General features: G+C 37.1%; 2 protein-coding genes and 2 long non-coding RNA genes across 4 annotated transcripts; all 4 read left to right on the forward strand.

The window, feature by feature from the left end:
- Window positions 1-13,060: 13,060 nt before the first annotated feature.
- Window positions 13,061-14,547, forward strand: LOC138881128 (uncharacterized). Its single transcript, XM_070161329.1, has 2 exons — window positions 13,061-13,114; window positions 13,948-14,547. Exons 1-2 carry the CDS (start codon window positions 13,061-13,063, stop codon window positions 14,545-14,547), a joined length of 654 nt encoding a protein of 217 aa, XP_070017430.1.
- Window positions 14,548-21,655: 7,108 nt separating this feature from the next.
- On the forward strand, window positions 21,656-25,121 carry LOC104245749 (uncharacterized). Its single transcript, XR_011403672.1, has 3 exons — window positions 21,656-21,792; window positions 23,477-23,729; window positions 24,448-25,121. It is a non-coding gene; the product is annotated as an uncharacterized lncRNA (long non-coding RNA).
- Window positions 25,122-26,405: 1,284 nt separating this feature from the next.
- On the forward strand, window positions 26,406-44,111 carry LOC138882337 (uncharacterized). Its single transcript, XR_011403909.1, has 3 exons — window positions 26,406-26,586; window positions 27,235-27,402; window positions 43,081-44,111. It is a non-coding gene; the product is annotated as an uncharacterized lncRNA (long non-coding RNA).
- A 3,862-nt stretch (window positions 44,112-47,973) lies between these two features.
- Window positions 47,974-52,172, forward strand: LOC104219144 (serpin-Z10-like). The gene is made up of 4 exons (XM_009769807.2): window positions 47,974-48,195; window positions 48,652-49,007; window positions 49,684-49,880; window positions 51,372-52,172. The coding sequence occupies exons 2-4, from the start codon at window positions 48,866-48,868 to the stop codon at window positions 52,170-52,172; spliced, it is 1,140 nt and encodes a 379-aa protein (XP_009768109.2). The 5' UTR covers window positions 47,974-48,195; window positions 48,652-48,865.
- Window positions 52,173-72,089: the final 19,917 nt, after the last annotated feature.

The following is a 72,089-nucleotide window of genomic DNA, read 5'->3' on the forward strand; positions in this document are numbered from 1 at the left end:
ATGAGTTCGAAATAACACCCTTTAAGGCCAAGGGCCTTCGCCATCAAAGAAAAAGGAGGGGTTCGACCTCGCTCGAACGTCGATGGGCTGTTATTTTGATGAGTTCAAAATAACACCCTTCAAGGCCAAGGGCCTTCGCCATCAAAGAAAAAGGGAAGGTTTGACCTCGCTCGAACGTCGATGGGTTGTTATTTCGATAAGTTCGAAATAACACCCTTTAAGGCCAAGGGCCTTCACCATCAAAGAAAAAGGAAAGGTTCGACCTCACTCGAACACCGACGGCTGTTATTTCGATAAGTTCAAAATAACACCCTTTAAGGCCAAAGGCCTTCGCCATCAAATAAAAGAAAGGGTTCGACCTCGCTCGAACGTCGATGGGCTGTTATTTCGATATGTTTGAAATAACACCCTTTAAGGCCAAAGGCCTTCACCATCAAACGAAAGAAGGGGTTCGACCTCGCTCGAACGTCGATGTTCTGTTATTTCGATGAGTTTGAAATAACATCCTTTAAGGCCAAGGGCCTTCGCCATCAAAGAAAAAATGAAAATTCGACCTCGCTCTAACATCGATGGGTTGTTATTTCGATAAGTTCGAAATAACACCCTTTAAGGCCAAGGGCCTTCGCCATCAAAGAAAAAACGAAAGGTTCGACCTCTCTCGAACATCGACGGGCTGTTATTTTGATAAGTTCGAAATAACACCCTTTAAGGCCAAGAGCCTTCGTCGTCAAAGAAAAAGGAAGGGGTTCGACCTTGCTCGAATGTCAACGAGTTGTTATTTCGATAAGTTCGAAATAACACCCCTCAAGGCCAAGGGCCTTCACCATCAAAGAAAAAAGGAAAGGTTCGACCTCGCTCGAATGTCGACGGGCTGTTATTTCGATAGGTTCGAAATAACACCCTTTAAGGCCAAGGACCTTCGCCATCAAAGAAAAAGGAAGGGGTTCAACCTCGCTTGAACATCGACGGGCTGTTATTTTGATAAGTTCGAAATAACACCCTTCAAGGCTAAGGGCCTTCACCATCAAAGAAAAAGGAAAGGTTCGACCTCGCTCGAACATCGACGGGCTGTTATTTCGATAAGTTCGAAATAACACCCCTCAAGGCCAAGGGCCTTCGCCATCAAAGAAAAAGGAGGGGTTCGACCTCGCTCGAACGTCGACAGGCTGTTATTTCGATAAGTTCGAAATAACACCCTTTAAGGCTAAGGGCCTTCGCCATCGAAGAAAAAGGAAGGGGTTCGACCTCGCTCGAACGTCGACAGGCTGCTATTTTGATAAGTTCGAAATAATACCCTTCTAGGCCAAGGGCCTTCGCCATCAAAGAAAAAGAAGGGGTTCGACCTTGCTCGAACGTCGACGGGTTGTTATTTCGATGAGTTCGAAAGGCTGTTATTTCGATGAGTTCGAAATAACACCCTTCAAGGCCAATGGCCTTCGCCATCAAAGAAAAAAGGAAAGGTTCAACCTCGCTCGAACGTCGACGAGCTATTATTTCGATAAGTTCGAAATAATACCCTTTAAGGCCAAGGGCCTTCGCCATCAAACGAAAGAAGGGGTTCGACCTCGCTCGAACATCGACGGGCTGTTACTTCGATGAGTTAGAAATAACACCCTTTAAGGCCAATGACCTTCGCCAAAAAGGAAAAGAGTGACCACCACCGAAGGAAAAGAAAAATCGGGACTCGTCGGGCGAGCCTCTGTCTCGCTCTGAGGCTATGGACAGTTATAATAAAAAGTGAAGTACAAGGAAAATTTGTATCAAATTGACACTATAATCCTCAGCCCCACGGTGGACGCCAAACTGTTTACCCTTAGAAACGGATAACAATTAAACTTATATATGATTTTAAGGATATGCAGATTAATTCAATACAAATGATAAATTGCGTTAGATTAAACAGATAAAAGGACGTAATTAATAAATTGTCAAACCAACTATGGGGAGTGATCTCGGACTTAGTAACAGCTTTAATGAAATGCCTGCCTTCGATCCCGGGCTCACAATAATGAAGAATGATGAATAAAAGTAAAAACTTTGAATAACAGAGAAAATAAGAGTATATTGCCTTGATATCCGTATTACCATAATTTTAACGAATAGTCAGGCTCCCCTTTATATAGTAGGGGAGTTTTACCCTACGTACAATTCCGTAAAAGGTAAAAAATTTCCGTTTTACTAATCAATGATCTTCTGCCGATACGTGTCGAGATTTACCCTGTGACATCCGGCTGGGCACGGATATCACGACCTTTTGTTAGTCGTGCTCGTTTATCTGGTAATGCTCTTCGAAGTTTTGGGATTCGAATCGGATGATTCTTCCGAGGGCAGGTGTTTCGCCCGGACTCCGACTCGAGGGGCTCCTTGCCCCGATTCTGGTTCCTTACAGTCACATCTCTGCTTCGTTTACTTCATCGAAAACCGAGGCATCTCACAGGCACAGTTTCACCCGTATACTCTACTTTTTAAAGTTGGATTATGTTTAAGGTTCATTTTCAACACAGTATCAAAGTCAAAATGGACTTGTTTGGTATCCATGTCATGTTACTCCAAGCTCAGGTGAGGATCTTGATTTTTTGGCATGTGAGGGATGAAAGGATCTCAAGTAGTTGTGTGTATGATAACTTGGATATCAATTCTTATATCATGAACTAGTTTTTTTCGATTGAATTAGGCACAAGATTAATTTTTCAACGATAAGAATAATGTTTGATTATAAATTTTTTAGCTTAATTAATGTTTTTCTTAATCTTTTAATTTTACAAATAATGCGGCTTTTTTAGAAATACCCAAACAGGCATAAACTCTGAATCGAATGCAAAGAGTACTTTATGCATTAATTTATTAAAAAATTGTTAAGGTAAATTTTATGAAGTCCGGGCACGAAAAAGATTCTAGAACTGAAGTGATGGCGTTACATGGAAAAGATGTTAAAACACCCCATACCGGCACTTTATTATAATGATTTAAGTTTTTTTTTAACGCTATAGAAAATTTCAATTAATAATAGTAGGTTAATTATTACAGCTTTGTGATATAGTGAATCTTTTTCTCAAACATGGACTACAAACTACATCCACAGCCACTGGGATGGAAACAACTCACCCTGCAAAAAGAAATAATGATATTATCCTGGCCGACACTTTTAAAAACTAAATAATTCTCAAAAGTTTGAAATTAGCCAGCAAAAGGAAATAAGGATAACTGCTTCGAAAAAGGTTAGGAAGTTCAACCGTAATAGAACTTTAAGAGGTATTGTATTCGGAAAAATCTATATCTATATTATATTAAAAGGAGAGTAGTGAAGCATATGATTAAGCCAAGTGACAAGCTAAAATGAAGCCACTTGGCAATTTTAAGACAACATTAATTATTAAAAATTATAAATAGAAATATAATTAATGGAAGTAGTTTAATAAATCTTATACATAATCTAAAAAGATCTTAGACAAATCTAATCTATATATGTATATTTGTATCTATATGTATATCTATATTTATATCTATATATTGATCCACTCATAGCTTTTTTTCTATATTAGCTAGAAATATGGAAGTGAAAAATTAATTAATCATTAAAAAACTATAATAGAAAAAATAAAAATACAAAAATACGTAAATTGAGATAATCTATGACTATTTATATTTTGGAGTATGTTAAAATATAAAATAAAATTAAAATTTATTTATGATATTAAAAATTTATTGAGTATAAAAATTAAATAAAGTCAAGCAGCAAAATAAGATCTTACTCAATCTATCTATATTATATTAAAAGGAGAGTAATGAAGCATGAAGTTAAGCCAAATGGCGTATTGAGAAAAAACCACTTGGCACTTTTATGAAATCTATTTGTTGGATTCTATTTGTATAACATTGAAAAAATTATTATTCGATATTCTTTTGTATCTAATTATTAATTGGATAAAAGATCTGTTGGGAAAGAAAGATGAAATCGAGCTATCCGTGAACATATATTACCATATCTAGATTATATTATATATAAATTCATGGTTTCCGTCAAAAAATTATTATTTGATGTTCTTTTGTATCTAATTAATAATTATTTTTTTTGGGTGGGAATGAAATATGAAATAGAGTTGTCCGTGAATATATATAACCATATTTGGAGTAATATTACATATGAAAAATATTCTGTTGAAATATGAAATTAATACTTTGAGTTAATATGAGTAAGAGAAAAAAGTATGAAATATTCTGCTGACATAAAAATGGAAAGAAAAAATTCTTTCCAAAAACGTGTTATGGACCAAAGTCCAAAAATAAGTAAAAGAAAAAGATCATTGTGACATGACATTATATGATTACTCACACTTGCCATACAAAATTACAGGATCATCAATTTCTAATACTATTAAGGATTTCTTTTATGGTAGGCATCCTTTTTCGAGAAAGAATCAATTATAATTTTATTTTGGATCTTACACATTAATTTTAAGTTGAAATAATAAATCTATATTTAGTACAAGCTTTGTATCTGACCTTATTTGCGAACAATATATATTAATATAGGTATCATATACATTACTATAAGTATCTTTAATTAAATTTTGTTTATAATTCAATTATGGTACGTATTCTTTTTCAAGAAAGAATTAATTAAATAAATATTTTGTCTTACGTCTATATTATGCTAAAAATAAACTAAAAAATTTAAGAAAGAATTAATTAAACTAAAATGTTCTCTTTTTAATGACCAAAGTAGAATCTTTTGGTCGTACACACAAAAAAAAGACACAATTTTTATTAAGCAGACCAATATACTATAATTATAGGTATCTTTAATTAAATTTTGTGTATAATTCAGTCATGGTCGGTATCCTTTTTTTTTTAGAAAGAATCAATTAAAATTGCGTTTTGTATCTTACACATTAATTTTAAGTTGAAATAATAATTCTATATTTAGTACAAGCTTTGTATCTGACCTTATTTACGAACAATATACATTATTATAGATATTTTTAATTAAATTTTGTGTATAATTCAGTTATTGTAGGTATTCTTTTTTAAGAGAGAAATAATTAAATAAACATTTTGTATCTTACATCTATATTATATTAAAGGAAATAATATTGAAAAATGAACAAGAGGACAAAGGAAAAAGACAAGAAAAATTAAGGCTTGGTGGTTAACAAATTTTAATTAACCACAAAAAAAAATGTTGAAAATTAAAATAAGCCAAAAGCTAAAAAATGAAGATCCATAACATTTTTTGCGCACTCACTCATACAAATTGATTTACACATACCTTTTTAAAAATTAGGATTTCATATACTTAAAAATTGATTTACTAGGATTGTCTTCCTTAAGAATCTTTATTTAAACAACTTTTGCTTATGTTTGGCTTCTCTACATTACTTAGGGTTTAGCTTCCACACAAACTTCTGCAAAGTATAGCTCCAAACTATAACTATATCAGCAAAATATTAATGTCCAAAATGAGTTGGAATTTAAAGGGTCGTGTTGTTAGATTATGACACATTCCAAATCGCGAGAAACCAGAAAATTCTAATTTAATTGAATTAATTATTCAAGATGAAAAGGTACATATTCTTTTACATGTTATTTTTTTCGAGTTGTGATGTATTTTCTTCAACTTATGCGCCTTACTAACTTAAATTTCTTTTCAAATTTTTTATTTTAGGGAGATCGAATTCATGCAACTATTGGGATTTTCGTACTTTCAATACAAGCATTAGGAAGTGTAAGGTGTCTTACGCATAATTAGGTTTTCAATTTTCCAAAATGTTAGTGACAGGGGTTCACCAGAAATTCTTGAGTTTTTACCCATATATTTTTTGTAGTGATAAACCTCAATACAGAGGACAACTTCTGGAAAATGCACTGCAATATGTAATGAGCATTTGCTACAAAAATGTTCCCTTAGGCACGTGTTACATATCAAGCAAATTGTATAGCATCATTATTTTTTGTGGAACATTCATATCAAACAAATTGTATAATATCATTATTTTTTATGGAACATTTATTAGGAGATGAAATGAAAGTTTTACTGGAGTCTTAAAATGTTTTTAATGTTTGGTTGTAAAGATGGTATTAACACTAACATATTAAACTTTATGGTGCAGATCGTTCTTTTTAATTATCCGCGCATCGTGCGGGTACTAATACTAGTTATATTAAAAGGAGAGTAGTGAAGTATGACATTAAGCCAAGTGGCAAGCTAAAAAAAAGTCACTTGGCAATTTTAAGACAACATTAAAAATTTAAATTATAAATGGAAACATAATTAATGGAAGTAGTAGTTCAATAAGAATTATTTTTTAGTTATGATACAAATTTCTATTAGTAGTATAATTTAGTTAATTTTTTTTGTATAATTATGGTAGGGGCGAATTTTAATTAATTGATCAAGCTTTGTAACTGACCTTATTTTGGTACAATATACATTACTGTAGGTATCTTTAATTAAAATTTTATACAATAAATATTTTATACATAAATAAATATTTTTTAAAATAATAGCGAAAATATTGTTGCAACAATTAGAGTTTTTACGATTAATATTTGAATTGAATATTGCTAGGTTAAGTTTGAAAGTATAAGATGATTTTTGGAAATGTGGTCCAATGGAGAAAATAGAAGAATAAGATATATTTGAATTTGAGATGAGACTTTTTTTTAATATGATAAGAAAAATCATATTTAAGAATATGAACAATAGAGTCAAAGTTACTATTGAAATAATTTTTATTTATTATTTGTATTATATTAAAATGAATGTGATAAAAGTGGATATTAAATTCAAGTAAACTAATAAAAAGCATATGACAACGTTAATAATATTAAGTATTGAATATACAATAGCAAAATAGAAACAAACAGAGAAAAAATCAAAATTTCTATCATAAAGAACAAAAAAGGATAAAACTTATTTAAATTTGATATAAAAAAGTTTTTTTAAGTATGATAAAAAATGGTCATGATGTGGATAAGGCCACATAACTGAAGTTTAATAGATTAAAAATTTCAAAAAATCAAAATATCAATACTAAGAAATAGAAGGGAAATAAAATAGTTTTAAAAAAATAGAGTAAATATATAATGCTTAAAAATATTATTAATAAATTTAAACAATTTGATAATTTTGGGTATTAATTTTAAATAAAATAAATATTTATTTCAAGATTAAAAAGTCATACATCGATTTATATAATAACATTAAAGGATATAAACAGATTATGATATTAAATAAAGAGGCATGTTAATGAAAGCCACATAAGAAAATAAAATACTATATATTAGGTAACTTAATAACAATAATAAAAAATTTAAAAATATTTAATATTAGAAATAGAAGGGAAAGACGATTGAACTTGAGATTTAGATTAAAATTATGATGAAATGCTCAAACTATGGATAGGACTACAAAATTAAAGTTTTACTAGATAAAAACTAAAAATTGGATAACAAATTAAAACTAAGGAAATACAAAATAAATATCTCGTGTGGGTAATTTTATGAACGAAAATTAAAGTCTATTTATATCCTAACGTTAAAAGAGAAAGAAAATTTAATTACACATGATACAAAAAACAATTAAGAAAATTCAATAGATTTAAAATATAATAATAAAAAAATTATCTATTAATATTTTAAACTAATTCAAAGTTATAACTTAAAATAAAATGTGATATTATATATTTTTGTTTATTGGTAAAATATTAATGTAAAAAACTAATTAAAAATTCATAGTAGGGAAGAGGATGTATAAAGAGGAAAATAGAGATAGTGTGAGAATATTTATACTTTGAACTAATTAAGTATAAGTATATTAAATAATTAAATAATACTCAAAAATATTATTGAAAGATTTAAATTAAAATAGAGTTCCAAGTAAGAGGATAAAAGTACAAAAATAAATTAAATTTTAGGAATAAAAAAATTTATATTTATATATGTTTATCAAAAGGGTAATAAGCAAGATATCAAGTCAATTGGTAAGCTAATAAAAGATCACATGAATATAACATTATTAAGTAATAGATAATGCAATAACTATAAGCAAAGATTAGAGAGAGTTGTTTTGGTTAAAATGTAGAAGGATAAGACTTATTCGAATTTGCAGTGAAACATAAAGTGGTAGTAAGAATTTTATTAAACAATATGCTCAAACAAAACATATCACAAACGTGATATGTTTAGTATTATTTAATATTGACCACAAAATAAAATACAAGCACTAAATCAAGGAGTTAGATTGTTACAGATATAAAATAAAAATATAAATAAAAAGAAACATGTTATCTTGAAGTTTTAAATTTTAAGGTAATTCCAATAACTCAAATTATAATTTGATATTTGTGTCCGCACATCGCGCGGGTACTAATACTAGTTAAGTTTATATATGGAATTCATTATAAGATAACATGTCATGACACGTGGACCAGTCAAAGAAGGATATGTGATGAAGAATAATTAAAGAGGCACGAGTTTCAACAGGCATGGGCAGATGTTTAAGGAAAAAGCAAGGAGGATAGGCACTCGAACCACTTTATGATGGAAGGGAAGGAATCTGATAGTAAATAAGGTATAGATACGTACTATTGGGCATTAAATACGGAAAACGTTAAGAAATCTGTATTGAATCAAATATGATTACTGATTGTAACGTTACATTAAATGCCATCAATTGACAATAATGACTCAATTATGGTAGAAACGAAACGTATTACCTAGAAACAGCTATAAAAGGAGAAGACTGATCATTTGTAAGGACACGAAATACTATTGGAATACATTGATTTACTTTGCATTCGGTTATTATTTCTCAATTATTCCTATTTCTATTTGATTATCAGTAACCCGAGTTCTTCTAATATAAGCTTTGACCGAAGTCCTTATTTTTGGTTAAACAAATTAGTTCTCTTGCCGGGACTCTAATAATCGTTTACTTTCTTAATCAATTCTTTCATAAAAAAACTTACCATGTCGAATACCAATGACAGCAACCAACAAGATGCTCAACATCAGGAGAATGATGCGGGTGACAGGACCCCACTTCCCTCACCGCGTGATTCATAACGTCAGTCACGAGAAGGAACTCCAGATGGCTCTGAAACAAATAATGGGGTTGCAAATCAAAACGGATTCGAGGCAAATCAAAATGCTGGAGTTGTGAACGAACAAGCACTCGATGATGCCTTAAAAAATCTCATTGTTGAACAAGTCAGCAATGCTCTCCGAGCTTTTACCAGCCAATTGCCAGTTGCACCACCAACACCAACTCCGAATCAGAATACTTTGGAAAACCCACGTTCTGGGCTCGTTAACTCAGGCACTGGTGGAACTCCAAGCGAGTCTCGTGATGGAGAACTAGGTAACATAGTTAATTCTGATTTACAAATTTTAGTTCTAACCTTGCAGAAGCAGCTCAAGGAGCAAAGCGATCGCATAGAGCAAATACCTGGAGTACCATCTGTAATCAAAGGAATAGACATGGATAAGTGCTCACAACTACCATGGAAGCCTAGTGCTGCTCCAATGCCGATCCCGAAGAAGTTTAAAATTCCTGACATTCCAAAGTATGGTGGCACAACGGATCCACGTGACCGCATTCACAACTAGTGTGAAAGGCAACGATTTAACCAAGCAAGAAATCGAATCAGTATTGGTCAAGAAATTTGGTGAAACACTCACCAAGGGAGAATTGACATGGTATTCTCTTTTACCCGAAAATTCTATAAATTCTTTTGCTGAGCTTGCAGATTCATTTATCAAAGTGCACTCGGAAGCTCAAAAAGTTTAAAAAAGAATAGAAGATATTTTCAAAATCAAGCAAGGAGATTCAGAGTTGCTTAGAGAGTTCGTGGATAGATTCCAATGTGAAAGAATGACGTTACCACGCATACCTGATAACTGGGCAGCTATGGCTTTCGCCAGTAATTTGAATGAGAAAAGCTCAGAAGCCACGAGACGACTCAAGGAAAGTCTGTGTGAATTTCCAGCAACAACTTGGAATGACGTTTACAACAGATATAGCACGAAGCTAATGATAGAAGAAGATACTATCTCCTGATCCCAAAAAGAGGAGAAAGTGAGTTCAAGATGTGCAGAAACCGAAAAAAGGTCTGGTAAAAATAGATACGAACCATACATGGGCCCAATAGGAAAAGACTCACGATCAAAGCAGGATAATTCAAGGTATGATCATAGATCGAGGAATAGAGAGTCGGGTTCGTCATCAAGGTTTGGGAACGATCGAAACACACGAGAGACACAAGATGATGATAGGAACTTGAAGGCAAGATTTGGCGGTTACAATTTTAATGTCAGCACTTCAAAGTTAGTAGCGGTATTAAGAGGCACGTGTGATAAGGTGCGGTGTCCAAAAGAAATGAGATCAAATCCAAACAGGCGCAATCATAATCACTGGTGCGAATTTCACAACGATCATGGTCATAAAACGGCAGATTGTAGATTCCTACAAGGTAAAGTCAACCATCTATTAAAATAAGGGTATCTCACCGAATTATTTAGTAAAAAAGGTAAGCAAGCATACATGAAAAACAGACAGGAGCCCCTGAAACCTCCTTCTCCCAAAAGGACCGTTAATGTTATAAGCGGGGGCGAAGAATCAACGACGTGGCATACACATCGGCCAATAAAGTTTCTAAAGTTACAATTACTCATGGGAAGCGGGTCCAACATGTTCTGGAGGAAGAAAGTATGACATTTGATGATACAGATGCGGATGGCGTTAACTCCACATAACGATGCACTGGTAATATCTCTATGTGTACATGATACTAATGTAAAACGAGTTTTGATTAATCCAGGTAGTTCCGTGAGCATTATTTTGCTAAGAGTACTAAACGAGATGTAAGCTGAAGATAAGCTAGTACCAAAGGCACATACTTTCTCTGGATTTGACAATTCAAGCGTTGTGACAAAAGAGGAGGTAACATTTTCCACATTCGCAGAAGGGATTGTGAAAGATACGAAATTTCAGATGGTAGAGATGGAAATGACTTACAATATGATTCTCGGGAGACCATGGATTCACGAGATAGATGATGTTCCATCTACCTTACATCAAGTTATTAAATTTCCATCACCATGGAGAATACGTCAAATCCGTGGGGATCAAACGACATTCAGGAGCATCAACCTGTAGCAGACTCAAATACGAGAAACGAAGAAAAATAGCAATTACAGAATCCAGTTGAGGATACCACAACACAAGCCTCAACTGAACAAGGGCGAGCAGATGTGGACTCAAGGCACGATTCCATTCAAGAACTAGAGGAAAACGAAAATATCAAAACAACGATTGAAGAACTGGAGGCTGTAGAGTTATTTACATAATGACCTGAAAGGAAAGTCTACGTTGGGGCCACCCTAAGCCACAACATGAAAGGTAAGTTGATTGAATTTTTAAAAACTAACGTGGATTGTTTTGCCCGGTCCCATTCTGATATGACAGGAATACCCCCGGGAGTAATGACTCACAAGTTAAATGAAGACCCATCGTATCCACCCGTCAAACAAAAGAAGAGAAATCAGGGGACTTCAAAAAATCAGGTGATTCAAGATGAGGTTCAAAAACTATTAAAAATGGGTCTATCCGCAAGGTAAAGTATCCTAATTGGTTAGCCAATACTGTTGTAGTATCGAAAAAGAATGGCAAATGACGAGTTTGTGTAGATTACATAGATCATAACAAAGCTTGTCCTAAAGATTCTTTTCCATTACCACATATAGATCAACTGATTGATGCTACTGCAGGACATGAATTGTTAAGCTTTTTAGATGCATATTCAGGGAATAATCAGATCAAAATGGATCACCTAGATGAAGAAAAAACTTCATTTATAACAGATAGGGGGACTTACTGTTATAAAGTAATGCCCTTTGGTCTCAAAAACGCTGGTGCAACGTATCAAAGATTGGTAACCAAAATATTCCAAGAACATTTAGGAAAAACTATGGAGGTCTACATAGATGATATTCTCGTTAAATATCAACAATCAGGGGATTATATATTGCACTTGTCTGATACATTTCAGATCTTACGAAAATTCAATTTGAAGCTAAATCCCGAGAAATGTGCATTCAACGTTTATCAGGTAAGTTTTTGGGTTTTCTTGTTTCTAACCGTGGAATTGAAGTAAATCCCACGCAGATTAAAGCCATTGAGGAAATTACTGACATGCCTACAAGTAAAAAAGAAGTGCAGAGATTGACAGGAAGAATTGCAGCATTGGGGAGATTTATTTCCAAGTCATCAGAAAAATATTTTAAATTCTTTTCAGCTCTTAAAAAAGCAAGATCAGTTCGAATGGACTGAGGAGTGTCAACAAGCACTCAAAAACTTGAAGACATACCTGTCAAATCCGCCATTGCTCGCAAAACCAAAGGTTGGGGAAAAATTTCTCATCTATCTGGCTGTTTCAGAAGTAGCGGTGAGTGCTGTTTTAGTTCGTGAAGACCAAGGTAAACAGTCTCCAATTTATTATGTTAGCAAATCATTATTAGATGCAGAGATGCGGTATCCTCAATTAGAAAAGCTTGCACTTGCACTAATCATGGCATCTAGAAAACTAAGGCCTTATTTTCAATGCCACCCTATTTCCGTAGTAACTGCTTATCCATTGCGCAATATATTACATAAGCATGAGTTATCAGGTAGGTTAGCCAAATGAGCCATAGAATTAAGTGAATATGACATCACATATCAGCCCAGAACCGCAATAAAATCTCAGGTGTTAGCATATTTTGGGCTGATTTTAGCCAAAGGATGCAATTAGAAGCAGAAAAAGAATTACAGGTGTTCAACGAGTCTAATCCAAGAATTTGGACCTTATTTACTAATGGCTCATCTAATGTGAAGGAGGCAGGTTTAGGAATTGTTTTGGTACCACCTACGGGTGAAACCATTCAACAAGCCATAAAATACCATTCTATAACTAACAATGAGGCAGCGTATGAAGCTGTGATTACAGGTTGAGAACTGATACGAGAACTCGGCATTAATCACATTGTAATCAAAAGCAATTCGCAGCTTGTAGTTAACCAAATGCTGGGGACTTATACAGCCAGGGAAGCACGAATGCAGCAGTACTTAGAAAAGGTACGTGATCTAATTAGGCAATTCCAAACCTGGAAAGTTACGCAGATACCAAGAGATGAAAATGTCGAGGCAGACGCCCTAGCCAATCTCGCATCTGCGGCAGACGTGACGAGCAATGAAAATGCCTCCATAATTCATTTGTTTCATTCAGTACTCGATCCAGACAAAAATGAGGTAAATTTCAATAACTTAACCTAGGATTGGAGGAACAAAATTGTTGTTTTTTTGTAGTATGGTACCGTCCCTAAAGATAAGAAAAAAGCTCACGCGCTTCAAAAAAAGGTTGCTCGATTTTGTTTAAAGCAAGACAATCTTTATCGAAAAATGTTCAGTGGACCCTTAGCAAGATGCCTCGGGCCTTCTCAAACGGAATATGTAATGAAAGAGATACACGAGGGGCATTGTGGAAATCACGCAAGAGGGCGATCACTGGTAAAAACCATGATTAGAGCAGACTATTATTGGCCTAAAATGGAAGAAGAAGTGGAAAATTTCGTGGCTAAATGTGATAAATTCCAACGATACGGTAATAACATGCATAGACTTGCGGAGTTGCATCCGGTCATTGCACTGTGGCCTTTTATGAACTGAGGGATGAATATCATGGGTCCACTTCCACAAGCAAAAGGCAAGGTAAAATTCTTGCTTGTACTCACTGACTACTTTACTAAATGGGTAGAAGTAGGAGCATTTAAATTGGTACGAGAAAAAGAAGTCAGAGATTTCATTTGGCGAAATATCATATGTCGATTCGGTGTACCAAAGGAAATGTGTGTGATAATGGCCCGCAATTTATTGGCGCACAAATCACAGAATTTTTTCAAAGTTGGCAGATCAAAAGGATTACCTCCACACCTTACCATCCGGTGGGTAATGGTCAAGCTGAATCAACAAATAAAGTCATTGTCAACAATTTGAAGAAACGATTGGAAGAATCCAAAGGCAATTGGCCAGAATTGCTACCCGGTGTTTTATGGGCATACCGCACGACAACAAAAATAAGTACGGGAGAAACACCATTCTCATTAGTGTACGGAGCTGAAGCCTTAATTTCAGTTGAGATAGGGGAGCCAAGCATGAGGTATATGCAAGCGTCAGAAGAATCCAATGAAGAAGAAATGCGTATAAACCTTGATTTACTTGAAGGAAAAAGGGAAGTTGCATTAATAAGAATGGCAGCACAAAAACAAGTCATGGAACGATACTACAATCGGAAGACACGTCTAAGATACTTCAAGATTGGGGACTTCGTACTTAAGAAAGTTTTTCAATCCACAAAGGCAGCTAATACGGGCAAATTAAGTCCATTCTGGGAAGGACCTTACAAGATTTATGGTATCGCGGGAAAAGGAGCATACGAGCTGGAAACAATGGATGGCAAGATATTACCTTCACATTGGAATGTTGTTCACCTGAAGAGATACTATTTCTAAGAAGTACCCACGATCAGGTATCCTCATTTTAAAATTTTATTTTTGAATTGTTAAAATTTTACTAACGATTTTAGATGATAGGCAAAAAGCTAACCCGTACTAAATAATGAATCACGACAGGCACGTGAAAAAATATAAATTCCTGGTCTAGGGTTACAACTATTCTGATAGAAATTCAGGCGGGTTAAGCAGTCTTCATCTATAACCGCACCTCTGAGTCCCGTATGTTTTTTCTTTTCAGGAAAAGGACCAAATGAGAGGAATAATCAAGTGATCGAGACTTCATACTTTAAAGCTCAAACACTTAGGAGACTATATAATATAAAGAAGGCAAAGAAGATTGAGAAATAATCAAAGTTCAAGCCTGAAAAGTTTATTCATTGAATAAGTCAAGTGCAGAGCAAAGTTACGAGCTAAATCCAAAGAAAAACCTTATTATAGTTAGGTTAAAGGCAATGTACTGAAATTGGTTATAAATAAAAACCTTATGTTTTATTTACTTTTTTGAAATCTGTTGTAAGGAAAATAGTTACGAAAAAGTTATAGAAGTTACTTAAATACATGTAAGGTGTTATTTAAAACTTGACCAAGTTCAAATAAAAATTTGTCAAAGTTATTCCAAGAAACATGTGTATTCCTATTTCTTTTGTCGTACATTAACACCATTATGAAGTTGAGACATCTTCTTCATTAAGTGTCACATATAAAAGGTCCCTCTTTTATAAAATTCATGATTGATTTAAACATTCATGGAGTTAAAAAAGCATTTTGCAAAATAAAAATGAAAACTACTGAATAAGTCTTTAAAATATAAAGGCAAGAATGAGCAAAACAAAAGTTGAAAAATAACTACGAAAACTTCTTAGTATTAAAAATTTTAGACTAAATATGAACTTAGTCATAAACTAAGAGTTATTTATACAAAACGCCCCGAAAAAAGGTCTGGGGACTTGATGTTTTTAACAAACCCTCAAATAAGACCAAGGGTTGTAACCACATTCCACCAAAAAAGAAAAAAAAAATCACATATCATAGACTTGTCACTGAAGGGTTAAAGTAGAAACCGAAGCAGGATCACCAGCAGCAGTAGACTCAAGTTGATTTGAAAGAGTTGGAACACTCACCGTACCCAAATCATCTTCAATGTGTTCAGAAGTTTCAGCCACGGGAGAGAGAAAGTCTTGGCCTTGCTGAGTCTTTTTAATGGTCTCTTTAATTTTAGCTAACTCAGCTTCCAAGTTAAAGTTCTCTTGGCTAACTTCCACAAGGGTATCATGGCGGGTATTCAAAAACGCCCAACTCACTTCAATTGCAGACTTGTCCTTAAGAATCTCATAATCTTTCTCCCATTCAGCAATTTCATTTTTGAGCTTCTCATTCTTAGCCAAGGCAGAATCATAAGAAGTTTGAAGAGAAGCATGCGAACTTTCTAAGAAATGGACTTTATCAGAAGATTCCCGGAGGTCTTTTTGAGTCAGGGTCAGAGTTTGCACGAGTTCATCGGTATACGCTTCTTTCTCACTTAAGAGAGCTTTCAATTCTCTGATTTCTTCACTAGCCTTGGAGAGTTGCTCAGAAAAAGAAGTTTCGAGAAGATTCTTGTCCTTACCAGCTTGATTTGAGGAAGCTTTTTCAACCGCCAATTCCGAAGTTAAAACCTTCAACTACTGCTCTAAGGTGCACTTGTTCTCTTCTAACACTTCCATGTCAATTTGAAGGCTTTCATATTGTTCTCTCCAGTTGTTTGCTTCAACTTGATACTAATGCATTAATTGCTCCGTGTGAGAAACCTTCTTCATCATTTCTGTACCAACAAGGTTAATCTAAAAAGAGAAAAGAGGAAAAAGTAAGAACCTTAACAAAAGGAAATAGCAAATCATTAAAAAGGAATACCTTTAATGATGATTGTATTATATCGTTCATCCAAGTTAAAGAGTTATGGCTCTCAAGCTTGGCTCTCTTGATTAGACCAATTAGGGGTTTCAACCACACGTCAGCCCTACCAGATTTTTTTAAAAGATTACCATCGGTAGGGACCTCGATGATAACCTGTTTCATGGCTCCACTTCCACTTGAAGAACCAACCTCAATTTGTTGAACAATTGTAGGAGGAACTGTGGAAGGAGTCAAAACAGCCTGGGGAGGAGCAGCAATAGCAACAATCACGACTGGCAAAGAAGGTACCACAAGAGAAGATATAGAAAAAGAAGCAAGGGGTGCTTCATCAAAAACTGGGCCTAAACTTTCACTACCAAACCCACGGGCAAAGAGCTGTTCAGCAGAATCATGAGCAGCAGCGGGAGTATCATCATCAGAAATCACCAACGAGGTTTCAACAAGCTTGGTGGGAGGAATATAACGAGGGGGAGATGCTTCATCATCTGAAATAATTCGTCTTCTAGCCCGTGGCCTTTTTAGTAAAGCACCCCCATCTTGTTCTTTCTCCTCTTCAGAGTCTTGGTCAACAATAGTTTTCCTTTTTGATGAAGAACCCAAAATTATCTCTTGGGCCCTTTTCAAAGAAATTCTGGAAGCTACGATGGCCTCAACACTTATGCCTCGAATGGGAAATCCTGACAAAAAGAAGGATCAAAATAATATCTGGAGGAAGCAATAAGTGAATTTATTAAAAAAAAAAACTCTTATCGTGAGTTTTCACATTCCAACCAAATCGATGAGAGAGGTTTTTCCAAGACCTACTGTCCATTGGAGCAACATTCAATAGCTTTCTTACCCAACCACGAAAGTTGGGAATTTCATCAACAACTCCCATGGTTGCTGAAAAAGAAAAGGAAAATTAAAATGATGATCATCAAAATTGAGAAAAAAGATACGAGAAAGTTATTGAAAAGAAAACTCACGTGAAAAATTCCACTTCTCAGGAAAGGGAACATTTTCATCATCCACTAAACCAACAGTGGGGGCAGCAACAAACCTGGCGTACCAGCCATGGTCTTTATCATCTTTTGGACTGACCAAAACTCTTTTACTTCTTGCCAGTAGAGTAAAGACTTCTTGGCGAAAGAGTTTGGGAGAATAGAGATGGATTAAATGAAAAAATATAAAAGGTATACCAGCCATGTTAGCCAAATGCCTCAAACAAGCAACAGCCACACAATAGGGCCAATTTGTCCTAAACAGACGTCGAAAAAATGACAGAATTCGAGGATAACTGGGTCAATAACAGGTTTGAAACCCAACGTGAAAGGATATGTATAAACAAAAAAAAACTCAGTTAAATAAGAGGTGATTCTTTGGTTTGTATTGGGGATTATAATGGGGAAGTCATGACTCCAATGGCAATCTCTACGAACTACAGAAATCAGAACTTCAGTAATCTGAGTTGGGTAGATGTTAGCACGATCTAATGAAGACAGTTGGTTTCTGATGGATTCTCTATCATTGTAGAAAGATAGTTCCGCGGGAATACTTTCATCCACTAAAGGTTCACGAAGAGGATCAATGGGTTCTTTAGTCCCTAGATGAAGATCTTTGAGAAAGTGAACCCCTAGTTCTAGAAGGTGGAGTAGAACTCAATGAAGGAATAGAGGGGCCTCGTGATGAAGAAGACCCTAAACTACGAAGCCTTCATCCTCTTCTACTTCTAATAGGAGCAAGAGAAAGGTTATCAATAATGGTGACTCTTCGAGGGTTAGGGTTTGAAAAAGACATAGTAGTACGAGGAAGAAGAAAATTAAAATTGAATACTCTAAACTTTTTGTGAAAAGACAAAGGTAAAAAGTTATATTTATAGTCAGAAGCAACCGTCAAAGGAAAAAGCGCAATGATGGAAACATCATAATGAGAACTGTTGCTTCGTAATTGGCAAAGCCGTAAAAAAGCCTTAAAATGCCCTGAAGGGTTGCAGAGCCAACCAGGAGACACCATGTGTCATGGACATTAAATGGAAGAGACAGATGAAGTATCAGTTCCAGGGAAGAATTAATGACGGGAAATATTCCCGCTTTAATGAGGTCCACTTCCCAAATATTCTATTGATGAATAAATGGCAAGTGGAGGGACTATCTGTATTGGAAAAAATTAAGTTTATATATGGAATTCATTATAAGATGACACGTGGACCAGTCAAAGAAAGATAGGTGATGACGAATAATCAAAGAGGCATGAGCTTCAACAGGCACAAGCAGATATTTAGGGAAAAAGCAAGGAGGATAGGCGCTCGAACCACTTTATGATGGAAGAGAATGAATCTGATAGTAAATAAGGTATAGATACGTACTATTGGGCATTAAATACGGAAAACGTTAAGGAATCTGTATTGAATCAAATATGATTACTGATTGTAGTGTTACATTAAATGTCATTAAATGCCATTAATTGACAATAATGGCTCAATTATGGTAGAAACGAAACGTATTACCTAGAAATAGTTATAAAAGGAGAAGACTGATTATTTGTAAAGACACGAAATACTATTGAAATACATTGATTTACTTTGCATTCGATTATTATTTCTCAATTATTCCTATTTCTATTTGATTATCAGTAACTCGAGTTCTTCTAATATAAGCTTTGACCGAAGTCCTTATTTTTGGTTAAACAGGTATGCAACAAAAGTACACCACCTATCTCTTAATCTATTTTTGTTTTGGGAGCCTTGTTGTTTGAGGATATCGTGGGCATAGAGATGTTCATCAGGTCAATGAAAAAGATTAGTCCACCAAACAATGCCCTATTCTGAGAAAACTTGATAAAAAGTTGAGAATATTCTCTTCTTCGAACATCATAGTTGTAGAAGTCATACAAGAAGAGTATATGGTAAACAGGGTAGATGCAAAAATTTGATTATGGTAAACCTAATATTACTTTGGATGGATCTTATACTATTTTAGATGTCTAACAGATTTTGAAAGAGAAAAATTTGTTTTATCCCAAACAGAACTCTAACTTGAGAGAGAGAGACGATAGTTAGAGCAATATCAGGGACGTTGAATGATAAAAGGGAATAATATCTTCAAATAATTCATAATAGAGAAATATCAGGGAGGTTAAAAAATATCATGTATTTTGGGTAACCAAAAGTTACCATATATACTAGGGAATTCTTGTAACCAAAGAATACAAGTTGTAAACAGTAAATTTTCATAGTCCAACCCTATAGGGTTTTAGGATCCAATCTATATAAATATATAAAGCAGGTCTTAACAGAGCTTATGTGGCACTTCTCTTAAGCTTGTAAAGGGATTTATCTTTTTTGTCATTTTTTTGCTTTTTAGTCTATTTTCCTATCAGTAAATCTTTATCTTCCAAAAGAAAGAATGAAACGTTGCCACAATTGAAATAATGGAAAAACAAATTCTTTCTTCCAACAGAAATTAAAGAACGAAGCGTCGCAACAATTGAAATAATTGAACGGTTACAATTTGCAATAATACTGATAATTAAAGTTGAAAAGGAGCAATACCAACAGTTTGCAACTTATGCAAGTATTTCTATAAGGATTTTAGTTAAAGACATTCTTGTCCGTAAACTATGATGTGAGAAGCACCAGTCACCATTTCCAAATGCCTCACACAATGGCATTTCAATGCAACATATTATCGATGTTACTGCTCCGGTAGTTTGCAAGCCAATATTATGGAACTATGGATCAGAAAGTTAATTAACAAGGTTTCCGATTAAGCTTGAAAAAGAGGTAAGCAAACTTAACCTCGCCTATTTTCTATATATTCAAAAGGTTGTGCATTGTTTTACTCTATCTATATTGAGATCTCCACAAAGTAAAGAACTTTTAATTATTTGCTACTATAAAATCTGCACGAACTGTGAGTTTGTTAGTGGATTTTTGGTTCTTCATATGTGTCGGAGGAGGAAGTAATCACACATTCCGTGAGATTGAAGAAAAATATTTGTTCAGGCTGTGTCCAAAAGTTATGGAGTTGAATGTAAATAATTTTTTTAAGTAACTATTTAGTTCAAACTAGAGTGAAATATTGTACATCTTAAATAAACACTTGGAAGCGCTCACTGGAAAGATATACAGCTTTTCTTATCCATCTTTTGAAAGCCGTTTCTAAAATTACAATAAGGTGCAAATCAATTTAAATATTGGCATAATTGTAGTAAGGCCACGAACATCCACAAACATTATCTTTTTAAGGAAAAAAAACTTATGGGAAAGCAAAGAGCTCCACATAGCACTTCCAAATGGAGAAATTTGATATAAATATGTGCACACGTGCTGCATAAATATCAACATTAAAAAACATATAAGTGAATAAGTACACTTAGACCGGAAAAAATACAATCTTAATAAGCTACAATTAACAGGTTCTACATCGATCAAAGTTGGATCTAGAATTTAAGATATATGGATTCTATCTATAGGTTCTTGGTATTGAACTCATTGTATTTTTAAAGTTATGAGTTCATCCTACAATTTTACTGGAAATTTTATGCATCAATATATGTATTTTCAACTCTTTTTTCTCTCTCACATGCTTAAGGAGAGTAAATATATTTTCTATACCATGAGATCACGGGATGATAGAAAATACACTTTTACAAGTTGGTGTGTAGTTTGAACTATGAGACCAGTTGAGAGGGGACTTATGTAATAACCATTTTTTCAGATTTAAAATAAGGAAAAATTATACAAGTATTAAAATTTATCTCTAATGAATGGAAATAAAATTAAGTACTTATATACATATATCAAATAATGTATACAAAGAAAATACTACATGTCTTAACGTTTGTTACTCATTGCACATGAGATCAATCTTTCTTCAAACGTTATAACACCTCTAAAGTGATGGAAAATAGAGGAAAACAAGTGTTAACAATAAATTAGATAAAAACTTGAAATTTGATTTATTTAAATTAAATGGCTAAAATATTTTACCATTCACATGTTAATAGAACGATTATTTAAAATCTTTAGTTTTCGAGTGCGGATATATTTACTAGTACTATATAAATCAAGGACGGATTAAAACATCCAAAACTTTGACTTAAAAAAAAAAAAGAATATGGACTAATGTGTCAATTTTACTGTTGCAGACATAGCAAGACTTTTTCTTTTTCCTTTCTGATAAGTCCACTGGAAAAGATTAATTAAAAATTTCTACTGCTATTAGCAATTTATTTCAATTGTTAAGGAAAATATGGGACAAGTGCAGAGCGAAGCCATTGACAACCGATCTCAAATTGATTCATTAAAGGCATCGAAAGCCACCTCTGCTGATGAATCTCCGCCGCAATCTCTTGATTCTTTGATTGCTGGTAACATCTCTATTCTCTGCTTTTACTCTGTTTATTTCTTCTGTTTTTTTTTGCTTTTGGATAAATTTTTTATTCCTTTTTTCAAGAATCCAAAATCAAAGTTTAGTCTTTATTAATAGCTGCACTACAAGGGGCTTGCAAATTTATTAACTTTTTTTTTTCTTCTAACGGGGTTGGAGAAGAGCTGAGATGTGTAGTGAAGGTAGTAATCAAAGAATTAAGAGATTGCACCTAGAGGCGGATCTAGGATTTTAATTCTATGGTTTCAATATTTAAAGTTTTTAGCATTAAACTCATTATATTTTAAAGTTATAGGTCTATATCTACTACTATTTATTTTAATTTTAGTGATATTCACGTATAAATTTATGTTCTGTGGCGAAAGTACTGGGTTAAGTGTATGCTCCATTCGCCCCTGATTGCACCTATTGCTTTTGGCTCAACCTTTATATGCGTATGTTATTAATAAGCGCAATAACTTCACCTCAATATCAAACTAGTGGAGGTCGACTACATCAATCCTCTAGTTCTATTGGGTTCATTTCTCCACTACTTAATAATTTGTAATTAGGGATCTAAAATTAGAGATTCTCTAAACCTCTGGCGTTTCACTACACTATCTCTAATCAAATTGGCCTTTTGTGACCAACTAGTTGGTATTGATACTTTGTCTCCATTGACCAATAAAAAATAAGAAAAAGAGAGAAAAGGAAAGAAACCTTTGTTTCAATGTCTATTCTTTGAATTATATAGTATTTGCAAAGACTTGAGCGCAAGGAGAGCCTTGGCACAACCGTAAATATTACGGCCGTGTGACCAGCTAGTCACTGTGTTCAAGATGTGGAAATAGCCTTTTGCAGAAATGCAAGGTAAGGTTGTGTGCATAAGACCCAATGTGGTCCGGCCCTTCCCCAGATCCCACGCATAGCGGGAGTTTAGTATATCGGGCTGCCTGACAAAGTTTAGAGTAGTACTCTGCACCTTTGGACTTGAAATGTGGATTCATCTACGGTGGTCGGGGAAAGGGAGTAAAGGGGCTGGTTTGTTGAATATGTGGTTTCTTATGTGTCGATACTACGATGAAAGTTATATGCATGACGGTGTCAATATTTTGTTTGTGCGAAATGATGGAGTTGCTATTTAAGGAAGATAATATTGAAAAATGCAGTTTTCCTGCTATCATTAAAGAATTGACTTTCATTTTTGGCTATCTAATGCATGTTTTCTGTGTACTGAGACTTAACATTATGGCCAAGTTCAACTAGTTTGGGATTGAGTCAGAATTGATTGACTATTTGTTGATTGGAACATTGATAAAGCTCTGATTTCACTTCCCATATGAGTAGCTATCAATGCTATTTTCATGTATTGTTTTCTTACTGCAATCTGATTTTTGCAACTATCTCTACTTCTTGCTCTATGTCTCTATAAGTGTTTGTCGTTATCCCAAATTCCTGAGAGACAAATTGTCTTTGGATCCAGTAACTACAGTTGATCTATTTGTATAACATCAAGGTGTATACCAGATCTATAGTGAAAGTATGCTAATTAGTTATTTCCAAAGTCTTGAGCGCCGTGTAATAACAATATGGATTGAATACTTCCTAATGATGTTTGAACCATATTTGTAAAATTTAAAGACTCCTAAGAAATTTTCACAAATAGTCTTCCTTTCGTCTTGTAGAAGCTGCAGCATATGGTGAAGATGGTGAGAATGAGGTTGCTTCAGGCTTTTCGGATCATAAACTTGCTCAATAAAAGTTGAAATTTGTTACTTCTCTTTGCTCAAGAAACTGAAACTCTGTTTTTAGTCCATTGACGATAAAGCTCAGAAAGCCCTAGAATGCCCTTGCATTGCTCATTTACTGAGTGGACCCTGTGGCAACCAGTTTTCAGATGCTTTCCTCTGTTTTCTCAAGAGCACGGCTGAAGAAAAGGTAACTGAATTTGTCTGCTTCTTGCTATTTGTAGAGTTACAATCGGTGCATCTATCTCATCTCTCGTGAAGATATTCGTCACATCTTTTTAATTCAATTTAATTTCAGGGAGCTGATATTCCTCTATGAACCAAGGTTGTTAAGTGCCACATAAGTTATAACATGGTAAACATAGATCAGCTTATTAAGCTATAGTTGTACATATTTCTGTGTCTATATTATGAAAGATTAAAATTATGTGTGTGTTCTTACTTTTTCTTATTTTGAAAAGGGAGGTCAAAAATTAAAATTATGTGTGGCTTTTCTTTTCTGCTTGAGAGAATTAAGGTTTCCTTTCTCCATAGTCTAGAAGACGGCCTCTCTACCTCCATAAGGTAGGAGTAAGGTCTGCGTACACTTTACCCTCCCAGACCCCACTTGTGGGATTTCACTGGGTTTGTTGTCGTTGTTGTTTGTTTCTCCATAGTCTAGACCACAGTTGATGCCCTAAAATTTGGTTGCTTGTGGTAAACTGACTTCGGTGTTATGTAAGAATTACGATCAGAAAGCTTTGTCATCGTCATTCATACGCAACACTGAAAGAGAAGTGCTCAAAATTTTTCTTTGAACTGATAATGGAAATGAACATGAGTTTTCATTCAGTCTTTTACTTACTCGTTTTATTCGTTTTCCCTTTTCATGCTTCTAACATGTGAAAAACCTTCATTTCCGACTGTAGGGCTCTGACTGCGTTAGTCCCTTTGTCGCTCTTCAGAGTTGTATCAAGGCAAATCCTAATGCATTTTCAAAGGACATCCTGGAGGACGATGATAATACCAGGAAACAAGATGAAGTCAAGAAGGAGGAAACACCTAAACAAGAATACAGAATCATCCCCCCCATTTGGTCTGTAGAATCAAAGGGCTCTAAGCGTAAGGCGTAGAAAGTCTCACCTTTTTCTTTGTTCGTTTTTGGTCCTTTCTAGGAAGCTGGAGTGGTATAACACTACTGCACTAAGTAGCAGTGTATTGAAAAACTTTTCTCGTTGTGATTTACATGATCAGACTTTTGAAGTTTATTAAGCTGGAATTGTAGAGACTACTAGGCCATAGCTTTACTGGTTATTGTTATTGCTTTTCCGTCTATTTTCTGGCTCTTAGAATGCTGTTATTAAGCTGGAATTGTAGAGACTACTAGGCCATAGCTTTAGGATGCTCTTAGGATAAAATTTCAGTCTTCTTGAGCCGAGGGTCTATCGGAAACAGCCTCCCTACTCCCTCGGGGTAGGGATAAGGTCTGCGTACACACTACCCTCCCCAAACCCCACTTGTGAAATTTTACTGGGTTGTTGTTGTTGTTATACACAAAGATAATTTGCTTATTTGGCTAGCAAAAGTTTGGTTGGATTCAGTTTCTCCGGTGATCCCAACTTTACCGTTGTCAATTGCTATTTCATGGAAAGCTTTAGTCAGTGTATCTCTATTACATGCGCGCCATGTAGTATTAAATGATTTAGCTTCACATTTGATACTTATGAGGTACGCGAAAGGTCCTTAAATTTCAAAAGGGTGTACAAATAGTTTGGATGATAAAGGGGAATGTCCTATACATTATTCTTTTGTTAGCTGTCTAATATTGATACTGTGGCAGGGTTAACCATGGTTAACCGATAAAGTTTATGTATAAGACTCATGTCATGTATTTATTGGTTTGGTGCACCGGATCTGAGATAACATTTTTCGGGTATTTTGTGATCAACCCTGGGAAGTCGATTTTTTTTCCCGTGGAGTGACAAATATTTGTGCAAAAGAAAACATGTAAAATATTAATCCGTTTGACAGATATTTGAATTCACAAACCCCATAAAAAATCTTCTAACAGTACTCCTCCTTTGACAGATCTCTGGATTTTATCCTTTTATCAACATATTCTTTTAGTAATCATTAGAAATTATTAACTTGTCAAATATTAATATTGGAGAAGATCACAATAAATAAAGAACGAAATTATTTTGTTCAGAGGTAGATCCAAGATTTTAATTCTATGGGTTCAAAATTTTGATTTCAGCCACTGAAACTATCACCTTGTTGAGTTATGGGTTCATAGCTCAATTTATTCAGCAATTTTAATAAATTTTATACTGAAAATCCAGGTCTAGCATAAAAGTTATGCCATAACTAATATGCTGGATTCGCCCATGATTCTTTTAAGATTAACAAATCTGTTCCATCTTCTCGTTTTTCAACAACAACGCTGGAAATTCTTCCTTGTTCAACGGCCTCAAAGTGAAAGAAACTTCCCAATTGGTGTTATGTACAATTGCCTAGACAAACTCAGGATATAGAGTCAGCGAGTTTAGAATAAGTAGAATATTTTTTTTAAACAATTGTATATATACATATTGAACCAATAAAACCCGCCCTAAAAGAATAAGTAGAATATTTTTTTTAAACAATTGTATATATACATATTGAACCAATAAAACCCGCCCTAAATCTGACTCTCTTGACTTGTCCTTCGTATTCTCCTTCGCCTAACGTGTAGAGTCACACAAAGATAATTTGCTTATTAGTTGAAGAAAAGTTTCACGCAGCTTGTGAGTATACAATGTAAGAGTCACATAAATGAAATGATTCACCTTCTTTATACCTTCCTCAATGACCTACATTTCCCTATATATATACATCAATATATGAACATCTTGCAGCCAAGAAATTGTAAAACATGGAAATATTGGAAAATAAAAATGTAGAAGTAAACAGCAGTAAGTACAGGGGAAAAGTATGTGTGACAGGTGCATCTGGTTTTCTAGCTTCATGGCTGATCAAACGCCTTCTATTGTCTGGTTATCATGTCATTGGCACAGTTAGAGATCCAGGTACATGCAACTACTCCTACTCCTACTACTAGACTATGTTATACGCAGGGGCAGATGTAGTGTTCTATCGACGGGTGCAATTGAATCCATAATTTTCGATGCAGAGTAAAAATTTGTATGTAAAAATTCATTAAAATTGCAAAAGCAGATATGAACCCATAAATTTATAATGGGTTCGATGCTGAAAACCTTAAAAGTTGAGCCCATAGGGTTTGAATCCTTAATCCGACTTTGGTTATACGGATCCTTCATTTGCCTCCGCGAGAGCGATATACATATGCAAATGGAGTGTATTTTCTATGGATTCAACCAAACTTTAAGTTTTTGACACAAACATTCTATATAAAGAACATTAAAATTTCAACAAAATTTAAATTCTGAACCAATGATTTTAAAAGTGCAATGAGTTCAGTGCTAAGAACATTAAGAGTAGACTCATAAGGTTTAAATCTTGGATCCATCTCTGAAAGATAAAGGTGAAGGTACTTCTTGCAAAGTCTTCAAAATACACTAAATATTAATAAATGCGATATCTTTCTATACCAAATATGTGTACTTAAACGAATCTATGTAACAATAGCTACTAGTAATGGAGATTTATCCACTCAAATCTGTTACATGGCATTGATGTTTTTATGTTAAAATCAGGGAACCAAAACAAAGTAGGCCATCTATGGAGGCTGCAAGGAGCAGAGACTTCATCTGGTGAAAGCTAACCTTACTGATGAAGGAAGCTTTGATGATGCTATTATGGGCTGTGAAGGTGTTTTTCATACTGCCTCACCTGTCTTGGGAAAGCCTACTTATGATCTTACGGTATTCAAAATATTCTGTTCGTTTCATTTTATATGACAATATTTGATTGAACGCGCTTTTGTAAGTCAAACATTTTAAAACTTCACAAAATGAAAAGAGTATCATATAAATTGAACAAAGGTCATCACCTTTAAGTGACTACATGTGCATATGCACGCTGAAATCATGAAACCTGCAATAGATGGTACCTTAAATGTGCTAAGATCCTGTAAGAAAAATCCAAGTCTGAAACGTGTGGTTTTGACCTCATCTTCCTCAACAGCAAGGGTAAGAGATGACTGTCACACCTCCTTTTTCACTACCCCGCAAGGGTACAAGAGAGTTTTCCAATTAAAGGACAATTGAAACGGGATTATTATTAAAAAATCAGAGTCGCCACTTGGGAGATTTATGGTGTCCCAAGTCACCGGTTTAATCCCGAATCGAGGAAAAGAATGACTCTGTTTAACAGTCCGCGAACCAGAAATCCGGATAAGGAATTCTGTTAATCCGGGAGAAGGAGTTAGGCATTCCCGAATTCCGTGGTTCTAGCACAGTCGCTCAACTGTTATATTCGGCTTAATTATCTGATTTTATACAAATATGAACTTATGTGCGAATTCCAACCATGAACCGCTTTTATTCAAATTATTAAAGAAACTTGAACGTCGTTTGAAACATGTCTTTAGATCGCGTCACATGAAATGCACCCGCAATCCTGAACACATTTGATTCGACATTTTGGGATTTGGATTTGGGTCGCATGAAATGCACACCCGAATTTAAGAAAGGTAAGATTATTAAACATGCGCCTAAAGAGACTGTCGTGTTATTAATTCGGCGAAGGCCGTGGATATTCGCTAAACGGCCTCTCCCGAAAGCTAGATAGTTATTAAAAATAGAGGGCCTCGCCGCTTGTACGTTTTATTTTGGCGAGGCACGCCTCATTTATTTTTAAAAGGACATTCCTAAAGTGACTCCATTTTCTATTTAAGTTTGTCTCTAAAATAAAAGAGAAAAATCCTAGTTAATTACATGCTTGAAAAGGCCATTACTTATTTATCGGATTAAAGCAAACGCAACCGAAAAATTGCAATCAAACTTGCGTAAAAGGAGATTATTTCATGCCTTATTCTATAAGCCAATACTACTGAAATTGAAATTATAAATAAATACAGAATTGACAAACAACATATATTCAAAAGAAACTAATTATCCTATAACTAATTTAAACCCACATTGTTAGATGAACTGAACCGTTGGAACTAATTGTTTTCAACTACTTGAAACTAAGCCAACCTTAATTACTAATGATTACGAAAGTTTGCTTAAGCTTGATCATTAACTTAAATAACCTATTGGATTAGTGTTCTTAGCCTTACTACATTGAATCGCACTTCAAATATATCAAGCCTACGGATTATACGAAATTACTAACCAATTATATTTGCCTAACACTTACAGATCTTTGTTACTAACAAGATTCAAAAAATCACAAACTTCAAGTTACTTCTATTCCAATATTCGCGAGTTCAAACCTAGATTTTACCAACCAATTAAATCGATTCACCACATTAACTAATAATCGATTCGAGTTGGATGTGATTCCGAAGCTACATTATTTTAAATATATGAATTAGCAAAATTGAAACTGATAACTATGCAATTCCTACAGAAATACGTCCAATAGTTCAACAATCTAACAATTCTGCTCAAATTAAACATGCATACTGTATTGACTAATATTCACGTCATTTCAAGGATCTTAGGTCCGTAATCTAACGTTATGCCCTATCTAGCTGCTAATCAGTGATCTTACAAATATAGTTTTAATACTAATGCCTCTACCCTTCATATAACAGGAAACACATAACTAATATCTAACTAAAATACAATTATTCTATAGTAAAATACATAAATCTTCTGTCCATTTTATTTCAACTTCAATAATCAAACATCGAGGTGATTCAAAGTAGTGTACCTGATAATAGAACAAAAGAAGAAGGTGAGGATTAGTAGATCAGTAGCAGACAACAGCAACAACAACAATAACCAACATGCAACTTAAAACCAACGGAACAAAATCCGGCAACCAGCAGTCCGGAAAACCAATGGAGAAAAACCCAGAAATAGCAATGAAACAGTAACAGATGTCCAACAATACACTTCAGGAAATACTACTTGAAAACCAACAATGCCAAACAATTACTGGCAGAAAAACAGAGTGAATCAGGGGCGAAAGGGCAATGGAACAGTTATGGTATTTTAGAATTAAAGAAAAGACCTCACTTTTAGTTTGAAAGTCAGCCTATTTCAACTTTAAAATTACTGAATTCTGATGATAAAATCCAGCAGGTTTTTAACTTGAACTATGAATGTTTTCCCTTTGTTCAAAGTTCAGCTCCCATTCACCCTTAAACTCTGGACTTTTCCCCTCAAAATCCAGTCTACCTTTTCCAACCCCTCCCTTTTCTTTTACTTTCCAGCTACTATATTCCTCTACTATGTGAATCATTTTATCTTTTCATTATTACCTACTGTTGCTAATTTCCAATTAGCAAAAGCACCTCTTATTCCTTAGTGGCCCGCCTATCAATAAGCACTAGTTCAATTTAAAGCACACCAGGACCCTACTGGACAGACTACTCAGTCAAAACCATTTTCAAACCTTTGAACTCCCCAAATTACCCCCTGAGACCCCACTGTTATTACTTCATTACCCTAAGCTTTACAAGTCTGAAGTTACATCTATGTAAGTTCAAACCTGAAACTAATTTTGGTTAAACACCTAAATAACTACAGCTATATCCAATTCACAATCCTATTCAGACACAATGATTTAAGGCATAAGAATAGAAGAAAATCGAAATGGTATTAATCAGGGCAATGAGATAAACTATGAAGAACTGAACGAATAATCTGGTTAAAATAAACAAGACTGAAAACAACAGGTTCAATTCATTACACATTTAACACAGAAGACAAAAAGAAATGGTAAATGGACTGGGTCATTGCATTGCATTTTGGGCCTGATTTTGGCTTGGCCTAGTTCGACTCAACTAATTATTTTAACTCTTTTCTTTTCCTTCTTTTAATTAACAATTAACAACAACTCTAGAAATAAATTGTAAAAAAAAATTGATCTACAAAAATATTAATTAGCCCTTAACAACAAACAACACACAAGTTAAAACATTTAATTAAAAATAAAATCACACAATGGCACATTTAAATGACAAAATTACAACAATTACATATTTTTTGTGATTTTCTTTCTTTTAAAACCAAATTATGGTTTAATTAATTCCTAATTGTAAGAAATAAAAATCCTAAGTGCACATGCCACATATTTTTTATTATTTCAATTAATTATAACAGGATAAACATTCACAGACAAAAACACAAATAATTATCCAAAAATGCCACGCAAATCCTAAAAATTGTACACCAAGAAAATTTTATTTTATTTTTTGATTTCTTTTGGAGTAGTTTTCGTGAAGCAAAAATCACGTGCTCACAGCTGCCCCTTTTTGTCCGAAAACACAAAGTGTTTTTGTGCAAAGATAAAGTGAGCGGATACGAGCGATTTTTGCCCGTTGGAATACTCCGTGTGAAGCATTTTTTGAAAAGGTTTAACCGAACCTTTGCTTCAAAGGTTTCCTACATATCCCTGGCTAAAAGGGAATCAGGTTAATGTAGTTCGGGAAGTTTTGGTAGCTGGGACTACCATGGGACTGCAATTTTGTTGTTACTGCTGCTGCATGTTGTTACTACTGCTTACCGATCTCCGTGTTACACTATGCTCAAAAGAAAATAAGAGGCTAGACTAAACTAGGAATTACAAAATCTTATCTATCTTCCACTCGCTCTGGTTGCCTTGCTTTCTTGTCGGCTTGTGTTTCCTCTGGTGCTTTTCTTCCGAAAACTGCTGGGGATGACACTGGCCTTTTGCTTTTCTGAACACAAGTTTTATCATTTCGTTCTGTCTGCTGGGGACGCTGCTTCCTACATTAAAGCTTGTTATGCTGGGGATTTTTATTGTAACCCTCCGCATTACTGACTTCTGATTTAATCTTGAAATGTATTCCTCTGTTCTGCAGGCGGGCTCCTGACTCCGACTTGACTTTTAAAAGATGACACAACCTCCATTCTCCAGGCGGGCTCCTGACTTTAATAGTAATTCAAAAATATAACAACCTCCATTCTACAGGCGGGCTCCTGACTTCTTCAACAATTTAAAAATACAACAACCTCCGTTCTACAGGCGGGCTCCTGACTTCTTCAACTTAAAATTTTAACAACCTCCATTCTATAGGCGGGCTCCTGACTCCAACTTAAAATTTAACAACCTCCATTCTCCAGGCGGGCTCCTGACTCCTTCAACTTTTAAAATAAACAACCTCCGTTCTACAGGCGGGCTCCTAACTCCAACTTAAAATTTAACAACCTCCATTCTCCAGGCGGGCTCCTGACTCCTTCAACTTTTAAAATAAACAACCTCCGTTCTACAGGCGGGCTCCTGACTCCAACTTAAAATTTAACAACCTCCATTCTACAGGCGGTCTCCTGACTTCTCCAACTTTAAATATAACAACCTCCGTTCTACAGGCGGGCTCTTGCCTCCAACTTAAAATTTAACAACCTCCATTCTCCAGGCGGACTCCTGACTCCAACTTAAAATTTAACAACCTCCATTCTACAGGCGGGCTCCTGACTCCAACTTAAAATTTAACAACCTCCATTCTACAGGCGGGCTCCTGACTCCAACTTAAAATTTAACAACCTCCATTCTCCAGGCGGGCTCCTGACTTCTCCAACTTTTAAAATAAACAACCTCCGTTCTACAGGCGGGCTCCTGACTCCAACTTAAAATTTAACAACCTCCATTCTCCAGGCAGGCTCCTGACTTCTCCAACTTTTAAAATAAACAACCTCCATTCTACAGGCGGGCTCCTGACTCCAACTTAAAATTTAACAACCTCCATTCTCCAGGCGGGCTCCTGACTTCTCCAACTTTTAAAATAAACAACCCCCGTTCTTCAGGCGGGCTCCTGACTTCTTCAGCAATTACTTCCCTCAAACTAGTGTTCTCATTTCTCTGAAACCTGCCGGGGATAACACTGCTGGGGAATTATCTTCCTTCTTTAAGACTAGTTACTTTCCTCCTTTTAATAATGGTGGGGATGATACTGATTCAAAGACCACTACCCTTAAAACTTGGGTTATCTTTCTTCTTCCAAGATTGCTTTCTTTAAAACTTGTATTGCCTTCTCCCGTGAACTGCTGGGGATTTCACTTCCTTCAAAACTTGTGTTATCTTCCATCTTTCCCAAGTGGGTATCTGATTTCAAGAAAATTTTCGCACTGAGAGAAAATTTTCTGCCCCAGTTTGATAATCTTCTTTGTGGCCATGTCTTCCCGCTGTCGATAACATTTCCTTTCCCTGCTTCAAATAAAAGAAAAATTTGTTAGTTTAAAAACGTGGTGAGTGGTCGTGCCACTCCTACTGGGGATGGTTTTTCCTTTTTCCTTTCCCTGCTTTGCGTTTTATTACAAAACTTGCTGGGGATGATATTCCTGCTTGGGATGGTTTTTCTTTTCTCCTCCTTCCCCGCTCTGTGTTGTCCGACCATCGCGGAACTTGGTCGATAATCTGTTGGAGTTGTTCCTGCATCTCGCAAATCTGTTGGGGATCCTCATAACCTTTTAACGGTTGCTTTTTGTTTTTCTCCACAGATTTAGACCCATTCATCATTTGGTCTTGCGACAAACTTCTTTTCGCTTTGTCGCCTTATATTTGGCCTGTCCTATTCGCATTTTGCTTTGCACCGTTTTGGCAACTAGTAGTAAGCTCTGCAAATCCTTTTCAAAACAAACTGCTGGGGAGGTAAAGTCTTTAAACCAAGAAATGAAAAAGTGATGATTTCAAAAGATAGAAAAAGAAGAAGTCTTTCTGAACGAATGCTGGGGAGAAGAAAAATGAAAAGGACTTATTTGAATGAAATAACCGATCTTGACGATCATGTCGTGCATTCCGGATTAATCAACCCAGTCTATTTGTATGAATCAATCTTTCTGGTGGCCTTATTTCGCTGGGGGATATGCAGGCGCCCAACTCTTTTTGCTAAATCAACACTTTTGCATTGCTTGATGCCTCGACGAATCCTTTCTGCCAATCTTATCTTGTCGCCTCATAGTACCCTTGGAGGGGTTTTCACTAATAAGACTCTTATTTCTCTCAACTCCCGTTTCCTTATGGTGCATGTGAAGGTTTTCACCGATAAGACTCTCTCATTTTATTTCTCTCAACTCCCGTCACCTTATGGTGCCTGTGAAGGTTTTTACCGATAAGACTCTCTCATTTTATTTCTCTCAACTCCCGTCGCCTTATGGTGCCTGTGAAGGTTTTCACCGATAAGACTCTCTCATTTTATTTTATTTTTTTAGCTGGGGATTGGAGTGTTGCCGATATGACTCTCTCTACTGGGGATTCTTCCGGCTATTAATTCATTTCCAGTTTATGATCCTCCTCTCTGCTGGGGATCAGAGTGTTATTCCTGACTTCCATTTGCCAGCTTGGGCACTTCTCGGAGGCTGATCGGGAGGTCTTTTTTAGACATCAATATGGATTTTTGTGTATGGCTAAAAGAAAAGGGGTATCAAAAGGTTCAAAATAATTTTGATGGGTAAAACATTACAACTCTTGGAATCAAACTTCTTTCGCAAAATTACAAACACAACTTCTACCCCAGTTTCTTGCTTGGGGATTTTTATTTTTTTGTTACGCTATGACCGAGCCGTGAGGCGCCTACGTATCCTCTTTGAGGAATCAGGTCGAACGTAGTTCCCACTTCCTTTGTTTTTCTTGTGACTTTTCTTTTGTCTTTATTATCGTTATTTTTTTTTTCATTTTCATTACTGATTCCAAAAGAGGGGTATGAAAGAATAAATAAGGCTCAAAAGGGGAAGCAAATGTTAAAGTGTTTGGATATAAGAAAGAATTGCCTCCGTCATTTCATTCTCCGATAAATGCCAAGTACAAACAAACGACAATTACAATTAAAAGAAATTATACATAATATCTCTTAACTGCGTCAAAATTGATAGCCATGTCGACGCATTTCCCTTCGATATCTGTTAAACATAAAGCGCCATTGGACAACACTCTGGTTACAATGAATGGCCCTTGCCAATTCGGGGCGAACTTGCCCTTTGCCTCGGCTTGATGTGGGAGGATGCATTTCAGCACTTGCTGGCCCACTTCAAACTTCCGGGGACGCACCTTTTTGTTGTACGCTCTTGCCATTCTCTTTTGATATAACTGGCCATGACACACGGCTGCCAATCTCTTTTCATCAATCAAGTTCAACTGCTCCAAACGGGTTTTGACCCACTCGTCATCATCAATCTCAGCTTTAGCGACAATCTGAAGGGATGGAATTTCAGCTTCCGCCGGTATTACTGCTTCAGTTCAATATACCAACAAATAAGGAGTTGCCCCTACTAAAGTACGGATAGTAGTGCGATAACCTAACAATGCAAATGGTAATTTTTCATGCCATTGTCTGGATCCTTGTACCATCTTCCTCAGTATCTTCTTGATGTTCTTGTTGGCTGCCTCAACTGCTCCATTCGCCTTGGGACGATATGGTGTGGAATTACGGTGTGTAATCTTAAACTGCTGACATACCTCTTTCATCAAATTGCTGTTAAGATTAGCACCATTATCCGTGATGATCACCTTTGGGATTCCGAATCTACAGATGATATGGGAGTGAACAAAATCTACCACTGCCTTCTTGGTTACCGACTTGAAAGTTTTAGCTTCAACCCACTTAGTGAAATAGTCGATGGTCACCAGAATGAACCTATGACCGTTGGTAGCTGCCGGCTCAATAGGTCCAATGACATCCATGCCCCAGGCAACAAATGGCCATGGTGCTGACATTGTATGCAATTCTGTCGGCGGAGAATGAATCAAATCTCTGTGTATCTGACACTGATGGCATTTCCGCACGAAACTGATACAATCACGCTCCATAATGAGCCAATAGTACCCTGCTCGAAGAATCTTCTTTGCCAATACATATCCGCTCATATGCAGCCCACAAACTCCAGCATGTACCTCTGTCATAATTGTCGTGGCTTGACTAGCATCTATACATCTCAGCAATCCCAAATCTGGGGTTCTTTTGTACAACACTCCTCCACTGAGGAAAAATCCATTGGCCAATCACCGAATGGTTCTCTTTGATCTCCGGTGGCCTGCTCCGGGTATATCCCAATCTTGAGGTATTCCTTGACATCATAGAACCATGGCTCGCCATCCATTTCTTCCTCTATCATGTTGCAATAAGCATGCTAATCACGAACCTGGATATGCAACGGGTCAACATGAATTTTGTCTGGGTGGTGAAACATCGATGCTAAAGTGGCCAAAGCATCGGCAACCTCATTGTGAACTCTTGGGATGTGTCTGAACTCCACTGATCGAAATCGCTTGCTCAGATCGTGCAAACATTGTCGATATGGTATGAGCTTCAAATCCCGTGTTTCCCATTTACCCTGAATCTGATGCACCAGGAGGTCCGAGTCTCCCAAGACCAAGACGTCCTGGACATCCATGTCTGCAGCTAACCTTAAACCCAAAATGTATGCCTCATATTCAGCCATGTTATTGGTACAATAGAAACGTAGCTGAGCCGTAATAGGATAATTGTGTCCTATTTCAGAAATAAGTACCGCTCCTATTCCAACTCTTTTCGCATTCGCGGCTCCATCAAAGAAGAGCTTCCAACCTGGTTTTTGGCCTGTTCTAGTTCATCAATGTGCATCACCTCTTCATCGGGAAAATAAGTCCTCAGTGGCTCATACTCTTCATCGACCGGGTTCTCTGCCAAATGATCGGCCAATGCCTGGGCTTTCATCGCAGTCCGAGTCACATAGATTATGTCAAACTCTGTGAGCAAAATCTTCCATTTTGCCAGTCTGCCTGTCGGCATAGGCTTTTGAAAGATATACTTCAACGGATCCAAGCATGAAATGAGGTAAGTAGTGTAGGATGACAAATAATGTTTCAACTTCTATGCCACCCAAGTTAAGGCGCAACATGTCCTTTCTAGGTGAGTGTACTTAACCTCATAGGCTGTGAACTTCTTGCTAAGATAATAGATGGCCTGCTCCTTCCTACCGGTGACGTCATGATGCCCCAGTACATATCCAAATGAATTTTCCAAGACTGTCAAGTAAAGAATCAAAGGCCTCCCTGGTTCTGGCGGAACCAGCACAGGTGGGTTTGTCAAGTAACCTTTTATCTTGTCAAACACTTCTTGACACTCATCAGTCTACTTGATCGCAGTGTCCTTCCTCAACAACTTGAAAATAGGCTCACAGGTTGTCGTGAGCTGAGCAATAAACCTGCTGATGTAGTTCATCCTTCCTAACAGACTCATCACTTCAGTCTTGTTCCTCGGAGGGGGCAAATCTTGTATGGCTTTGATCTTTGATGGGTACAGCTCGATGCCTCGCCGACTGACTATGAATCCCAATAGTTTTCCGGATGGAACACCAAATACACACTTGGCGGGGTTGAGCTTGAGGTTGTACCTGCGAAGCCTCTGGAAGAATTTCCTCAAATCCCTGACTTGGTCGGATTGATGCTTTGATTTTATGATCACATCATCTACATATACCTCAATCTTCTTGTGTATCATATTGTGAAACACAATAGTCATTGCCCTCATATAGGTTGCTCCAGCATTCTTTAAACCAAATGGCATTACCCGGTAGCAATAAGTTCCCCAGGGTATGATGAATGCCGTCTTTTCTTCATCTTCTTCATCCATTAGAACCTGATAATACCCGGCATAGAGATCCACAAAAGATCCGATCTCACGCTTGGCGCAATTATCGATCAAAATATGGATATTGGGTAGTAGGAAGTTATCCTTCAGACTTGCTTTGTTGAGATTGCGGTAATCGACGCATACTCTGATCTAGTCATCCTTCTTCGGCACAGGCACGACATTAGCCAACCAAACAGGATATCGGGTAACCCGGATAACCTTTGCATCCAACTGTTTGGTAACCTCTTCTTTAATCTTCACACTCATATCAGTTTTGAATTTCCTCAACTTTTGCTTGACGAGAGGGAACGCTGGATCAGTGGGCAATTTGTGGACCACTAAATCAGTGCTTAACCCTGGCATGTCGTCATATGACCCTGCAAAAACATCTTTGTACTCAATAAGTGTTTTGATTAACTCTTCCTGGATTTTTGGCTCGAGATGGAGACTTATTTTAGTCTCTCGGATATTGTCTGTGTCCCCTAAATTGATGGCTTCTGTGTCATTCAGATTGGGTTTGGGTTTCTCTTCGAAGTAAACTAACTCTTTACTAATTTCTTCGAACGCTTCATCCTCATCATCATACTCTGATTCGTAATCGCAATCTACTTCTTGAACTATCATTTCGGAATCAGATTGGTTTTTAAGACTGGACTGAGAATTTCTTATGCACGCCATGTCATTAAGACCAGTATGAAGAGAACTGTACAGAAAAAGAAAAGAAGAAAGCCAAAATTAAAATAAAATAAGGAATGAAGAAGAAACTTTTTTATTTTATTGAATTATGGGATAACAAGGTTTCACACTTTGATGAACACAATAAAAATAAATCTGGATTACAACCCTGGAATAATCCAAAGACAAGAAAGAAAAATCAAATCCCACTACCAAGACTCCCTCCGAGTAGGAAGGGGAGTAGCCATCCAATTGTTGGTATTGGCCCTAGGCCCCACAAACTGTATGTCTGCCTTACTGGAACCTTCTCCAGCTTCTATCATGTTGATATCAGCGAACAACCTTTCAAAGCCTTCATTCAAATCTCCATCCGGCCCAATCAGAGGTCCGAGAACTTTGGACAGCAATTGCTTTTTGATGCTCGGCCTGACAAAAGATCTGGACAGGCGTGGAATTGGCTTGGGAAGGACCCAACCTCTTTTCTTCAACTTGCGAGCCCGCTTTACATCTGCTGCGGTAGGCTTGAATCCTAACCCAAAAGTATCCAGGTTCTTGGGCAAAGAAACTGGCTGGACAATTCCCTGCAGATCAATCCCCAAACCTTTTCCTGGTACAAACCCGCTGTTTAACATTTCCGAGGCTATCATGAAGGTTGCAGCTGCTATTCTGGGAAATGGAAGGCCCCCACCCTCGGGAATTTTGTCTACTGAGACTGCGTTAAAAACCTGGTAAACCCATGGGCCCTTGTCATCGTCGGTTTCTATGAAGGGCACAATGGCATCACTAACGGCGCCTGTACCATCATCCCCGTGTACCACAATCTCTTGTCTATCCCATTCGAATTTGACCACCTGATGAAGTGTAGAAGGCACTGCTTTGGCGGCGTGGATCCAGGGTCCTCCCAACAGAAGATTATATGACACCGCCACGTCTAACACTTGAAACTCCATGGTGAACTCGACTGGACCAATTGTTAACTCAAGTATGATGTCACCCACTGTGTCTGTACCACCACCATCAAACCCTCGAACATAGATGTTCTTCTTGTGAATCCGGTCACCATCGACCTTCAGTTTGTTCAATGTGGCCAAAGGACAAATATTGGCATTGGAGCCATTATCAATCAGTACTCGGGTGACTACCGAGTCTTCACACTTCACAGTCAAATAGAGGGCCCTATTATGTTCTGTACCTTCCACGAGTAACTCATCGTCTTAAAATGTGACCCTGTTGACCTCAAAAATTTTGTTTGCTATTTTCTCCAGATGGTTCACAGAGATTTTATCCGGAACGTGGGCTTCGTTCAGGATTTTCATCAATACCTAGCGATGCTCATCTGAATGGATCAACAAGGATAACAATGAGATCTGTGCCGGGGTCTTCCTCAACTGCTCCACAATGGAGTAGTCTTGTGCCTTCATCTTCTTCAAAAACTCCTCTGCTTCTTCCTCCGTTACTAGCTTCTTTATTGTTATTGGATTGGCCCTTCTCAATTCTGCGGGAGAAAAACACTTTCCCGAACGAGTTAACCCCTGGGTCTCGCATACTTGTTCCACAACCTCCTTCCCCTTATGCATCACTGTCACTTGACTGTAGCTCCATGGCACAACTTTCTCACTTGTTATCGGCAACTGCATTACTGGCCTGATAACAACTGGTCCTACGCGGGCCGCCTTCACAACTAACACTGGTGCGCTTGGTACTCCCTGCAGCACTACCTTGACCGGCTCCGGCTTCTTCGCAACAACAGATGCACATTTCCCTATTACCACAACTAGCTTGTCATCTACCCTTCCCAACTGCACCGCTGCCTCTCCATTGGTCGGCTTTTCGTTTGGACTGGCACGAATCATCATTACCGTTTGTGAGGGTTTCTTGGGCTCCCCTCCTTCGTGCACTAGTTCGATCATGTGGGCCTCATGGTGCACCGGCAGCGGGTTCTCATTGATGTTGGGTGCCTCTAGTGCCTGAACCTCGATCCTATTCGTGTCAATAGGATCTTGTACGGCAGTCTTCAACTTCCAACACTTCTCAGTATCATGTCCGGGAGCCCCCGAACAATATTCACAGCTTACCGAGTGATCCAGATTTTTGGGCAGGGGATTTGGCAATTTGGGCTCAATAGGACTCAATAGGCCTCACTGCCTCAATTTGTGGAACAGAGTAGTATAGGTTTCTCCCAACGGAGTGAATGTTCTCGACCTCTGCACCCTTTCATTCCTGAAAGTCTGATTCCCACGGAAGCCTGGCCCCGTAGGATTCCTGTAGGCTCTTGGTGGTGGATATGTATTTTGTGGAGGTGGGTATATGTTTTGTGGAGGTGGATATGTATTCTGGGGAAACGGCGCATGCCATTGTGGGCGAGCCGGAGGCTGGGTGTTAGTTTGGGCATGATGGACGGAGAAATGTGGTTCTTGTGGTGGATAATAGGGCTGTGGAGGGTTGTATGAAGTGTGTAGGTAATTTGGGTGATGGGGTTTGGGTTGGTAGCGAGGGGAAGGACCTATTGATCTGGACTAAGTACCTGCTTCAACTGTTGCGACCTCCTCTCTCTTCTTTTTCCCGAGCGTACCTCCCGTGCCGCTTTGGATAGCCTGAGTTGTGGCCTTGATTGCCGAATAACTCATTATCTTGTTGGACCTGAGTCCTTCTTCAACCATACCACCCATTTTTACTACTTCGTTGAAAGATTTACCAACTGACGTCACCAGGTGACCAAAGTAAGTTGGCTCCAAAGTTTGTAAGAAGTAGTCCACCATTTCTCCTTCCCTCATTGGTGGATCGACTCTTGCTGCTTGTTCTCTCCAACGGAATCCGAATTCCCTGAAGCTCTCTCCAGGCTTTTTCTCAAGTTTCAACAGTGTGACACGGTCAGGGACGATCTCATGGTTATACTGGAAGTGACCTGCAAATGCTTGTGCTAGATCGTCCCAAGTATACCACCTACTAGGATCCTGCCTCGTGTACCATTACAGTGCGGACCCGCTTAGACTTTGACCAAAATAAGCTATCAGCATCTCATCCTTTCCACCTGCCCCTCTCATCTTACTACAGAAACCTCGTAGATGTGCCATGGGATCACCATGTCCCTCATATAGATCAAACTTTGGCATCTTAAAACCTGCCGACAATTGAACATCGGGGAAGGGACACAGATATTTGTAGGCCACACTAACTTGGCTGCCCAATCCATGTATATTCCTGAAGGATTGCTCCAGGCTTTTCACTTTACAAAGCACTTCGTCCTGCTCCAGATTTTTAGCCGGCCTCTCAGTTTCTGCCGGGAGCTGAAGGTGAGGGGTGTAAGTGTATGGCTCGGGGTGCTTTGAAGGTGAGTTTGGGAGGATAGTATTGGTTGTCGTGAACCTGAAACACTGGTTCATCGGACGATTTTTGCAATGTGGCGGGTGGAGGTGCCACAAAAACAAGAACAATTGGTGGAGGAGGGTTTTATTTGGGTGGTGGAGCTTGGGGATTATAGGAAGTTTCTCCCTGATAGTATTGGGCAATGGGGAAGCTCATTGATGGACCAGTGGAAGGGTGTTCTGGAGTCCGAGCCGGTGAGAGGGTAGGAGTAGGGGGAAGTATTGGTGATGTTTGTCCCTTAGCCCAGGCTAAGTGCACCCCAGCTATCTCTTGTCTCAACCTGTCTACTTCCTCCTTCATCATTTGCATATCCGTCTTTTCCTCCTCAACACTTTTGTCCGAATCAGACATACTTTCCGGAATGGGCCCTTTAGATCTTGTGTGGTAATGGTAATCTGCCAGAACGTTCTAACGAGCTAACTGTTTCGAAATCTTTCTCTGATAAACAACAAACTTGTTAGCGTTAGAGTTTAACAAATATTGTAATTTCATGTTGGGGAATGCAATGTTCCTAGGCAGTTTAACCATTTCTAACATGTTTTTGCTTCGATTGCATGCGTCATCCCGGCTTACTCTCTCTTTTTATGTCCTTTTTTCCTTTCTTTTATTCACAATGCCTTTTCTCCTTTTTTTCTTTTTAGTGATGGTCGAATCTTATGTGGATTGCCTACGTATCATGTCCCCGCATGAATCAGACCGGGCGTAGTTCTGCCACATAAGTGCGAAAAAGAAAAAAGATAATCTTTTGGAAATTTTCGATTTTTCATTAATAAACATTCTATTACAAACCAGGCGCTTTTTTGGAAAGGAAAATAACAGACTCAAAACCAAACCAAGTACGAACTTAATAACTACTGACATACTCTGATGTGAAATAAAGACAGACTCTAAGAAAAGAAAAATACAGACTCAAACTATGAATGTTTCAGAGTTTTGAATTTTGGTGCTTGCGGGGCGTCGTTCGGCCTCGCCGCGGGCTTTGGTGTAAGGCTCCTTTGCAGATCCTTCAAATTTTCCACGATCTGGTGGACATAAATCCTTATTGAAACAAAAAAAAAGGTTCCTTTTGCATCGTGCTCATCCTGCACATTTATTAAGGTGATTAAGCAAAAATAAAATTTATTTGACTCAACCAATTGGCTATTTTTTTTCCACAGATTAAAAGAAAGATCCGGTTCCGAACACGGCCTTTCAGCACTTCAGGAATGAAGATTTTAAGGCTGTGAGGGTCAACCAATCAAAACTCTAAAGGATGATCAAAAGTGGCCGTTTATGCAAAGTCAGCCTTCCGGCGTCCCTTTCGGGAACATTCGGCTATTCTTGCAAAAAATGGCATCACCCGACTTATTTATGTTGACAATTAAAATTTGATATTTTTTGGCTATTTTTGCAAAAGGGGAAGTTGGACCCGATGGGAGTTGCCTACGTATCTCACATCCCGTGAGAATCAAACCGACGTAGTTCGGGCAAATAAAATAGACCATTTTTTTTTTCTAAATAAACTATTTTGAAAACAAGACAAACTAAAAATAAAGACTTTTTTTTTGCTTTCTGAATAAAACAAACTATTTAAAATAAAACTTTTTTTTCATTTTCTAAAAAATTTGGCAGAATTTCGACACTATTCGAGCATTGATATTTTTAAAACTAGTGATTAACTCTCTTAACCCTCTACACTGCTATTTCTCTTCTTTTTTTTCATCATTTTTTTTCATTTTTTCCACTATTTAAAAGCCGGTCAGCATGCGAGTCCGAAGCATATAAATGCACATGTAGCAAGTAAGATGCATCATGATTGTCTTTTTTGTTTCAGGTACACCTGTCCTAGACAGACCCAACCCCTGTGTTGAGTCTCCAAAGTCAAATGCACATGATGCAAACAAACGTTCCTACTAGGGATCCGAAATGTGGTTTTGTCATACTAGGTTTAAAAAAACCTGAGTGTATTGTTCTAAACCTGGCTTACCTGAGCGGACAACTCGAGCCGAGGAGGAGGCAGCGTACCGGGAATACAGAAGCTTCACCGGCTTAGCAACTTATCCGAACCTCGTTCTAAAAAATGGGATTGACTCTAAACAGAAAAGAAGTCACACGAAGTGCACCCTTCTTCATGATTTAGAAGACTCAGAGGGAAGATGGGTTTCGTAACAATTTATATACAATTCACAGAATAACAAAGCAATAAAAGCAACAATTAGCACATTGGGCCCAAACATGTAATAAAATCAGATAATAAATAAAGCCAAATGTAACAATTATTCTACGCTCGAATTCTTCAACCCTGAACCAGAGATTCTGGGTTCATTCCCCAGCAGAGTCGCCAGAGCTGTCACACCTCTTTTTTCACTACCCCGCAAGGGTACAAGGGAGTTTTTCCAATTAAAGGACAATTGAAACGGGATTATTATTAAAGAATCAGAGTCGCCACTTGGGAGATTTATGGTGTCCCAAGTCACCGGTTTAATCCCGAATCGAGGAAAAGAATGACTCTGTTTAACAGTCCGCGAACCAGAAATCCGGATAAGGAATTCTGTTAACCCGGGAGAAGGTGTTAGGCATTCCCGAATTCTGTGGTTCTAGCACAGTCGCTCAACTGTTATATTCGGCTTAATTATCTGATTTTATACAAATATGAACTTATGTGCGAATTCCAACCATGAACCGCTTTTATTCAAATTATTAAAGAAATTTGAACGTCGTTTGAAACATGTCTTTGGATCGCGTCACATGAAATGCACCCGCAATCCTGAACACATTTGATTCGACATTTGGGGATTTGGATTTGGGTCGCAAGAAATGCACACCCGAATTTAAGAAAGGTAAGATTATTAAACATGCGCCTAAAGAGACTATCGTGTTATTAATTCGGCGAAGGCCGTGGATATTCGCTAAACGGCCTCTCCCGAAAGCTAGATAGTTATTAAAAATAGAGGGCCTCGCCGCTTGTACGTTTTATTTTGGCGAGGCACGCCTCATTTATTTTTAAAAGGACATTCCTAAAGTGACTACATTTTCTATTTAAGTTTGTCTCTAAAATAAAAGAGAAAAATCCTAGTTAATTACATGCTTGAAAAGGCCATTACTTATTTATCGGATTAAAGCAAACGCAACCGGAAAATTGCAATCAAACTTGCGTAAAAGGAGATTATTTCATGCCTTATTCTATAAGCCAATACTACTGAAATTGAAATTATAAATAAATACAGAATTGACAAACAACATATATTCAAAAGAAACTAATTATCCTATAACTAATTTAAACCCACATTGTTAGATGAACTGAACCGTTGGAACTAATTGTTTTCAACTACTTGAAACTAAGCCAACATTAATTACTAATGATTACGAAAGTTTGCTTAAGCTTGATCATTAACTTAAATAACCTATTGGATTAGTGTTCTTAGCCTTACTACATTGAATCTCACTTCAAATATATCAAGCCTACGGATTATACGAAATTACTAACCAATTATATTTGCCTAACACTTACAGATCTTTGTTACTAACAAGATTCAAAAAATCACAAACTTCAAGTTACTTCTATTCCAATATTCGCGAGTTCAAACCTAGATTTTACCAACCAATTAAATCGATTCACCACATTAACTAATTACCAATTCGAGTTGGATGTGATTCTGAAGCTACATTATTTTAAATATATGAATTAGCAAAACTAAAACTGATAACTATGCAATTCCTACAGAAATACGTCCAATAGTTCAACAATCTAACAATTCTGCTCAAATTAAACATGCATACTGTATTGACTAATATTCACGTCATTTCAAGGATCTTAGGTCCGTAATCTAACGTTATGCCCTATCTAGCTGCTAATCAGTGATCTTACAAAAATAGTCTTAATACTACATGCCTCTACCCTTCATATAACAGGAAACACATAACTAATATCTAACTAAAATACAATTATTCTATAGTAAAATACATAAATCTTCTGTCCATTTTATTCAACTTCAATAATCAAACATCGAGGTGATTCAAAGTAGTGTACCTGATAATAGAACAGAAGAAGAAGGTGAGAATTAGTAGATCAGTAGCAGATAATAACAACAACAACAATAACCAACATGCAACTTAAAACCAACGGAACAAAATCCGGCAACCAACAGTCCCGAAAACCAATGGAGAAAAACCCAGAAATAGCAATGAAACAGTAACAGATGTCCAATAGCACACTTCAGGAAATACTACTTGAAAACCAACAATGCTAAACAATTACTGGCAGAAAAACAAAGTGAATCAGGGGTGAAAGGGCAATGGAACAGTTCTGGTATTTTAGAAGTAAAGAAAAGACCTCACTTTTAGTTTGAAAGTCAGCCTATTTCAACTTTAAAATTACTGAATTCTGATGATAAAATCCAGCAGGTTTTTAACTTGAACTATGAATGTTTTCCCTTTGTTCAAAGTTCAGCTTCCATTCACTCTTAAACTCTGGACTTTTCCCCTCAAAATCCAGTCCCCCCATTAGTCCCCAAAATGACTCCTATTTTATACCCAAAGCAGACCCTTTTCAGCCCCTCCCTTTTCTTTTACTTTCCAGCTACTATATTCCTCTACTATGTGAATAATTTTATCTTTTCATTATTACCTACTGTTACTAATTTCCAATTAGCAAAAGCACCTCTTATTCCTTAGTGGCCCTCCTATCAATAAGCACTAGTTCAATTTAAAGCACACCAGGACCCTACTGGACAGACTACTCAGTCAAAATCATTTTCAAACCTTTGAACTCCCCAAATTACCCCCTGAGACCCCACTGTTATTACTTCATTACCCTAAGCTTTACAAGTCTGAAGTTACATCTATGTAAGTTCAAACTTGAAACTAATTTCTGGTTAAACACCTAAATAACTACAGCTATATCCAATTCACAATCCTATTCAGACACAATGATTTAAGGCATAAGAACAGAAGAAAATCGAAATGGTATTAATCAGGGCAATGAGATAAACTATGAAGAACTGAACGAGTAATCTGGTTAAAATAAACAAGACTGAAAACAACAGGTTCAATTCATTACACATTTAACATAGAAGACAAAAAGAAATGGTAAACCTACTGGAAAACAACCAGGAACTACTATCATGTTTTCTATAATTTTTCGAGCAAATTAATTGACGACACTTGATTAATCGATTATACAGGCCATAATGTACAACAATTATCGACAATCAATCAGAAAAAATCACATGTGATTCGAGTAGCATTTGACAGAAATAGTGAGTTGTAATACTGATTATACAGTAGCATTCGACGAAACTAATCACATTGATTATACAGTTTACAACATATACTTAATCAATGAACAGAAGAATTCGACCAAATAAAAGGTCATTGAAGATGGATAGAATCAATCGACGAAAATTGAAAAATCAGTGAAACTTAAACTAAACAAATAAACAGATATAAACACAAAAAATAGAACAAAAGAAGGGAAAAATAGCTTAGTGACAAAGATCAGAAACAGACGACCTTGGGACCAACTTGGACTTGAATTTTTTGAGGTCAAACAGACCTTAATCGAGTGTTCTCAACTGAGAACACTGGACTAAGGTCAGTTAGAAACCCCAAATCCCTCTTAATTTCGGACGAAGCCCGTGTTTTGGTTTTCTAGGGTTCTTACGTTCGATTTGGGGCTCGAACGTTTCTAGGCAGATTCGAACGGGACCAAAGTTATTTATGGTATGAGGGAGGTCTGGGGGTTGCCTGGTATGAATTTGGGGTTGGTTGGTGTAGGTTTCCGTTTGGCTCGAATCTTCAAATGAAGATTCGAGAAGATGGGGGAAGATTCGAACCAAACGAGTAACATATTTGGAACGGGGGTGGTCATATAGTCTTATGGTGTTAAGGTGGTGGCCGGCGGCGTTGATGCCGTCGGGTTTCAGGCGACGGGGTAAGGTGGCGGCTAGGGTTAGCCCTAGTTCGTCTTTGAGTTGAGAGACGATGAACAGGGAAGAAAAGGGGGGGGTGTTTGGTTTGGGGGGCTGGGGTAGGTAGTAGACTTATATAGTGGAGGGGGGATTGATCTTGGCCGTTGGATCAAGCACGATCAACGGCCTGGATCAACTCACTTAACTGAACGGTGTCGTTCGGTTTAAGTTGGGGAATGGGTTGGCCCGGGGGTGAAGTGGATCGGGTCGTGGTGAGGCCTTGAGGCCGTTGGATCAAAGAAAATGGATGGCTCGGATTAAACACTTGAAACGATGTCGTTTCAAACCAAGCCAGGGCTGCACTGGACCGTTTGATCTGTTCGATCAGCGGCTCAGATTGAAGACGCCTAAACGACGTCGTTTAGGCTATCTGAGAGATCAGGCATAATGGACTGGGTCTTTGCATTGCATTTTGGGCCTGATTTTGGCCTGGCCCAGTCCGACTCAGCTAATTATTTTAACTCTTTTCTTTTCCTTCTTTTAATTAACAATTAACAACAACTCTAGAAATAAATTGTAAAACAAAATTGATCTACAAAAATATTAATTAGCCCTTAACAACAAACAACACACAAGTTAAAACATTTAATTAAAAATAAAATCACACAATGGCACATTTAAATGACAAAATTACAACAATTACATATTTTTTGTGATTTTCCTTCTTTTAAAACCAAATTATGGTTTAATTAATTCCTAATTGTAAGAAATAAAAATCCTAAGTGCACATGCCACATATTTTTTATTATTTCAATTAATTGTAACAGGATAAACATTCACAGACAAAAATACAAATAATTATCCAAAAAATGCCGCGCAAATCCTAAAAATTGTACACCAAGAAAATTTTGTTTTATTTTTTGATTTCCTTTGGAGTAGTTTTCGTGAAACAAAAATCACGTGCTCACAATGACATTGACCCTAACATACCCTTGGATGAATCATCTTGGAGCTCTATCGAACTCTGTAAAAAATTCGAGGTAAATACATCTATTCTGCGGTTAATACTTCCTTCTTATTGCACTCGGTTCATTCCATTTTATACGATGATATTACCTAAGCACGAAGTTTAAAATATTAATTTGACTTCAATATAAAGGAAAATATTAAAGTAGTAGTTGAAAAGATAGTTTGATAGAGAAAATATCACATTAAACCTTCAAATTTTAAATATTTTTTTTCAAAACGTGGTGTCCGAACCAGCTTACGGATACATCAACTAATTCCACGGAGTACCGACTACCTCTCACCAGCACAGACTTTGTCCACCAAGACTATCTTGAATTTGATTTCTTGAAAGTTGTGAAAATTTTAGAAGTCAAACATTTTGACATGACCCAAAGTTTAAAAAGAAAACAAGAAAAAGAGGGTATCATATAAATTCAGATGGTGAGTATACGTATAATAATATCATCATTTTACTCTGTGGATGCAAGATTTGGTATGTACTATCAAAGACACTAGCTGAGAAGGCTGCTTGGGAATTCTGTGAACAAAACAACATTCATCTTGTGACACTACTCCCCTCTTTCATCATTGGACCAAGTTTGCCTCCTGAGTTATGTTCAACAGCAGATGATGTCCTTGGTTTGCTTAAAGGAAAAACAGATAAATTTGAATGGCATGGAAGAATGGGTTATGTTCACATAGATGATGTTGCTCTCTCCCATATACTTGTCTATGAGCATCCAGATGCTCATGGGAGGTATCTTTGCAGCTCAAAGGTTCTTGACAACAATCAACTTGTCTCAATTCTATCGGAGCTCTACCCGTCTTTGCCTATTCCTAAAAGGTTAGTGTAATCTCAAGAAGAGGCGAATCGATTATATATGTAGTGGATGTATGTGCACTTATATATACACAAAGGCTTATAACTAAGTAGCTATGTTGCTGGGATCTCCCAAAAATGAGTGATTTTTGGAGGATCTGACACACATCCGACGACATTTTTAAAGGATCCGAGCAACATAACTTAGTACTAGATAAGTGTGAGTTCAATTCTCACTATCTCCTTTCTCCTTATTCCTTCCCCCATCTCCCTATTAAATAGCAACAATATAAACAAAAACTACACATACACAGTAGCAAATATTAGCAAGAAACATCGACTCACATACAAGAAGAGTTAAGAAAATAAGTTGATAACGCTTCCAGCTTACATGCCACTACATATATTTATACAAAAAATGTGAAAAGAGTAAAATATGCATGATATGCATGTATGTCAGTATATGAAGAGGTGCGTCTGTCTGTTTAAATCATGAATTCGCCTCTATCCTAGAAAGAACTATTGTTCGACATACCACATCCATTATTTCTACTTAAAACAGATACTCCTAATAGAAAGAAAGGTTATAGGAGTACCTTATAATAAAAAAAAAATAAAAAAATAGGAGTACCATTTTGATGGAGATTCAAATTAGGAGCAACGGGACCTACTTTAAAACAGATGCTTGAATATCTTGCAGTTGAGAATATCGATGATCTGAATACCAACTTCTTAGATATGGCGGCTATAGCGACGACCAATAGTGATGGGGGTCCTGATCTGTGCTTCCTTAGTGCACTTTGGATAGATGAAAAATTTCGTCTCAAAAAGTCTTATCAAGAACTAGTCAAGAATGTCTACAAGACAACCGCAAAAAATGTTGATTTTAAACGAAAGGTACTTCTTTTTCATGTTTTGTAAATAACAGTATTTTCTTGTTTCAGAAAGATTTATGCCTTTGTCAAGAATAGCGTGATTAGAGTCAATCAGTTTACAATTAATTATTTCTCGGAAGTAGGGATTGAGCAAACGGCCGGCATGTTACAATTATGTGGCACACGAGGATAAATGAGGTGAATGTCACATGGCTTGCCATCTCAATGCCTCTAATCTATTTTACCCATTACTTTTATTTTTTTTCCGCTACTAAGATTTTCCTTCCCTCCATCATTGTTGCCACCATTATCGCTATTATAGAAAATATTGTATTTCAAGTTTTAGTCTTGTATATATAAATTAGGGGCGCTGAGGTTCACCTCATCAAATGTCAGTGTCAGAGAGGATTAGATGTCTACCTTAAACAAACTTAACAAATGAGAGGTATATTTGAATCAATAGTACGACAAGAACATATTTAAATCCACTATATAACGAAGTATATATTTAAATATTTTTTCTTAGTACAAAAGTATATTTGGTCTCTGCTTTTTTTTTTTTGTGGAGGGGGAGGGGGGCCTTTTTCTCTTATTTTTTCTCTCTTAGTTATCCATTCTTCTCATTCTTTAAAAGACACGTCCACTACAATTAGTAGTTAAAAGACACGTGCATTGCAACCTATTTTTCTCTTTCCCATTCTTATTTAATACTCATTCAGTTATAATTTGTCACTAGACGTTACTCTTTATATTCCTGTTACCCAATGTAAGTTATAATTGTAGTAGTTACTATAAATATTGTTGGTGCTTTTGCCACAGCTATTAAGTTATCGTTTTACGACCATTAAAATTTTCTAACCAGAATATAATTAACTAATTAATAAGAGGGGTTGCTCTGATGATAAGCAACCTCCACTTCCAACCAAGAGGTTGTGAGTTTGAGTCTTCCCAAGAGCAAGGTGGGAAGTTCTTGGAGGGAAGGATGTCGGGGTCTATTTGGAAACAGTCTCTCTACCCCAGAATAGGGATAAGGTCTGCATACACACTACCCGCTCCAGATCCCACTAAGTGAGATTATACTGAGTTGTTGTTATTGTTGTAAGGTTTTTATTGATCATAAGGGACCACATACATGCTATTCCCTATCTTTAGGTAGTGTCAGAATGTCAAATGTGCTTAAATTTAATGTGAGGTATTTTAATATCATAATCTTATTCTAGAAAATGTCGCATCATATCCCTTGAAAAGATTGTAACTTTGAAACTTCAAAATTATATAAGAATAATTCTTGACCCTCCAGAAAAGTATGCAGGCAAAAGTACTACTTTCATTTTAATTTATGTAAATTTATTTGATTAGGTACGAAGTGTAATAAGAAAAAAAAATTAAAATTTGTAATCTTGAACGTATTATATAATATTTGTCTGGTTATAAAACTTTTTTACTTGTACGGCTATAAAGCTTTTCATTAAAGAAACGAAGGCCGAAGGGCATAATGAATTACAACATGCAGGAGGAGGTGGTAGAAGAAGCTAACTCATGGGCCAAGTCAGCAACAAAGGGCCTTATTGAACAAGTTCTCAAGCCCGAGCATATCAACGAAGATGCAACGCTCTTACTTGGAAACGCCTTATATTTTAAAGGTACATGGAAAGACAATTTTATTCAAAGTCTCACTCAAGACAAAGATTTTTACCTACTCAATGGCGACAAGGTTTTAGTTCCCTTCATGACTGGTTGTGACAATTATACATATGGATCATTTGAAAGTTATCAAGCAGTGAAAATTCCTTATGAAAAAGGGAAGAATGACAAAAAAATGTTCTCAATATGCTTCTTCCTTCCTAATGCAAAGGATGGATTGCCAAGCTTATTGAAGAAAGTGAACTCTGTTCCAAACTTCTTTACACAAGATTTTCATCTATGGAACGAAAACCTTGCTGCATTTTACATTCCAAAGTTCAAATTCTCATTCACCACAGAAGAAGGGTTAAACACAATGCAGGAAATGGGAATGACACTACCTTTCGACGAGACTTGCATGGACCTAACAGAGATTGTAGAAAATGGAGGGCCTTTATATGTGTCCATGATAATACAGAAAGCATTTGTAGAAATTGATGAGAAAGGTACTGAGGCAGCTGCTGTTACTTTTGCAGAAGATGATGATATGGGATGTTGTTTGTCCGAAAGTCCTCCAAAAAGATTTGTAGCTGATCACCCCTTCTTGTTCATGATTAGAGAAGAGACTACAAGGTCTGTACTTTTCACTGGAACGGTGGTAAATCCCATGTTAAGTGGATCTGATGAATAGTACAACCATGCAGTGATTTTACCAAAAGGATTTCACTTTTATTACCCTTTCAAATGTTTAGAAGTTAAACTATATATAATAATTTGTTGTTATTTTCTGTATAGTACTTCTTATCTGGTATAAATATGGAATGATGGAAGATCAAGTTTTAACTTTTCCACTCTTAGATATATATTATCCTCTTTATCAGCTACCTACAGCAGTAACATACGTAAATATAAATGATATAACTGAAACAAAAATTAATTCGAGCCCACTGAATTCACAGTGTTTCCTTAAGGAATTTAATCCCCTCCTAGTACCCAAGGTTATGGATTATTTCCTCCCAGGATAGAACGAATTACACACTGGTGTAGCGGTACTTCAAACCCCAGTATTTCAGCGAACGCAAAGTTCGGCAGCAAATCACACTTACAGTTGCTTTGTTTGTAGTTTTAAAACAATGCAGAACAAGGAAGGAGAACTCAGAAGTCGAATGGAAATTCTGAGAGGAAGGAATGCAATGTATAACCGATGTTGAATTCTTACTGAAGAGGATATCAGATTGCAATTCGTTTTTTCAGTGTATACACAGTGTATACAGAGTGTATATCAATTGTATACTGAGTGTTTCGAGTGTTTTTTTTCAGTGTGTTCTTCTTTCTCTACAACTTCTGCTCTATTTATAGCAGTCATGTGAGAGAAATCCGCCCCCTCCATGGTGGAAAAGGCATTAGGATATCATGGAGGAAACACTTACATGGTGGAATGAACACTTGCTTGGTGGGAGGAGCACTTGGCCATGGTGGGAGGTGCACTAGGCATCTTGTTGCTTTCTTGGTGCAACACAATACACGCATTGGAAAATATCCGTTACAAACACGGATTATATCACGTTAATATTCACTATTAATAAATAAATTTGGTCCAAATAATTAATCAATCGATCGATCATTTGATCAAATCCAAATCCAAATCCCATTTCCCATTCACTCTCATTTTAAGACTATTTCATCTTAAACAAAAATTCAACAATCCAAAACTCAACAATCCAAAACTCAACAATCCCCCACATGAATGGGGAATGACTATATCACGGAAGTATGCATGAAAAACTTGTGTGATTTGCAAGCAAGAATTAATTGCATCTGGATAAGTAGGTTTCCCTTTGAAATTTCCGTAGTGAACTTATGTCGGATATACTCGGTCAATCGGTAGATTTGATATCTTTGAACCGTCGAACTTTAGTGTATACCTAGACAACCATAAGTCACACAATCAATCCCTTAACCGTCTTTGGTTCTCATTGTTGTGTTCGTTTCAGCCATGAACACTGCCTGGTTTCATAAGTGCGTAGAGAATTGGCCTTGCAAAATTCTCCTTGAAGCGGCTAACACTTCACACTTACATAGGTGATTCCTAAACGTGTCATCCCGTAGATACACTATTTGATATACCCTGTATCAAATTTAGAAATCATTAAAAAGCCTTAATGCTTTATCCTTGGTACTGAACATTGTCTCATCACGAGAATGGACTAAAATTTTTTGTTGACAATGTTGAACCGTCATTAATGACTTTGTTTGATCTCCTTGAACCTAGATCTTGGGATCTCCAGTCTTCTAGGTAGAGTTACCGCCACAATGACTTGTTCTCGGCCATAGTCCCATTCCCCTCGATGATTTCTCAACTACCTCTCTAGTTAGGCCTTTTGTAAGTGGATCTGACACATTATCACTTGACTTTACATAGTCAATCGTGATAATTCCTCTAGAGAGAAGTTGCCTAACGGTTTTATGTCTTCGTCGTATATGACGAGATTTACCGTTATACATAACGCTCCCAGCCCTTCCAATTGCCGCTTGGCTATCACAGTGTATGCATATTGGTGCCAACGGTTTGGGCCAAAATGGAATATCTTCCAAGAAATTCCGGAGCCATTCAGCTTCTTCACCGGCTTTATCTAAGGCTATGAACTCAGCCTCCATTGTAGAGCGGGCAATACATGTTTGTTTGGACGACTTCCAAGATACCGCTCCTCCACCAATAGTGAATACATATCCACTTGTGGACTTCGAATCAGTTGAACCGGTGATCCAATTTGCATCACAATATCCTTCAATCACCGCAGGATATTTACTGTAGTGCAAATCAAAGTTTTGGGTATGTTCTAAATATCCCAAAACTCGTTTCATTGCCATCCAATGAGATTGACCTGGATTGCTCGTGTATCGACTTAGTTTACTTATAGCACAAGCTATATCTGGTCGTGTACAATTCATGATGTACATTAAGCATCCCAACACACGAGCATAATCCAATTGTGATATGCTTTGGCCTTTATTCTTTGCTAGTGCAAGATTTACGTCAATTGGAGTCTTTGCAACTTTAAAGCCCAAGTGCTTGAATTTTTCAAGTACTGTCTTAATATAATGAGATTGTGACAATGCCAGACCTTGAGGAGTCTTTTGGATCTTAATCCCCAGAATTAAATCCGCAATTCCCAAGTCCTTCATATCAAACTTGCTAGTTAGCATACGCTTAGTCGCATTTATGTTGGCAATGTTATTACTCATTATCAGCATATCATCCACATATAGGCAAACAATGACTATGTGATTTGGAACATTTTTAATGTACACACATTTATCACATTCATTTATCTTAAAACCATTTGACAACATTGTTTGGTCAAATTTCGCATGCCATTGTTTGGGTGCTTGTTTTAGTCCGTAGAGGGACTTAACAAGTCTACATACCTTCTTTTCTTTACTTGGAACTACAAACCCTTCAGGTTGTTCCATGTAAATTTCTTCCTCTAAATCTCCATTTAAGAAGGCTGTCTTTACGTCCATTTGATGAATTTCAAGACCATAAACTGCAGCTAATGCTACTAACATCCGTATGGACGTAATCCTTGTAACTGGGGAGTATGTATCAAAGTAGTCAAGACCTTCTCGTTGTCTATACCCTTTGACAACAAGTCTTGCCTTAAATTTATCAATAGTGCCATCATCTTTCATTTTTCTCTTAAAAATCCATTTAGAACCCAAAGATTTATTTTCAGGAGGAAGATCAACCAATTCCCATGTATGGTTGTTCAATATGGATTCTATTTCACTATTGACTGCCTCTTTCCAGAACAACGATTCCGAAGAAGACATAGCTTCTTTAAATGTTCAAGGCTCATTGTCCAATAAGAAAGTCACAAAATCTGGTCCAAACGAAGTAGACGTTCTTTGACGTTTACTACGTCTTGGATCCCCTTGATTAAATGTACTTTCTTTTGTTTCTTCCCGAGGTCGTTTAGATCCTTCACCAATCGACTCGCATTCTTTTTTATACAAATATATATTTTCAAAGAACTCAGCATTATCTGATTCTATAACCGTATTATTATGAATGTCGGGATTTTCTGATTTATGAACCAGAAATCGATATGCTTTACTATTAGTCGCATATCCTATGAAAACACAATCAACTGTTTTCGGTCCTATTTTTACCCTTTTGGGTTTAGGAACTTGCACTTTTGCCAAACACCCCCACACTTTAAAATAATTCAAGTTGGGCTTCCTTCCTTTCCATTTTTCATATGGAATGGATTGTGTTTTGCTATGGGGTACTCGATTTAGTATTCGGCTGGCCGTAAGAACGGCTTCCCCCACAAGTTCTGTGGCAAACCAGAACTTATCAACAATGCGTTCATCATCTCCTTTAATGAACGATTCTTTCTTTCCGCAATCCCATTGGATTGGGGCGTGTAAGGGGCTGTTGTTTGATGAATAATTCCATATTCTAAACATATTTGTTCAAAAGGAGATTCATATTCACCACCCCTATCACTTCTTATCATTTTGATTTTCTTGTTAAGTTGCGTTTCAACTTCATTTTTGTATTGCTTGAATGCGTCTATTGCTTCATCTTTACTATTAAGTAAGTAAACATAGCAATATCGAGTACTATCGTCAATAAAAGTTATGAAATACTTCTTTCCACCGCGAGATGGTATTGACTTCATGTCACAAATATCTGTGTGAATTAAGTCTAAAGGATTTGAATTCCTTTCAACCGACTTATAAGGATGTTTAACATACTTAGATTCCACACATATTTGACATTTTGATTTTTCGCATTCAAACTTAGGCAATACTTCCAGGTTAATCATTTTTCGCAAGGTTTTATAATTGACATGACCCAAACGTACATGCCATAAATCATTTGACTCAAGTAAGTAAGAAGAAGCTGAAGTTTTATTATTAGTTTCAACAACTATTACATTCAGCTTGAAAAGGCCCTCAGTAAGGTAACCTTTTCCTACAAACATTTCATTCTTACTAATCACTACCTTGTCAGATACAAAAACGCACTTGAAACCGTGCTTTACAAGAAGTCCAGTAGAGACTAAGTTCTTCCTAATCTCGGGAACATGAAGGACGTTGTTCAAAGTCATGACCTTGCCAGAAGTCATCTTGAGAAATATCTTACCGTATCCTTCAATGTTTGCTGTAGCAGCATTTCCCATAGAGAGCGTCTCTTCGGGTCCAGCAGAAGCATATGTAGAAAATGCTTCCCTCACAGCACAAACATGGCGAGTGGCTCCAGAATCAATCCACCACTCCTTTGGGTTTCCTACCAGGTTGCATTCAGAAAGCATGGCGCACAAGTCATCAACATCATCATGCTTTTCTACCATGTTTGCTTGACCCCTTTGCTTGTCTTTCTTCCGAGCACGACACTCCGTAGATTTGTGTCCGGTTTTCCCACAGTTGTAGCAGTTTCCACTGAACCGCTTCTTGCTTGGGTTGTATTTCGGACCAGAAGCCTTCTTTCTCTTTTTGTTATCTTCAACAATATTTGCTCCCATTATTGTTGAATTTCCACGGCCTCTCCTTTCAGCAGCTTTATTGTCCTCTTCGATTCTCAATCGAACAATGAGATCTTCAAGGGACATCTCCTTTCGTTTGTGTTTCAAATAATTTTTAAAGTCCTTCCACAATGGAGGCAACTTCTCAATTATTGATGCTACTTGGAATGCCTCATTGATGACAAGACCTTCAATGAAAATTCCAATAGTAAAATTACTAAAAATTTTACTTTCAACATTAGCATTCATTTTAAATATACCTTCAGCAAGTAGATCATGAATAATCACTTGTAACTCCTGGACTTGGGTAATAACATATTTGCTATCTACCATTTTGTAGTCCAAAAATTTTGCAGCGATGAATTTCTTCATCCCGACATCTTCAATTTTGTATTTCTTTTCAAGTGCATTCCACAATTCTTTTGACGTCTCCACGCCACTGTATACATTATACAGATTATCCTCCAGTCCGCTAAGAATATAATTCCTGCACAAGAAGTCAGAATGCTTCCACGCCTCAATCACGAGAAAGCTATCATTCTCTGGAGTTTCATCTGGAAGATCAGGAATATCTTCCTTGATGAACTTCTGTAGACATAACGTAGTCAAGTAGAAGAACATCTTTTGCTGCCAGCGCTTGAAATCCATTCCGGAAAATTTTCCGGGTTTCTCTGTCGGTGCCAACGCCGGAGTTCGACTTGTCGATGCGTTGCCAGTCATCATCGGAACAGCTTGATTTCCGTCATTCGCCATTTTTACTGTAAAAATGACACAAACAAACGTTTAATAAACGTTTAAAATTGGACTGAAAAATCACGTAGATTTTAATCTCCAACAAAATGCCACGAAGGCTTTACTCTCCAAATGGGAGTACACAAAACCACAAAGGTTTTAAGTTTCCAGAATAATAAAAGTAACACAAATACAGAAATTAAAATTATTAAATCCCTTAAGCTTGTTGTTGTTATTTCCTGTATAGTACTTCTTATCTGGTATAAATATGGAATGATGGAAGATCAAGTTTTAACGTTTCCACTTTAGATATATATTATCCTCTTTATCAGCTACCTACAGTAGTAACATACGTAAATATAAATGATATAACTGAAACAAAAATTAATTCGAGTCCACTGAATTCACAGTGTTTCCTTAAGGAATTTAATCCTCTCCTAGTACCCAAGGTTATGGATTATTTCCTCCCAGGATAGAACGAATTACACACTGGTGTAGCGGTACTTCAAACCCCAGTATTTCAGCGAATGCAAAGTTCGGCAGCAAATCACACTTACAGTTGCTTTATTTGTAGTTTTAAAACAATTCAGAACAAGGGAGGAGAACTCAGAAGTCGAATGGAAATTCTGAGAGGAAGTAATGCAATGTATAGCCGATGTTGAATTCTTACTGAAAAGGATATCAGATTGCAATTCGTTTTTCCAGTGTATACACAATGTATACAGAGTGTAGTTTAATTGTATACAGAGTGTATATCAATTATATACAGAGTGTATATCAATTGTATACTGAGTGTTTCGAGTGTTTTTTTCCGGTGTGTTATTCTTTCTCTACAACTTCTGCTCTATTTATAGCAGTCATGTGAGAGAAATCCGCCCCCTCCATGGTGTAACAAGCATTAGGATATCATGGAGGAAGCACTTACATGATAGAATGAACACTTGCTTGGTGGGAGGAGCACTTGGCCATGGTGGGAGGTGCACTAGGCATCTTGTTGCTTTCTTGGTGCAACACAATATACAGATTGGAAAATATCCGTTACAAACACGGATTATATCACGTTAATATTCACTATTAACAAATAAATTTGGTCCAAATAATTAATCAATCGATCGATCATTTGATCAAATCCAAATCCAAATCCAAATCCAAATCTCATTTCCCATTCACTCTCATTTTAAGACTATTTCATCTTAAACAAAAACTCAACAATCCAAAACTCAACATAATCTTGAGAGGTTTGTTTTACTTTATTTTTGTCAAATCTTTTTTGGCTGAATGCCTATGTCTCTCTATCTTAGTTATGTCAAATTCTATAACTTTGGTTTATTTTTTAAAGTACTATTAGGGGGATCAAGCAGGCATGGTGTCTCTCCCCCTCGACACCGTGGTGCTTTTCTATAATAGCTTTCATTAATGCAATCAAGCTTTTTTTCAGTTCTCAATTCTCTTTTCTGTTCTCTTAATTGCTCTTGACATTGGTTTTTTCGTACGACACTAACAATCTCGTCTAGCGTGTGGAGGGGACCTCAGTTGGTGGATAGTAACTACACGAACATCGATCGCTTAGTCTTACATCGCCATTCAAAGGAATCTCAAGAAGGCGCCGCGTAACAGTTGGTATCAGAGCCTAGGCTCGACATCGGACGAGGGAACACATTGCCATTACCACCATTTCTGACCATGGTGAATCATGGGAATCGCATTGCGACCCTTGAAGAGACGGTTGACGTATTACGACCTATTGTGAATACGATGCCTAATCTAAGAACCAACCTAGTACAAAGGTTGGACAACCTGGGTCGTAGAATGCGGTAGACCGAAGGTGAGATTGCGAATATCAGTCGCGACTTTGAAGGAGACTGGCAAACGGGAGCCACAGAGGCAGCCGAATTTTTTGGCAAATTCAAGGGCCTCCAACAGGAGCGCACTGAGGGTTTAGCCTATAGGCACAAGAGGCAGACAGGGTGACTGCTATGCAGTAAACCATAGACAACTTGACAGGCCAGCCCAGTGTTATCAATGTTGCACTATAAGGCCTATTTCAAGGAGGCGAAAACTAGATTGGGGGTGCTGTGAATCTCACCCATATGCCACAAAAGCTGAAGATTCATGTGCCAAAACCATACAATGGGGCTCAGAATTCCAAAGAAATGGATAACTTCATCTTTGATATTGAACAATACGTTGATGTGGTCGGGGAGTTAGAAGAAGCAAAAAAGGTAGCAACTGCTGCCATGCATCTTCAGGGTGATGCTAAACTCTAGTGACGGGTGAAATACGATGCCATCAGGGCCAGTGAAGATACTCTCGAGACATGGGTATAACTAAAGGCAGCCATACGCCTACAGTTCTTCCCCGCAAATATTGAGTACAATGTATGGAGAAAGCTATGGGAGCTCCACCAGACTAAGTCAGTGTGGGATTACATGCGGGGAATTCTCTACGCTCATGTTGAACATATAGGATATGAGGGACAAAGACAAACTCTTCATATTCCTGGAAGGTTTGAAACCTCATGCCCGTATAAAGCTGCAAATACAAAGGGTAGACACTTTACCCAAGGCGATCGAAGCAGTAGAATGCCTTGGGGACTATCAAGTGGAAGCTCAAAAAAATAGGCCTTAGTCGCCTATCCAAGGGGGATACAAAGGAGGCCAGCCTGGCAATGGTGGCCCTAGAAGAAGTGGAGGAGATCGGAGTGCAACCAAATCTAAGGCTCCTTCCTCTGGCAGCATTAGTGTTGCATCTAACAACAACGATCTGGGGAGGAAGCCCCCTTCAGGATGTCGTCATTACGGCGAGTCACATTGAAAGAATGAATGCCCACATGCACAAATAAACGCCCATCAAACTTTTGATGATGGGATGGATGACAACACAAATGATGCTGACCATACAGAACCAATTTGTACCTTCAATAGAACCTATTTTTGAGGCCTTAGCGGGAACCAATGCTGGTATCTATAAGAAGAAGGACCCCTGCCCGACTACAAAGAAAATAAAAAAGAAGGCGGATGAGGTGTATCCTCTTAACCAAGAGAAGACCTTGATGCTCGTCGAGATGAAAGTTAATAGCAAGCTCATTCAGGCGATGATAGACACGGGCGCTACTCACAACTACTTAGACTCAAGTTAAGTACAGTGCTTTGGTCTAGTTGTAGGAAAGGTCAGAGGTCGTGTCAAGGCTATCAACTCATCGCCTGAGCCAGTGGGTGGAATAGCCAAAGGAGTGCCAGTAAAGTTTGGTCCTTATGAAGGAAATTCAACTTGTGTGTAATGATCATGGATGACTTCGAGCTGACAGGTAAGTTGGAATTGATGCGACAAACCAACATCATTCATGTTCCTCATGTCGATATGCTACTCAAGATGGGAGCAAACGGGGCCAAGCCCTGCATTATCCCATTCACAACCATAAAGATAGTTGCTGAGAACATCTTGACCCTACAGTTGAAGAAGGGAGTCAAAAGACATGAACCTACGTTCCCGGATACCCTCTGTATTGAAGATATAGAACGCTCTTTAAGTCCCATTCCTGCACCCGTGAAAGAGCCTCTAAAGGAGTTTGAAGATGTCATGCCACAAGACATGCCAAGGTGACACCTTCCTAGTCGCACTGTGGACCATGAGTTGAGTTGCTGTCGAGTTCAAAGCCACATGCCCGGGTGCCTTATAGAATGTCACAACTCGAACTCACTGAGCTTCGGAGGCAGTTGATGGAAATGTTAGACACGGGGATCATTGTGCCCTCCAAATCCCCTTATGGGTCCCCTGTGCTATTCTAAAAGAAACATGATGGCACCCTACGACTCTATGTAGATTATCGGGCCTTAAACAAAATCACCTTGAAGAACAAGTACCCTATCCTGCTAATGGCAGATTTGTTCGATAGATTTGGTGGTGCTACAATGTTCACCAAAATAGACCCGAAGACAGGTTACTGGTAAGTCTGCATTGCTGAGCGAGATGAACACAAGACGACCTGTGTGACAATATATGGGTTGTACGACTTCCTGGTCATGCCATTCGACTTGACTAATGCTCTAGCCACATTTTTCACCTTGATGAACCAAGTCTTCTAAGAGTACATTGACGAGTTCGTAGTAATCTACTTGGATGACATTGTGATATATAGTAAAACATTGGAGGAACACCTGGAGCACTTGCAAAAGGTCCTAGCCCGATTGCGGGAGCATGAATTATATGTGAATCTATCCAAGTGCGCATTGGCCCAAAAACATATTGACTTCCTCAGATATGTCATTGAGGAAGGGCGGATAGAGATGGACCAACAAAAGATTCGGGTTGTCACAGATTGGCTGCCGCATAAGGATATCCATGCCTTGAGGGCGTTCCTTAGCCTATGCAGCTTTTCTTGGAGATTTGTGAATAATTACTCTCTTATTACGTTGTCGTTGAAAAAGCTCCTAAAGAAAGTCACACCTTGGAATTAGGGTCGCAAGCAAGTGGAGGCCTTTAACACATTGAAAGCGGTTACGTCTAGTAGCCCTGTCTTGGCCCTTCCTAATTTTGCCAAGCCATTCGAAGTACAAACGGATGCTTCTGACTATGCTCTGGGCGGAGTCTTGCTACAAGAGGGGCATCCAGTGGCGTATGAGAACCAGAATTTGAAGGATGTAAAATAACGCTATGCCGCACACGAAAAAGAATGTCGTCCATTGCTTATGCATGTAGAGGTACTATCTGCTGGGAACCCCGTTCGTGGTCAAGACAGACAACACATTTGTAAGCCATTTCATGACCCAACCAAAGCTTAATGGCCGATAGGCCAAGTGGCAGGAACTCCTAGTGGAATTTCACTTCAACCTAGAGTACCAAAGTGGGAAGACCAACCAAGTTGCTGATGCACTGATTTGAAGGGTTGACTTAACATCAGTGTGCCTACTCGCCACCCTAAGGGGGAGCGAAGTTGCCACCACTATAAGAGACCAGATATAAGATCTACTACCAAAGGATCCTGCTGCACAGTATTTGGTCAATTTGGTAGGACAGGGAAAGACTCGTCAGTTCTACATGGAATATGGGTTCCTAAAGGTGAAAGGGAATCGACTTTATGTTCCTAAAAGAGGAGATCTACGAAGGAATGTTCTGATGGAATGCCATGATACTTTGTGGGTCGGCCATCAAGGTGAATAACGCACCATGGCGTTGTTCTGCTGTTCTTATTATTTGCCTCAAATGGCTGATATGTTGCTCATTATGTGAAGACTTGCCTAGTATGCCAAAAAGACAAGTCAGACCTCTTGACACAAGCAGGACTTTTGGAGCCATTGCCTGTTCCAAAGAGACCTTGGGAAAGCGTTTCACTGGATTTTATCACCGGATTGCCCAATGTTGAAGATATTGCAACTATTTTGGTTATGGTAGATCGAATTTTCAAGTATGCTACATTTATAGCTGCCCTACAATATATATCAGTAGAATATACAACTCAAATATTCTTCTCTCATATTGTCAAATATTGGGGTCTACCTAAAGATATCGTTAGTGATCGTGACTCTCGCTTTACTTGCAACTTTTAGACTCAGCTCTTTAAGTGTCTCGGGTATAAATTAAGCCACAATTCAAGTTTTCATCCGCAATTTGATGACCAGATGTATCGGTTCTGTCACGACCAAAACCGATGGGCCGCGACAGCACCCGATGCCATACTCAGCCCGAGCGTACCACTATATAACTGTGAACTCTGGCGGGGTAACCCTTAACTTAGGCCAATGAGGCCATACTTTGAATCATCTTAAAATATCATCTCTCTCATTTGAGGGGTAACCATACCCAAAAGCTAATATATATATATATATATATATATATATATATATATATTATACTGAACTGTATCATGATCGGGACAGGGCCTCGACCTAACCATCAAACCTGTATATATAAAATAATCTCCAAGGTATAGACCTAGTAACTCCGAGAAAGTGGAGCATACCAACCACACTGATGTTTGACTCTGTCTACTGGGAAGATCTATCCAGCTATCTATCAAGATCTGCAGGCATGAAATGCAACGTCCTCAGCAAAAAGGACGTCAATACGAAATAATGTACCGAGTATGTACGACAACAGAATAACTTAAAGCTGAAACTGAATTGATAATATAATAACTGAAGGTAACTGAGAGTCAAAGATAATCTGAAGATATGCTTACCTGCTGATACTGACTCAACTCTCTCAATATAGTAAGTAAAATAGTTGTCCGACCCTATAAGGCTCGGTATATATATAGCTGCTCTGCTATAGTAGGCTCGCTCGTAGGCGCTCGGCCACAGTAGGCTCGGTATATAACTTACCATCTGATCAGAGGTTGCCCAATAGAGGCCTGCCCATCGATTATAGCTCGATGGTAATGAAAATACTGTAATTCTGTATATATAGGCTCTCTGCTCTCTTGACTGGAAGAAGAAAATACTCAATTGAATATGATAAGCGAGAATATTGTAACTTATGAGACTTGAAAAATGTACATAAATTTAGGAATATGGGTTTTCTTTATGCATCGTTATCAAACTTTTGTAATTACGAGATCATGCTAAAATGAAGGAAGGGATTAGCCTTAACATACCTGTATGATATCTTCCTTATTACTCAACCAAGCTCAACACAATTTCTTGCATCTACAACAAGTGAAATGATATTGCCGTTAACATATAGTGTCGTACCATCGTAGTTGGCTAGTCGCATGACTTAAGGAAAATCGAGCAGCAACTCCCCTATTTTTAATACATCCCAAAGACTACTAAGGGTCATCAACAACCCAACAACAACAACTATAACCAACACTAGCAACAACAACAATATAATCCAATATGAGTTTCTCCGATTATCTTAACAATCATATTGAGCGGCAAACTCGTTTTTTACTCATAACAAGATATAAATTGAATCCAAGTCTAATTCAATAAATTTGTTACAACCTTCAGAGCATCATACATATATGTACCATATTATTTCTTATTTTAAACCTCCACAAAATGCCTTCCAAAATAACCCCATACGTCTAGCACCTTAATTTTTATCGTCAATCACTTGTTTTTACTCTTTTTTTTTTCAATCAACTTAATTAACACCTAGGAAAGCTTAACAACAGCAGCCACAATATTATCAAATTATTTCTTACAATTTCTAGCCACCAAAAAACATATTTTTAACCACAAACAGCACAACCAAAAAGACAACCGTATCCCATGTTCCTTCAAGTGCATCTTATGATTTTTCACTCAAACAACACAACCAACACAAGATTAACCTTAGACACAATCAAGAATATGTTATACATACCTTGGGCAGAAGCTACAACTTGAAACCCCATCTAAACTTAGCTCACAATAGCCCTCAATCACACCACAACATCATAGAAGTATTCTCATGTAGTCTTTAATACCTTTGATGAGGATTTGTGTTGATTTCTCTTGAGTTTAGTGCTTGGAACCTTTGACAAGTTCTTGGAGAGTTTGAGAGTATTTTGCAGTAATTTATATCTGGATATTGACAAAATATAATGGATAAAGACAACTTATAAGCCCACCGCTTCAATTCTCCAAGCAGGTGGGCAAGCTGCCAACTTGGCAGCTTGAGCAGTGCAACTTCGGACACTTGTATCTCTCTACTTAGATATCGTATTAACAAACGATTTGTGAAACTAGACACATAGGGTTTTAATTCCATATAAATATCTCCATGCAACTCTCAATATGTTGGGAGAAAATTGAATCGCAACTTGGCCTATAAACCTGCTAGTTTCTCCGAAGTGCGGCAATGTGACTTGGTGACCTTAGTTTAAAAATCCATATTTCTATACCCCGATGTCGTATGAATAAATGGTTTGGACCTTTAGAAACTAGGTCTCAAAACCTTCATTTTGGTATGATATATGTCCCAAAATGACACCATAAAGCGTATGAATTTAATTTCTCAAAACGGCTTGTTACAAGGCAAATTTTAACTTGATTTTTCCGTAAATTAAATCTAATTTTTTCCAAACTTTATATTTTATGTCCAAACATCATATATAGTCATATTATGACTTTACACTCATTATATCATGATTAACAAGTCTCATATTCATTATACATCACATTAGAACGCACAAGGTGTAACACCAAACTTGTCGACTTTCGACAAAACTTATCTTCTTCAATTCGCTTAGATTATAAGCCTTCCAACCATCTTGGCACTTGTTATTCATGATCCTAAATATTATTAATTTCTACGGGTAACATGATTAACTTACTTTATAAATTTTTCAAAGATGATTTCATTTTTGAGCTTATATCAATTGACTTACGACGTACTCTTAAGTACGAAAAAATGGGGTGTAACATCATTTTCCCCTTTGGAACATTCGTCCTCGAATGTATACTGATGCACTTATCAGTCTCATACCCCATAACTCTTACGAATATTTAAATATTGTCCTCGCCATCTAGCCAACTGCTTTGTGAACAAATCTAAAGGCCAGGGCATTCCTCCTTTAGGCGTCTTTCTCACACCACGACTTGTAGTCGGAATCCTTCATCATGCAGCCTGTACGACCTTTTTCCTTGTATGTGTGCCTATATGACTCTTCCCTCCAGCTTTTTCCTCAAGTTTTTACCTAATCTCTAGGCCTCACCTTATAAACATATACAAAGCTTGACAAAATGTCCCTCTAGGAATCTATAGGTATACTGAAGTTCTTCGCTCGGTACTTTGATGAACTTACGAATATTGCTATACCTTACTTCATGGACCCGGTTATCCAACCATATGACTTTACCGCATCTAGGTAGGTCATACTATAATTACTGAGGCCTTCTACCAAACTCCAAGTTATTCTCATTGCTTATCCTATATGCATAAATATAAGTCCTTTAATGCTTCCTCATTATTGTTCATCTTAAGAACGACGGCTTAATCTTATCTTATACTTTGTGACACCATCATCTAACAACTCAATCCTTTGTCTATGATCTGGAATCAATTCTTTTCTTTTCTTTTAACTTATACCGGAGTTTTCTAGGTTGTATGATTGTCAACATATATGTTGGATGGATAATACTTCGAAATCTTAAGTGCGTTCATAACGTAACTAATCCTGGATCATTGTTCGAATAATTTCTTTCGTTTCTTCTCAGCTTTCATTAAACGTAGGCTATTACTTTTCCTAGACTTTCTGCCCCCTTGTAGCCTGTATACTTAGCTTTTCTTAGTTCCCACGCATGACGGAATTTCCGTGCAGCTCACATGATCTTGAATCCTACTTTCTTATAGAGTGCATACAATGTTGTAGTGAGACTGTTGTTACAAGATTATTTCCTCTTTAGGTCACTATGCTTAGGTTGAAGCATTCTTCCTTATTTCCTTAGCTAGTATTTTATTGTAGTACTTAGTGAGGACCCTCTGATTCTTGCAAGGCTGCGAGCTTATTACATCATTTACCCGACAGAATTTTTAATGTTCTTTCTTACTTGTAATTATCCTTACTTACTTACCTATGCCCTTTTGTTCGTAGGGTAGCTTCTAAGATAATATTTTAATTGTCTTCCCAGTGGCACTCTCTTTTATCTCCATAACACTCATACAGTACCTTTAACTACCCCAACTCTTATCTTAATATTTCTCAAGGTTATGATGTCATATCTGCGAGACTAAGTTCCCCATGTTGGGATTTACTATGTTTATCTTGTACGATCCATTGATTTGTCTGTATCCCCTTGTTTAGCCATAACTAGGCTCTTCCTGAATCAGTTGCTAACTACTCGTTGGTCCATTCTCATATCAATATTCTGCGTAATCTTTCCTGGGTTATATCCTTTATCTTAACTTACCTCTCGCATTGGCCCCTTATTTATCAATAACATCCCGGAGAGGAACCCTTACTTCCTCTCCTTGACGTTGCGTTTGCATAATATTCTGGAATCATAGCATATCATTAGGATTTGGATAACTGCAATCTCATCCCTTTTCTCATTTTTTTATCGCACTCTTCCTTCACCATTCCAAAATTACTAAAACCACTTAATTCTGACTTAATGCCACATCATTCAATATTTCCCCCTTTAGGGGAGTACTAAGATTTAGCGCTACGACGATCTACCTATATATGTTTTACCTCTTCATCTTTGGCATCTTCTCACATCATGGATGACCCTCCAAGGCTTCCAGTGCCTATCTTTTTAGTACTCATATCTGGTTGTACTATTCTAGAGTGCACCATCTGGGTGTCTCACAAGGAGATATATTAGCATATTTTCAATATAAATAGGGCTTTAATTCCATATAAATATCTTCATGTAACTCTCAATATATTGGGAGAAAACTGCATCGAAACTTGGTCTATAAACCTACCAGTTTCTCCGAAGTGCGGCAACGTGGCTTGGTGACCCTAGTTTAAAAATCGATATTTCTATACCTTGATGTCTTATGAATAAATGGTTTGGATCGTTGGAAACTAGGTTCCAAGACCTTAATTTTGGTATGATATATGTCCTAAAATGACACCATAAAGTGTACGGATTTAATTTCTCAAAACGGCTCATTACGAGGCAAATCTTAACTCGATTTTTCCGTAAGTTAAATTCAATTTTTCCCAAACTTTATATTTTATGTCCAAACATCATATATAGTCATATTATGACTTTACACTCATTAAATCATGATTAACAAGTCTCATATTCATTATACGTCACCTTAGGACACACAGTTTGTAACACCAAACTTGTCGACTTTCGATAAAACTTATCTTCTTCAATTTGCTTAAATTCTAAGCCTTCCAACCATCTTGTTACTTGTTATTCATGATCTTAAATATTATTAGCTTCCAACGTAAAATAATTAACTTACTTTATAAAATTTTCAAAGATGATTTCACTTCTGAGCTTACATTAATTGACTTACGACATACTCTTAAGTACGAAAACATAGGGTGTAACAGGTTCAATGGCATGCTGGGGGAATATCCCCGCCATTTTATTACCGAATCACATAAGAATTAGGGGAAGCTTCTGGATGCTGTTCAACTGTGTTTCAATTCACAAAAAAGCTCTAGTGCAAACAAAAACGCTTTTCAAATTGTTACTGGACAACAACCGCTACTCTCACACACTATGAATGCCCCAAACATGTCAAAATATCCTCGAGCTGCTAGCTTATAGAAGAAATGGAAGGGAAATTTGGAGATAGTGCAGAGCTATCTTGTCAAAGCCCAGAAGCGGATGAAAAATCATGCTGATCAAAATAGTCGTTTTGTTTAATATCTAGTAGGAGACAAATTAATGGTGAAAATCCCAAAGTGGTACTTGTTTGCAGGGGTCCATGACCCTCGCCTATTGCAAAGTACATTGGACCCTTGTCCATTGAGAAGCGTATTGGAAAAGTGGCATACTGGGTGGATACCCCATCCTGGTGGAAGATTCACCCAGTATTCTATGTTAGCCTTCTGAAAACTTTTTGGGAAGACATGGAGGATCCTTTGTGGAGCCAACTCATAATACCCATCTGAGGCCCTAATTCAACCTAGAAAAAGTGGATAGAGCGATGATCGAGTGATTCATAGTTCAAGGAAATATCACCAAGAGTTCCTAGTGAAATGGTAGGGTTGTAACGCAGAAGATAATACTTGGGAGAGGGGAACAAACCTCAAGCCTACAAAAGCCAGATCGAAGATTATCTTGCAAGTAAGACATCGAGGATGTCGCCAACTAAGGGGGGGAATGTCATAGGCGCCTTTCCATCTATGCCCAATGACCCCTTGGATGCACCTCATAGCATCCTGGCAAGCTTCTTAATGCCTAGCGCCATGGATGGCCCAGTGGTCTTGGCTGTGCCAAGTGACAAGTGTGTCTGTGCCTATGTCACCCCACCGGTAGCCCTCACCAGCTCCAAGCTGCAGACAAATGCTAACAACGCTGCACGCAAACGGCATCGCACACGTAGACTCTGATTCTACAGACAAGGTTGCTGCCAATGGACCTGCTTCTGCTTTGTAGGAATCTAAGTCATTTCTATTGTAAATATAGAGTAGTTTTGCTTTATGTATTTCCATTATGTCTCTCTAGCTTAGTTATGTCAAGTCCTGTAACTTCGGTTTTTTTAAGTATTATTCAGGAGGATCAAGCAATCAAACTTTCTAGCAAGCAAACAATTCTCTGTACTGATGTCTCTCCCCCTCGACACCGTATTGCTTTTCTGTAATAGCTTTCATTAATGCAATCAAGCTTTTTTTTATTCTTAATTCTTTTTTATGTTCTCTCAATTGCTTTTGATATTGGTTTTCTTGTACGACACTGACAATCTCATCTAGCATGTGGCGGGGACCCCATTTGGCAAATAGTAACTACACGGACATCGATTGTTTATCTTTACGTCGTCCTTTCAAGGAATCTCAGGAAGGCGCCATGTAACAATGCATATGCGGCCCCTCAAACTTCCCCATTTGTTTCATTTAGACGCTTGAATGATATCTTGTTTCAATTGAACACCTGAACTCAAATCATAATGTACCAATTAAACACAAAACTAGAAATCCCTCACAAAACAAAATGTGTGACTCTCACGCACGCTAACATGATGACGAGCGCAAAACACAACACGAAATTAATGCTCGCTAGCCAAAGATAGTATAGTTTAATTATCGTCTTCACATGGATTGAATTTAAATAATGTTCAAGTAATTTCTGGTTTAAAGACTATTCAGATGATTAACACTTTGAGTGGAATGATTATGAACTAAAATTAAATATTAAAACAAAAGCAATTAACAATTGATCACAGAAAGACACGAGTTCAGAAACACAATCAAAGGGAGAAATAAGGGTCATGACAGGATAGGTACAAGATAGTTATTCGGGATCTAACTCTTGTTCAATTCACTCGAATATTCTAATAATTCTCACGAATTCACTCGATGATTAGTTCAATTGTATAGCCAAGACTCCTCTCCGGATTAAATCTGAACTGTACGATATGCACTAATATAAAGTACTGTAAAGGTATGCAAGAGCACGTTAATGGACTAATCTTTTAGGAAAACGTCTCTTGAATATTCTTCTAACTTGATTTAATCAATAATTTAACAAGCTCTTTTTATTACTTAAAAGATCACTGAATTAAACCAAATGAAATAATGCAAAGATTATCACCCAAAATATTCCTCTTTTGATTAAATAATTTAGTGAACAAAATTGCAATTCAAAGCTAAACGAATTCATGCAAAATAACTAGATTTAAAATACATACATATCAATAAAAATACCATATCCATCAAGCCTTAAAATAAACTACTCCATAATTATGAAGAAAGTCATCACAAATAGAGTTTAAGAATAAGAAAACATGAATTCAATCCAAACTCGATTGTTGAGTTGAGGAAAGAATGATAAATCCTTGTGCCTTAGAGTCTTCAATGCTCTCCAAATCTTCCGTAGGTCAAAAGTCCTCTCAAAAATATGTTTCTAGTGTATTTATACTAAGTTGGAACATGCATGAACCAAACTACCCTCTTTGATACATATACATTAACAATTCAAACCTCACACTTGTGTTGAACCACACTCCAACCTTCATAAAATAATAGCACCACATACCCACAAGCAAGATTTACTACTACCAAGGATATATATACATACACACACACACACAAATGCTAACTCTCTTTTTTCTTTCTAAGTTCTAATTTTTTTCAAGCAGATTTTCTTTTTTTTTTCTAATTTTCCATAAAGTGGCTATCACTTTTTTTTCAAAACAATGCACCTTTCTCATTTTTCTATAGTTCCCCTCAAAAGTCCAACTATACCTTCACTTAGCTTTTAACAAACTCATAACAATTTCAAGTGCCCAAGAGAGATAAAAGGTTCAAACAAACGGTCAATTCAATCAAAAGTTCAGGCTCGTAATGTGGTTGACAAAGAAATAGGATATAGTCTCAAAGGGTATAAATAAGATACACATTAATTAGGTGGCTCAGATGTATAAATCTATCTCAACAAAAAAATGTCTCTATCACATCCTAAATTGAACAAAATTGTTATTTCGTTTTGCAAACACACACAAAAGTTCTAGACAAACATTAATTGACATGCACAGAATATCAACAATAACCTTACACACACATTGGCACATCACTCACTCAGGACCGAATCTGTTCCAACTCTCTAGTCAAAGTAGTTAAGTAAAGTCAAACTCGAACAATTTAAGGCACTTATACACGAGTTAAAAAAATAATCCTAAGCATCACAACTAAGGTACTCACCACTCTCAAGACACAACAAAGTCAAGAAAAATTGCTTACAACTAGCACATCGACACAAGATTCTTTATTCCTATAAAAAGAAACA

The sequence above is a fragment of the Nicotiana sylvestris genome, chromosome 11 (genome assembly GCF_000393655.2).
Source record: "Nicotiana sylvestris chromosome 11, ASM39365v2, whole genome shotgun sequence".
NCBI classification, from domain to species: domain Eukaryota; kingdom Viridiplantae; phylum Streptophyta; class Magnoliopsida; order Solanales; family Solanaceae; genus Nicotiana; species Nicotiana sylvestris.

Bases quoted from the DNA above. Each gene is read 5' to 3' on its own strand.
- LOC138881128 (XM_070161329.1), top strand. From the start codon at position 13,061: ATGCTGGGGACTTATACAGCCAGGGAAGCACGAATGCAGCAGTACTTA. The intron at 13,115-13,947 runs GTACGTGATCTA...CAAAGTTGGCAG, and splicing joins TGCAGCAGTACTTAGAAAAG to ATCAAAAGGATTACCTCCAC.
- LOC104219144 (XM_009769807.2), top strand. From the start codon at position 48,866: ATGATGTTGCTCTCTCCCATATACTTGTCTATGAGCATCCAGATGCTC. The intron at 49,008-49,683 runs GTTAGTGTAATC...AATATCTTGCAG, and splicing joins TCTTTGCCTATTCCTAAAAG to TTGAGAATATCGATGATCTG. The intron at 49,881-51,371 runs GTACTTCTTTTT...TACAACATGCAG, and splicing joins ATGTTGATTTTAAACGAAAG to GAGGAGGTGGTAGAAGAAGC.